This window comes from Physcomitrium patens, chromosome 4 (genome assembly GCF_059467195.1).
Source record: "Physcomitrium patens ecotype Gransden chromosome 4, ASM5946719v1, whole genome shotgun sequence".
Lineage (NCBI taxonomy): Eukaryota > Viridiplantae > Streptophyta > Bryopsida > Funariales > Funariaceae > Physcomitrium > Physcomitrium patens.
This window is the reverse complement of record NC_143413.1, coordinates 17,775,489-17,847,577: the sequence shown is the minus strand read 5'-3', so window position 1 is coordinate 17,847,577 and position 72,089 is coordinate 17,775,489.

Genomic DNA, 72,089 nt, shown 5'->3' with positions numbered 1-72,089 from the left:
AGAATTACTCTGAAGTTGCTGCTCCTCTCACTCAGTTGATATGCAAGGATAAGCTGGAATGGGGACCTCTAGCGGAGAAGGCGTTTCAAGCCCTGAAGACCGCATTTACTACGGCTCTAATCTTGGTACATCTAAACTTTACAAAAGCCTTTTATTTAGAAATTGATGCTTCAGATTTTGCTTTGAGAGCTATACTTTTACAAATGGGAGAAGACAAGAAGCTCCATCCAGTTGCATTCTATTCTCGAAAGTTCTCTGTTGCTGAAATCAATTATGAGATCCATGATAAGGAACTTCTTGCTATAGTGGATTCTTTCCGAGAATGGCATCACTTTCTTGAAGGAGCTGCACACCCAGTGATCGTATACACAGATCACAAGAATTTGGAGTATTTCATGTGGGCTCAAGTTCTAAATTGACGTCAAGCTCGGTGGAGTATGTTGCTATCTAGGTTCGATTTTGTTATCACTTATCAACCTACAAAGCAGCAAAGACTATCTGATGCCTTATCGAGGAGATCGTATCTTGTACCAAAGGCTGGAGAAGTAGCATTTGATCAACAATGTACGACATTGTTGAAGCTAGAGCAATTTCAGCTTTGCGCTACTATTGTGCCAATTGATGCTGACTTCTTGAATCAGGTATGTATCGTGACCATTGAAGATTCAGTAGCCATTGATATTAAGCAACATACCAATGACGACAAGTTCAAAGTAGAGGGAGATCTTTTATACTTTGAGGAGCGGTTGTATATCCCAAAAGGACCAACACGACTCCGAGTTCTTCAATCTCGCCACGATTTTCCATCTACGGGATATTTTGGATTCAACAAGACCTTGGAGCTTATTTCTCGAGATTTTTGGTGGCCCCAAATGTGAAAGGATGTGAAAAATTTTGTCCTCTCCTGCGACACCTGTTCAAGATCTAAGAATCCTCGACATCGCCCTTATGGACTCCTACAGCCATTGCCGATTCCACGTCGACCATGGTCTTCAGTTTCTATGGACTTCATCATGGACTTGCCATCATTGCACTCATTTGACAGCATCTTTGTTGTGGTAGATCGACTTACAAAGATGGCGCAATTTGTCCCTTGTAAGAAGACATCGTCCAGTGAAGTCTTAGCAAGGCTCTTTCTTGATAATGTGTATTGATATCATGGACTACGAGATGATATCATATCAGATCGAAGAACCGAGTTCGTATCAAAGTTTTGGAGATCTCTCTTTGAGATATTGAAGGTGGATATCAAGCTTTCTTCGACTTTTGATCTTCAAACTAACGGCCAAACGGAACGGATGAACCAAGTCTTGGAACAATACTTGCGATGCAGCATCAACTATCAGCAAGACGATTGGACCACATATTTATCGCAAGCCGAGTTTGCATATAACAACACCCTCCATGTGTCGACTCAATATCCACCATTCTTTTTCAACTATGGATATCATCCAAAATTTGATTTATTGAGTCTGTCAACAAATAACAATCCAACAGCTGAAGGATTTGTGAAACAACTATCAGAGCTTCAAAACATGTTGAAGCTTCAATTACAATCTGCTCAAGAATCCTACAAGGCGTCTGCAGATAGATTTCAAAATCAAGCACCTACTTTTAAAATTGGAGATAAAGCATGGCTTCTTCAATGGAATATCAAGACCAAGCGACCATGTGATAAGTTGGACTATCAAAGATTGGGACCATTTATCATTCAGAAGCAAATCAATCCAGTGGCATACCATCTGAAATTACTAGCTTCTATAAAGGTACATCCAGTCTTTCATATTTCTCTGTTAGAGCCTTATCGAGAGTCGTCTTTTTTTGGAAGACTGCAATGTCTGCCACCTAGTATTGAGATCGAGAACCATGAAGAATACGAGGTTGAAAAGGTGTTGGATTCACGGCAAAGGTGGGGCAAGTTGGAGTATCTTGTTCATTGGAGCTGCTATGACATTAATGAGCAAACATGGGAGCCAACTGAAAATCTTGCGAATGCACCATAAAAGGTACAAGAGTTTTATCAACAACATCCTCATAAACCTAAGCCGGTTCGACGATAGCTTCCTTCTAAAGCTTACTCACCCAAGAATATAAGAAAGGAGGAGAGAACCACCAAAATTCGCAGTTGATGTAGTTATTTTCTCCAAGATAAAGTAGAATTTTTTCAGTAGCCATAGTTTGGTCTTCTGATATGGATAGCCAAGAGATAGATACTATACCAGTCAGATTATCTCAACCGACTAGCTCACGAAGGCGATCCCAAGATGAAGAACTGCCTACACCACAACGACGACGGAGGATACCGAGTAACGGATCACTAGTGATTGTATTCGAGTTCGAGCCTGCTTACGATGGTCAGCTAGAAGGCGTATTTGCAGGACAATTTCACAATGAGGACACGGAAGTTCATGCTTGGTCAGAAGTTGAAGGAGTGGGCCACTATCATTGGCTTCAAGGGCCGATGAACCACTTGCCTTGTGAACAACAGTTGGAGTTCATAGCAGATGTTATGCGACAAATCTTCATTTTCTTGCGTTGGTACTGATTAACAACAACATTGCTTCGCAGAGACCTCAAAACTAAAGGAGGGGGTGATGTTAGGGACATAGTCCTTAGAACCTTTTAGAGACAAGTTTCTAGAACCTTCTAGGAGCAAGTCTCTAGAATTTTCTAGAAGCTTCTTAGTTGGTAGAAGATGTTAGGGACATAGTTCTTAGAACCTTCTAAAGATAAGTTTTTAGAACCTTCTAGAAGTAAGTCTCTGGAACCTTCTAGAAGCTTTCTAGTTGATAGAAGTTACTTGAGAAGCTTCCTAAATAGGAGTATATATTGGAATCGAGGCTGAAGAGTTCTTTAGTCTCGACAATACATCTCTTGGAGCTCTAGCTCACCTCTTTGGTGTTGTTCTTGTATTCATCTGATTAATCTAGTTCTTGTCAGTTCTTCTTGAACTTCTTGTTAGATCTCGAGTCTGTATTTCTGTGTCCTTGACATTAAGACATACTATTACTCTTTTGAGGATACGAGGAATTTTATAGCAGCTTTTGAAGATTGAAAGGTGTGATTGGAATGGCAATTTCAAGGCCTACATCTTTTATGAAAGAATAAGGAGTTGAAGGTGGCACTTCCAAATCAAAGGCAGTAAGTAAGCGGTTTTATTTGTAGTAATGGTTGGAGCCATAACATGAGTTTTTGGACAAATTTTTTGGCTAAAAATTTTTGGAGAATGTAAAATTTTATGTTAAAAAGCTATACATATAAATTTCGTAGCATTTGAGCTTATGTTTTGTGAGACATGAAGAAGATTGCAAGCGGGTATATAAAGATAAGGGTTTGAAGCGACTATAAGGATTTTCAAGATATTTCAAGATCTACATCAATTTTGTAGTTGAAAATTGTTGTAGAAGTTAATAAGAATACATCAGTATCTCATGTAAAATTTGAGTTTATGTGATTGTCGTTTTACTTATTCTGGAAGAAATCTTCAGAACAAACCCGTATAGGAGAATTTGAACATAGGGAAAGACCATGTATATGAGCTCCAATTGTTAAGGTCACACAATTAACCGCTACTGCTAAATGCTTACCATACCAAAGAACACTTAACTTTTCGTCCTACTGTCCACTCTCTCATATCAATACCATAACAACCATGACATCGATTTCAATACCGTGTATAATTCACAAACACACAAGCATAACCCAAACCCTGGAACGAACAACTTCCAATCCACGGAATCTGATCGAGACAATTCTTTCGATTACAATTCCTCTCCATTGAACTTACAACCTTGCGATAAATAATGACTGGAAAATTCCATACATCATCAATCTTTCACAACAATTAATAAACAATGATCCATAAACAACTTTGTAAATCAAACCTTGATTCATTAAATCGATTCTCTTCACTAGAATCAACACTAACACAAAAGAAACAAGAAAACTAAGAAGAAGAGATAGCATCAAGCTTATCTCCGGCTCAGTACTATTGCAGTCTGGCATTTTCTTCCTCTCTCCCATCCTCCTTATACTACCTCGAGATACCAACTCCTATATTATGGATGATAATTACTTTTTCTGACTATTCATCTATTCTACTTGCTCAACCACCTTTTCAACAGTTATCTATCTCTATTTATACTATATATTAGGTATCTACATTTTAAAAATAACTACTTATTTTACATAGCCCCATTCCTAACTATGCAGCATCCTCGCAAACACAGTATTGATAAAAAAAAATCAATCATTTTTTTTTTTTTTTTTTTTTTTTTTTAACTGAATTGTTCAATCTCTTTAATTTTTGGCGCTGGCTCCATTTGGTCTTATTCCAACATTATAACTTCTTCTTTTGACTCATCTTGAATCTTTGTTTCTAATTGAGCTGTTAAATCTTCATTATACACTTCCAATTCTCGAACATGAGTTTCCAATTGGAGGATTGTAGCATCTTTAGCTTCTAGTTGTTGCTGCTGCTGTTGCAATTTCTCTTCTAATTTTCCAATTTTTACTCTTTTTGAGGCAGATGTCTGTGACTAACCAATTTTGACTAAATCACTCTCCAATTTTGTTACTATTTCTTTCAAAATAACAATTTCTGCCTGTAGCTCATCCGTTTTGTTTCGATATTAGTCATCCAATTGTTTCTTTTTAAGCTCCAATGCCTCCTTCTTTTCTCGTTCCATCTTCAACTGAGCATTCATCTTCTCCTGTTCTAATCTATATAATTTGCGAGTTTGTAGTAATTCTTGCCTTTGATTTTTCAGGATATACTGAATCCTCTGTTTCTCCTTTGACCAGTTTTCCACTCTCTCATCAAATTCATGCTTCACTCGCATCTTGGATTCTGATTCTACCTTGATGACTTCTTCCTATTCCCTAATTTTATAATTTTACTCCAATATTATTTTCTTGCTCGCTTCCACTTGCCTTTTTAAGCTACCTTCATCTTCGAGCTTACTCACCATAAGTTACAGTTGGGAAATTTGACTCAATATAACTTTCTTAAGATTCCACCCTTCTGTTACATCCCGTTGAAACTTTAATTAGTTGCTTTCCCTTGAAACTGGTATTGGTGTCATCATCTCTATTGTCGGCCGAATTGGAACTCGCTCTAGTATAGATATTGGTCTTGCTTCCCGTTCTGCCACTCTGCTAGATTCTTCCACTTCATACACCATTACCCATGGACTAATTGTTCCGGTTTGTAAACTTGGAACTACTGGTTGAGATTCCTATTTCAATGTATACTCAATCACTGAGTTTACATAATTGGAACATAATAGTGAAGCAAACTTTTCCGTCTTCCACTTAGCTCTCATTTTTACATGTATCTTTGTAGCCACATAACCTGCCCAATTGAATACTATGCCTTCTAGTGTTCCTATTGCGGAAAATAGTAATCGCTTTGCCATATAGGTGGTATGTTGATTCAATGCTAATCACTTCTGAACGAACCGCATCCATTCGATAAGTTTGGACGTAAGTGCCTCTTGTACCTTCCATCCTTGATTTCGCTTGAGAGATGACATTCCTCCTTTGAAGTAGTTTCTTCGCCTGAAGTCATTTGACGCGTCTCTTCTCACTTCAATCTCTCCAATTGGTAAATACAAGACTTTGTGTAAGATATTCTCATCTATCCAAATCAAGACTCTTCTTATCATACTCGAACCATCCTCTAGATCATAATTCTCTATATATTTTGCTACTCGTTCTACATCAATTGGTGGTAGTTTATCCAATCTTCGCAAAAACGTAAATAACTATGCATTTCTAAAATCTTTTTACCTTTTCAATGACCAACAAATATCTAACTTCATCGGTTCTATGTTGGTGATAACTATAAGAGACGACGATCCCAGATCACACTTAAACCTCACATTGCGGTGACTTTCCGATCATTTCGGTACTCTCTTTGCTCTTTCCATCGACATTGTAAAAATCAAACTCTCAATACTTCCTCGTGCTAACACTATTGCTGATTACTATTGTAAAGCTTACAGTTCAAAGCACAATGTCTTAAATTTGTAATAATGAAATCTTTTATGAGTGCCCCGCTCCTAACTACTTACTCGGGGTCCGAATCAAGAACATCTAATCCAGTGTACCTTAATCTCATGTCTAATCAAGAATATCTAATTTCTTGACTAGTCAATTTCAGTACCCAAAACTAACCATCAATCATTTCCTAACTATCACAACCTTTCTAATCTTGTCGATAATCATTATTACGGAGACTCCCTCCCTCCACTGAGTAAATCCGTCCCAATTTTGCGTATAATAGAGACATAATCGGTTTCCATTAACACATATTGTAAAGTGGATTCCCAAAAAATCTTCTAATTGAATGGAACCAATAGGGAAACCTTCCACTACCCGATATGGCCCATACCATCGTACTTAAAATTTACCAAAAAAGTTGTTAAAATGGCTATTATAAAGTAGCACTAGATTATTGGGCATAAAATATTTTGGCCATAACTTACTGTCGTAATAACTCTTTCTGTGGCATTGTATAGCTTCCATAATCAAGAGAGCCATAGCCCTAGCTTCATCCAATTTCTCTAATTGGACTAACCTATATTGAAGAGATTCTCTTTCTTTCATACGTTCGTCCAATACAATTTGTAAACTTTAAACCTCCAATTCAATTGGTAGAATTGCCTCCTGACTATATACCAATTGAAATGGGGTAGAATTGGTAGTTACTTTATACGCAGTACGATGTCAGGGTAGAGAGAGTTTGCCTCAAGAAAATGCTAGGCTTCTGGCTGTCACTAATTATTCAATCAAGCTTGAAAATAAGAGAAGCCCTAAGTTTATATATAAATTTTCTCTTTTTGAGCAATTACACCAAATACACAAGCCTCAAGTAACCAACAACACCCAAAATATGATAAAATCTTCTAAAACGTTGTATATCCTTGTGTAGAAATTTTCTCGAACTTCAACAGCTCTTATCTTCTAATCCGACTATTCAAAAAAACTCAAATTTTATATGAGATACTGATGTATTCTTATTAACTTCTACAACAAATTTCAACTACAAATCCATTGTGGATCTTGAGATATCTTGAAAACCCTAACAGTCGCTTCAAACTCTTGTCTTTATACATCCGTGTGTAATTTTCTTTATATCTCACAAAATATAAGCTCAAATGCCACGAAATTTATATGTATAGCTTTTTAACACAAAATTTTACATTCTCCAAAAAGTTTGAGCCAAAAATTCATCTAAATACTCAAGTTATGGCTCCAAACATTACTACAAACAAAACCGCTTACTTACTGCCTTTGATTTGGAAGTGCCGCCTTCAACTCCTTATAACTCCTTCATATGAACTCCAAAAGCAATAATTCTCTCATAAAAGATGTAGGCCTTAAAATCGCCATTTTAGTCGTCCTTTCCGATCTTCAAAAGCTGCTGTAAAACTCCTCGTACTGTCAAAAGAGTAACAGTATGTCTTAAATAAACACCTTAACTTCAAACGGCTATAACTTTTTCACCCTTATTCCAAATCCTTTAATTTTTACAAAAAAATTGTACCCCAAATCCTAAAATTTACAACCTTAACTTGTAATCTCCGAATGTTTTCTTTGAAGTCACCGAAACCCTTCTTAAGGTCGTGGGTAGCCTCCTCAAAGTCCATTGGACATGGTATTCGACCAATAGGGATGAAGTTCTCTATTCTTTGCCTTCATCCGACCATGCCTTGCTTTCATCCCTCCCAATAAGCCTCCTACTAGTTTAGTTTTTCATCCTTAGGCTTCCACCTTCTCCCAAGGCTTCATACTGAACATTTAGGTCCTATATATATATATATATATATATATATATATATTTTAATGTCAAAATCAAATCAAGTAAAAAAACAAAGTAAATTTTCTTATATCAACTCTTTTTAATTTAATCTACTAACCACTCTAATACACATCTAGATTTATCAACATATAATATATTTTAACTAATTTTTATATACTGTAAGCATTTACAGTATGACAATGGTACGTCCATAAAGCTGCAAAAAATTTAGTGTCTCAATCGATTTTCGCTCCTGAAATAGTCTTTGTTAAGATCTTACATAGGATATCGTTGGTCTTTTTTATCTATCCATTGGCTTGTGGATGATAAGGTGTAGTTTTGCAATGCTTGATCTCATACTTCGGTGTTAATGCTTCAATTGTTGCATTATTATAATGTATTCCGTGATCACTAACCAATTCTTTTAGATAGCCAAAACAAGTAATAATGTTCTCATATAAAATATTGCTATGGTATTGGTATTATTAGTTTTGATTGCCATGGCCTCCACCCATTTGGTAACATAATTAGTGGCTACTAGAATATAACGTTTATGTCTATTTTGAGAGGCAGGTGCAATGGATCCTACAAAGACAATATCCCATTTTTTGAATAGTGTCTATACCAAAATTGGTACCAATGGCATTGCAAAAGTTCCAGTAGGGCGACCAATTCATTGACAAGGATTACAATGACGAATATATTGGTCTACATCCAAAAACATTGTTGGCCACCAATATCCAATGATTAAAGCCTTACGTGTGGTGCTATCATCCGCAAAATGTCCTCCACAATTGTCCAAATGACAGCCTTCCAAAATTGTACGAACTTCACTTTGAAAGATGCAACAACGTAAAATTCCATCCCACCCTTGTTTGTACAAGGGATCTCTAATCATGATATATAGTGTACTTTTTTAAATCAGATTCTTCTTTAATTTTTCATTATAAGAAATTGAAAAAGTCTGAAACATTAGATATTAGATCAATTCATCATATTTGGCAGGATAAGTGATCCGCATTGGCATGTTTCTTGTCAGGTTGAACGTTAATCGTAAAGTTGAATTCCTAGAGAAGTAACACCCATCAAGTAATTTGTCCACTCAATTGAGGTTTATTTATCATGTACTTAAGCGCATCATAATCAATGTGGAACACAAATGCATATCCAAGTAGATAGTGGCAGAATTTCTGTACAGAGTACATCATTCAGAGGGCTTCTTGCTCGATAGTATTATAATTTTGTTCTGCAGCAACTAATTGTCGGCTCACATAATATATGGAATGATCTAATCTTTTTTCATTCTTTTGACTGAGAATGGATCCAATAGGAACATTGAACGTGTCCACATAGACATGAAATGGTTTTGTCCAACAAGGTGTTACAAGAATTAGGGCAGATACCAATTTTTGTTTTAATTCGTCGAATGCAAAAGTACAGTCTTCAATCCATATTGGGCTAGATCTCTCTAACGAAGGTTTCTTTAATAAGTGGATTAACGGTTGACAGATAACTGCTAAGGATTCAATAAAACGTCGATAGTAGCTGACATGGCCGATGAAACCGTGCATGGTCAATACCATATCTGGCTTTGGTAAACTCAATATACGAGTAACTTTATCGAGGTCCATAGCAATACCTTCAACAGAGACAATGTGTCCCAATAGCTTTCCCGATGGTACGCCAAATTGACACTTCTCTGAATTTAGAGATATCTCATACATGTTGCATTGATTCAAACAGTTATCTAGACATGCTAGATGTTCAGCCGTTGTGTTAAAGGTGCAGAAATCGTCTAGAAATATCTCTATTGATAAACGTAGGTAATCTTGAAATGCTTGTTTCATAATCCGTTGAAAAGTAGCCGAGGCATTACATAACCCAAATAGCATTACTTTATAGGCAAATGTATCCCAATTTGTGGTAAACATAGTCTTCAATTGGTCTTCTTTGACAATTTTAATTTGATTATATCCCAAAAATCCGTCCAAAAATGAGTAACATTCATATCCAGCCACTACGTCCAAAATACTGTCTGTAAATGGTAACAAAAAATAGTCCTTCTTAGTAGCCGCATTTAACTTTCAAAAATCTTGACATATCCTGATTTTTCCATTCTTCTTCGGTACCATCACGATTGGCGACACCTATGCACTATGCAGAACAAGATAAATAAAATCCACGTCACGAAGTTTATCCAATTCCTCTTTCACTAAAAGGGAATATTTTGGGTTAAGCCTGTGTTGTCTTTGACAAACTGGCATAACACCTTCCTCCAAAATAATCTGGTGTTCACACACATTGGCTGGAATTTCTTTCAAATCCGCATACGACCACACAAAGGCAGATTTGTAATGGACAAAAAATTATTTTGAAGTATCTAATTCTGTACCTATAATATCGGCATATATTGTAATTAGCTATGGCATTTCGTTGGTACCCAGGTTAATGGATTGATATACATGGTCTTCAACAACCTCTAATTTAATTGATTTTTTTTTATCTGAATATCTTGTATTATCCGACATATGATAACTACCCAATTTTGGTTCCAATGTGCTGACTCTATTGATTGTAGGATTGTTCATCTATTCAGTAATAGCATGATCCAAAATAGTCGCATCCTCTTGATACAGTAAATATTTACTAGGACCTCCACATTAGTAGATTCCTGCCTTTGCTATTGAAGTGTTTTGTCCTACCCCAAATTGTGGTAAACCTATAGCATCATCATCTTCCTCAATCGATTGACTCTCGTTGTTCGATGTAAATTCTGATTTTGGCAATTGAGATTCTCCATGATATTATACTGGGTACATCTGTAGAACAATCTGATCATGGCCTTTTCTAATTGTCAATGTGCTTTGGCCCCAATCATTCTTAGCTTTGGCTTGATAAAGCCAAGGTCTATCCAATAAAATGAGATACGATAATGTAGAACTCTGTAATCAAAATACAATATAATCGATTTTGTATGTCAATTCCACAATTACAATGACAATATTGCGTAAGATTCCCATTGACTTTACCCGACTATGATCTGCCATTCGCAAAATCAATGTCGTAGGTAGCAATTGCTTTAGATCCAAGTCCTCTATTATATCCGAGTTCATTAAATTCACACTAGAGCCACCATCGACTTGTATCCTTGGAATTAAAATGCCATCAATTGATTGATCGATTGTTAGTGATCCCGGATCTAGATTTAAGCTAACTTCATGAATTTCTTTAATGCAAGATCTTCATCGTATTAATGCTGAATTCAATATAGATCGACATTTTGGTGCTACAGCCAAAAGTTGCTTCATTGTAATTGAAGGCTGAATAACATCTAAATCCTTCAAAATGTCGTAGGGTTCCATATTGAGAGTAATTTCCAATGCTCTTTTGCATTTCATTGGTTTTGATTTTACTCCGTTTGGCAATAATTCCTTCCTAGCGATTGAAATTACCGCTGGTAACTTTGCCAAATTTTCTACCACTAAAGGTTTCTTTAATGCATAAGATCTTTTATTGGACTATACAGATATTGATACTTGATCAGTTGGAATCGATCTTGTTGGTCTTGGTAAATTAGCACGTGGAATCGAATTAGGTTCCTCAGTTTGTTGAGGTCTCAATATTGGGATACGTCCCAATATTGATATTGGTTTATTTAGCTCTATGGACAACGCTACTTGCTCTCCTGCAATTGATTCATTCAGGTCCTGAATTAGATTCTTGTCTTTTTGTTGGCCTCTAGTAAGCACTACGTTCACCACCTCGATATGATGTACTAGTGAGTCTCATTGAACAGGACCTTTGTCCTCTACTAGTTGGCTTGTTTGTATTTACTAGTTCCAGTTATTATAATTAAAGGGTGTATTGTACTAGTGATAAGTGTGACCAGACTACTTATAATTTCCACATATTAGAGCATAGTCATGATCGGCCCTTGGATTAGGATATTCATTTGCATAATATCTCATTTGTTTGCAATGATAGCAATGAAGTGGTCTCTTGCTAGCTCCTTCAAAGATATTGGGTGTCTCTGCTTGTATATAATAGCTAGGTCTGTTCCATGTCAGATGAATAAAAGAACTTGGTTGATCCATTGTTACTATAGACTTTGGCATTGGCTTCATCATGGATGGATATTGATAGTATCCTAGTTGGTTCATCGCCAATCCGTAAGTATTGGATACACCTTCTTGATAAAATTTAGAGTTTAAGAAATTGAAATAATTTCTGTTTTGTTTATTGGCTCGATTTCCATTCCAGCCAAACCTATTATTCGTTTTTACTTGATTGACATCCCACAAAGTTGGTTGAATCATTATCTGGTTACTGAGTTGTTGTTGCTTTCGTAAATTCCAACAGTTGGTAGTAATATGCTTGTCTCCACAAAAAGTACATTGTACAATCATTTGGGGTAGTGAAGGACATTCTGTTATTAAATGATCTTGCCCCTTACAATTGCTACACCAGACATTGGGATGCATATTGGTTGGTTTATGCCTTTTTTCTTTATCCTTGGCCAGATTCACAACCAATTCATCCATTTTTTTCGTCAATGTTAACAGCAATGACTCATTAGAATCCCTTGATACCAATGCATTTGGTAATTTGTTCGTAGGTATTGATTTTTGATATGCAAAATAAGGCACATACGGGTGTGATGATGATGGTGGTACAACCTGCAATGGAACGGCATCGACTATTCTTTGTAGAATTGTACCATAATCATTCCTTCCCAAATAACTTTCTGATGCCTCATTCCAATTTGTTATTTGATAACTTCCTTGAGATGGAATCATTATGGCTCCAACTGTTAAGTTCTAGTCATAGTGACATTCCTTCCATACTTTTGCTCATTCAAGAGATGATGCAATGGTGGCTGGTTGGGCCTCCTTTACAAACATCTTCAATTTTAGTGGATATAGTCCATTAATCAATATGGACAATACAAACGATTTCGGCATTTGGTTATTTGGCCATTTTCGAAGTATATCTACTACACGACCATAATATGACTGTATCGCTTTCCTTGATACCATTCTGTTGTTTATTAATTTTTCTCTAACGTTCTTCAAAACCAATTGGTTGAAAATGGGCTAAAAATGTATTTTTCAATGCCTCCCAATTGATAAATTGTCTCACAGGTTGGCGGTTATAGCACTCAAATGTTGTATCTTTCAATGTCATTGGAAGCCATCTCAGCCAAATGTCTTCTGTTCTTCTATTATTGGCTACACATGTCATCAAGAATTGAGACAAATATTGAACTTGATCCGCACTTGGCAAACCCCGAAAAGTAGGTAATGGTACAACGCTAGTCGTTCAATCGTCCACTGCATCCATTTGAACTGCAATCTGAACTGCTGGTCCTCTGGACGCCATGAAAGATGTCGATGTTCTGCTCAATTCTTTATTAAAATAAAAATTGTCTCTTAAAAAAGTCTTTTTTGGACTTCCAAGCCTTCTCGATTGACTATTATTATCTCCAAATAATTTTACTGGTTGAATATGAGGTGAAAACAATGGATTTTGATATACTCTAAATTAGTCTTTATTAACAAGTGATTTATGCCGATCTTCAGAACCAGTCTTGTTAGAATCGGACGTATCTCCAATTGAAAAAATACCCAATGGAATACTTAATTCCTTTGTACCTTCCTTGCTTTTTGTTAACAACTTCAAGAGGTATGCTGGACTATTAGCAGTGCTCCCTGCAAGTACTCATGGTAATTTCTTTAACGATATGTACTTTTGAAATATTAGAGGTTGATCATCTTCTGGATACGATCGAATATGCCGACAGGCATGCAACCACGGCTTAATCCAACTTTATCGATGCTTCTTTTTTAATTTGCGATCTCACTCATTACGCAACAAATTTCTTGCTCTTAATCTCTCTGTTCTTTCCTTTGATTGCTTTATTCTCTTTGCTGTTAAATTTTTATTCTTAATAACCATACTCTTTCATTATTTCTAGTGAGTTTCCTTCCTAATCTCCTTTACTGCTTTGGCAGTTAATTCCTAATACTCAATAATGTTATCAATCCCCGATAGCGATGCCAAAATGTGATTGTCGTTTTACTTATTCTAGAGAAAACCTCCCAGAATAAACCCGTATAGGGGAATTCGAACACAGGGAAAGACCATGTATATGAGCTCCAATTGTTAGGGTCACACAATTAACCGCTACTGCTGAATGCTTACCATATCAAAGAACACTTAATTTTTCTTCCTATTATCCACTCTCTCATATCAATACCATAACAACCACAACATCGATTTTAGTATCCTATGTAATTCACAAACACACAAGCATAACCCAAACCCTGGAATGAACAACTTTCAATCCATAGAATTTAATCGAGATAATTCTTTCGATTACAATTCCTCTCTACTGAACTTACAACCTTGCAATAAACAATGACTAGAAAATTCCATACATCATCAATCTTTCACAACAATTGATAAACAGTGATCCATAAAGAACTTCGTAAATCAAACATTGATTCATTAAATCGATTCTCTTTACTAGAATCAATACTAACACAAAAGAAACAAGAAAACTAAGAAGAAGAGATAGCACCAAGCTTATCTCCGGCTCAGTACTATCGCAGTTTGGCATTTTCTTCCTCTCTCCCATCCTCCTTATACTACCTCGAGATACCAACTCCTATATTATGGATGATAACTACTTTTCTTAACTATTCATCCATTCTACCTATTGAACCACCTTTTTAGTAGTTATCTATCCCTATTTATACTATACACAAGTTATCTATATTCTGAAAATAACTACTAATTCTACAGTTTGTTTGGACGGTCGGATTAGGAGATATGAGATGTTGAAGTTCGCAAAAATCTCCACATAAGAATATACAAGGTTTTAGAAGTTTTTATCATATTTTGGATGTTGTTGGTTACTTAAGGCTTATGTATTTGGTGTAATTGCTCAAAAAAGGAAAAATTATATATAAACTTAGGGCTTCCCTTATTTTCAAGCTTGATGGAATAATTAGTGATAGCTAGAAGCCCAACGTTTTCTTAAGGCAAACTCTCTCTACTTCAACACCAAGCATCTGACTGTGGAAGATAAAATAATGTTTTGTAAGTATCTAAGTAGTTTAGTAGGTTTCAACCATCTAAATACAAATTATTTTGAATTTCAATGTAAAAGCTTAATCCCAATTCAAAGTGCTTAGAAACACTATTTTTAATATTATAAGCACAAATTCTTTTGTTATTTTTTAGTTTTATTTTATTTTATTTTTATTAATATTATTTATTTTATTTATTTTATTTTATTTTATTTTATTTATTTATTTATTTATTTTTATTTTATTTATTTATTTATTTATTTTTATTTTATTTATTTTTAATTATTTAATTTTTAAACCCCAATCCTAGACAGCAAGCTTTGGCAAGCTGTAATTTTCAATCTGACAGTCCGATTGTTGTAAAACTTCTAACACTAATGTCTTTGCAAGTCTTCTAAATGCTCAAGTTTTAATTCAATTTAACTTACAGATTGCAAGAAAACACTATAAATCCACACTGATGTTCTTTGACCGTCGCCTAGAAAGTTGATGATGAATCTTGACTTGTAATTTCTCCTTCTTTAACCATTAATTCTCATTCAAACCTTATATGCAGCTCTGTCTTTAAGTTCTCGACTTATTAAGTCAAAATTCACCTTATTCCAGTTGATAGATCTCCAGATATTACAGAAATCCTAAATAATTCCAATATGTTGACTTCTGATACTTCTTTACACTAATGATAAAATATCCTCTATCTATATCGTTAGATTAATACAAATTTTTGCATGCACTTGGCATACTCAACCATCTAGACATCTCTAAAATTTCAACCACAGATGTTTCTTTAATTTTTTAAAACAGTGAAGAGTACTAGCCTTAACTTTATTGCAAAAAATCCAATCCACCAATACAAACACTGACTTTGAGCAACGATTGCAAGGTCCTTCCAAACCCTATGAAACAAAGTCCTACACCTTTCAAAGGAGCTTGAAGCTAGCTCTCCAATCCCAAAATTCCGATCTCGGAATGCCCTCTTCCTTTTCTTCTCTTTTCCTTTAACTCCGTGAGGTTTCCTATTCTCCTGCCCTAGACTCAGAATTGGAACAGTAGACTGCGCTTCCATGGAATTTCCACCTCTAAAAAGATCTTCCCACGGAAAGGATATTTCTTTGAAATGGCATAGAAAACGGAATAGCTTGAAATGGAACCGAAGCCTCCGTAATTGGGACCTCATTGGATTGCCCAACCAAATCAGGTCTCATATTGGGTAAGAGGCCGGTAATAGGACTTGGATTAGATGTCTCCATAATTGGATCAAATTGGCCCTTCGCATCAAGCTCATCGAAATGTTGAATTGGTCCTTTTTTCTTTTGCCGACTCTTGGTAAGAATGGATTAGACACATTTCACCTGATTTATCAGAGTATCTTCAGGACCTTGATTTATCTCCTCAATTTTTCCTTGGCTTTAGATCTGTTGATCTCGATTATTGAAATTAAACAGGGCATTATATTGCTGATAAGTATGCCCCGACTGCTTGTAATTTCCAAACATTGGCGTTGTCATGATGTAACACGATTAATAGGTGAAAGAGTGAGGAGATTATTATAATTTAAGAGATCTTAGTTCAAAGTATTAGAACAAATTATCTTAGAAATATAGTTAATAGCCAAAGGGGTAGAAAAATTAAAAGGTATCAATGCTGCCTTTTAGAAAGGTGACTTCTATTTATTTTGTAGTACCATAAGTAAGGCAAATCAAAGTAGATTAGGAAAATAAATGATATAGGAATCTTTAGAAGAAAGTTAAGAGTAAATTCTAGAAAAAATTTACTTAGAAAAACTAGATATTGATATCCGGAGAGGACCGGTTATGAACCAGGGTCGAAATCAGACCCTGAGGCACAAAACCGAGTCTCGACGATGATTCCAGGACTCTTTGGCAGATCGGAGAGTGGGGTTGGAGAGAAGGTTGGATAGGGTTTCTATAGGCATTGATTTTGGGTGATTTGGAGTTGATATGAATTTGTAAGAGCTTTGTAAAATTGAGTTTTTTTCGGATGACTTGGATTTTACGAAACGAAATAGGGTTTATGTTTTGAGTGATTTCGAGAGTTTTGTTGCAGATCTACGGATGAATTTTTTTTGATTCATGATTATTGTTGTGTTAAATACATGTTGTGAATTTGAGCTTGATCTAATGGTTGAACTGAGAGATATTGAGTTTTAAGTGAGTCAAGGTCTCAGAAAGTAGAATTTTAGGTCTCGTGAGGGTTTTTAAGATTTCGTGTAATCTACTAGTTGGATTGGAATAAAACTTATGTGAGAGGATATTAGAATTGTTTTTCTATGTCCATGAGAAATTTGAAACCAATCGAACGATGCAAAGAAGAGAAATTGGCTCTGGAAGGTTGGCAATAAGATTGGAGAAGGAGGCTAGCTAATACCCGAACACATTTTTGAGGTTTTCGTCAATTTGGTAACTCCGATCCTTTTCAAAAAAAATTTGCTTGTTTTGAACTTGATTTTTAAGAAGTGTTCAAATTTTGAATTGAGATCAACAGTTTATTCATTAGATATTGAAGGTTTAAATCTGTCATAGGAATTACTAGGATTTGGATTAGGGTTTGGCTAGGGTTCGGTTTAGGGTTTGGATTAGGATCTAGATTAGGGTTTGGATTAGGGTTTGGATTAGGGTTTAGAATTTGGTTAGGGTTTGATTTAGGATTTGGATTAGGATTTGGATTAGGATTTGGATTAGGGTTTGGCTAGGGTTTGGATTAGGGTTTGGATTAGGATTTAGAATTTGGTTAGGATTTGATTTAAGGTTTGGTTTAGAGTTTAGGATTTGGATTAGAGTTTAGGGTTGGATTAGGATTTGGATTAGGGTTTAGAGTTTGGTTAGGGTTTGATTTAGGGTTTGGATTAGAGTTTGGTTAGGATTTGATTTAAGGTTTGATTTAGGATTTAGGGTTGGATTAGGATTTGGTTTAGGATTTGGTTTAGGATTTAGGGTTTGGAATAGGGTTTAATTTAAGATTTGTTTAGGATTTGACTTAGGATTTAGGAATTATTAGGGTTTAAGATTTAATTAGGTTTGGTCTAAAGTTGAATGAAATTCAATAGGGTTTTAACAAGAATTAAATTAAGGTTGAATTGACATATATTTGAGTAAAATTTGTAATCATTCTAATATTTCTTTAAGAATTTTATTGTTTGTTTGAAATTTCTTTGAGTTGTTTTGAATTTGATTACGTTTGTTTACCATTATAATAGTCTAATTAGAACATTGTTAGTATTCTATTTAAGATTTTGTTATCGCAATTTCTATTCTTCCTTCTACAGCCAGGTGCCCAGAGCATTCTCAAGCAAGACTTCACACATTACGACAGCGTGTAATCGTCATTGGCTCTGGGATTGAAACATTGACTAGCATAATGACCAATCTGTCTGCAACGGAAACAACGAAGTGGTCTTCTTGTACCTCCATCAGGCATATTAGGTGTCTCCATTAGTATATACCTACTAGGCTTGTTCCATGTAGGGTTAGAAAATGATCTTGGTTGTTCCGTTGGTACGGAGGGTACTTGATTCAATGACGCTGGTAGAGCATATTGCCAATGTCACGTACGATAGTATAGCTTGCAATGAGGTGATATTAATTGGTTCCTAAATATTAGCACTGAAATTGGCTACTATTTCTAACATCCAAGATGACTAAACATTAGTAAAATCTTTTTTATTTATATTTTCACCATATAGTTGTGTTACAACACGACAACGATTTATAGCACAAAGTCTTATGCTGTTATTTAATAATATGATATAACAATTAATGCCAATGAAGATTTTTGCCTTACAAGAATTATTAATATGACAAAGATGACTAATATTAGTCCAAAGAGATTATATTTCTATTGTTGAGAGTCAAGCCATCAGATGGAAAGTTGTCAAAAATATCAAAATTCAATCATCAATAAAACAAGGTAGATTCATAGTCTCAAGACTTACTAAGTTGATAATGACATAGAATAGCAAAAAAATCTTATGTTGTGGTTTAGCTACTATGTAAAAATATTATATTTATATATTTAATATATGATTTACTAAGTAATATGAGAAGAGCCATGTTAATGAATTTCAATTAGTTATATAATAGAGTTAGATTATTATTATAAAAAAAATTAAAGAACTATTATTAGAATTTATATAACTTTATTTTCTTTTGATAATAATTTTTGAAGTTGATTTTATTGGTAGTAAATTTTATACATTTAGTAGCACCTTTATTAGACATTGGTGATCCTTGAAGTTTTATTTTGGTTCTTTTATTTGATGTTTAGGACATATATAATATAAATCTTACAAAAAAAAGGGTTGGAGAAAGATCTTGGTAGCAAAGAGAGAAGTAAGGGTATCTATATGGATGAATGGAAATAGATGATAAAAATCTCTATTCCTATTGGCCAAAAATCATGCCCAATAAGCTTCAAGGAGGTTGCCTAAGGCCTCATTAGAAATTAGGGTTACTCTTTCTAAGCGATTTGAGCTTTGAAGACTAAGATTAGCAAATTTAGGTTTTTGGCTATGGTTTTGGTACAAATTTTGTATGATTTGGAATTTACATAAAAGAGATATGGGCACTTAAAGTTAAGGTGTTGATTTTTTACCTACTATTATTCTTTTGGATATGACATGCACATATAAAAAGTAATAAAATATCGGCGACTAAGATTGGAGAGAAAAAATTTTTGGCTATTTTTTTAGCATATTTTTTGATAGATTTTAAATTGAGATAAAGGAGATATTAGAAGTTGAAATTAGTGCCTACAAATCTAAAGGTAGTAAGTGATCCAATTCACTAGTGGTTGTATTTTGAACTATAACTTGAGCAATTTAACAAGAATTTGGCGCAAAATTTTTAAGAATGTATATAGTCATATTAATGATTTTTTTGCATAAACTTTTGTAGCATTTGAATTTGATGGAAGAAGCATTTCTAGGTATCTTAAATATTATTCTTAGGAGATGGAGCTTAATAAAATACCAAAGAAAGAAATGATCCTAATATTTAAATTTATAGTTGTACCGGAGCTTTGTGACCATATAAAACGAATTATTTAAATTCATGGAGAAAATTGGAAGGATTTTATTCTTCAATTTAAAAAAGAGTATTCTTTGGAGGATATTTGAAAGGATAAATAAAAATCATTCATAGAATGAGTTAATAAATCCAATAGGAAGTTGCTTGCAATAAAATTATTTAGAGAATGTGAAAGATAATTTCTCCAATTATCTTGGATAAAAAATTTTATACTTGAAAATGACAAGGTAGAGTTATTTCTTCAATCAACCAACAATGAATTATAAAGGGAGTTGAAATTATTGTTGGAAGATAATAAAGAGGATAATGGACTCACTACTGATTGGAAGAAGGTCTTTGAAGTAGCAGATATACTTGCTAAAAGAAAATACTGGAGAGGTATGGTAGTAGTAAAGTAAGACCTTGGACCTTCATCAATTACAATATGTTATAGGCAACTACCAAAACCTACCATGCCAATATCTATTGTTCTAATTTCTATGTCTACAATTACACTACAAAAAGATATAATTGATGATTTGGTGAAAGAAATGAAAGACCTACAAATTAAATTGGCAAAATTAGAGGAAAAGAGAGCAATATCTGAGATCAAACTTGCATTAAAGTAAGGATATATTCAAAGATGTATTTAATACAATAGTATGGTGCATCTTTGCAAGGAGTGTAGAGATTTTATTGATACTTTGCAGGAAGGAATAATTTTATGGAAAGATAGAAAGATTGTATTATAAGATACAAGTGAATTCCTTAAAATGAATTTTGGAAAGAATTAGATGAAAAAGATTTTAGAAGATCATTTATGTCAATAGGTATAGCATCAAGGGAAGCAATTACTTATGGTATTGAGGTAGTAAAGGAAAAGAAGGATATCTTTGATAAGCATATAGAGGCAAAAATTTTATGGAATCATGGTAAGACTAATATGGATAAAAAAAAATATCACAAAGAAAGAATTGCTTAAGATAGCTACAATAATTAGAAATATTACATGATAGGATGATCCTGTTCATGTCATATCCGTACATACTTATTTGTCAAAATTCTAACATGAAGCTTTGGTGGATGTGAAAAGAGGTAGAAATATAACAGATAAAAACTATGAAGAGTCAAATAATAAAAGAAGATCTCATAGAGATGAAAAGAGAAATCAAAATAAGAAAAAATCTATATCGCAAGATAAAAGACCATCAAGAATTGGACCATCAACATCATACTTTGGTAATGTACTATTATCAAAGGATAAATAAAAAAATAGAAGCTGATAAAAATAGAAAGAAAAATAAGCCTATTTCTTATAAGTTGTAATCAAAAATTAAAGCAGCTAAAAATTTAAAAGAGGTGCTAAAAAAAAGATGTTGAATGCCAAAATTGAGCTTACTTTGTAAGAAATTTTAAGAATTATAAAAAAAAAAATATCATGATGTCATTATTGATATTATGAAATAAAAAAGAAAATAGATAGGAGAATTTGTAGTATTTAATGCTTTAGATAGAATACTAACAAAAGAAGATGAAGTAAAATTGGTTGAATATTGTATCAATAAAAAGGTTCATTTTTCTTTGGATGAAGGCAAGATTAATGACAAGAACTCTAGTTACTTTACTAAGGATCATTAGACCAAAGCCACTATAAAAACCTTAGTGAAGATAGAAGACTTGATAGATCTAATAATTGATCTTATTCACTATAGATTTGAAGTTAATATTATGTCAAAAGAAATTTACAAATGTGAAAGATGGCCCATTGACACTAAACATGATTGAGTGATTTGGGTAGCAAACAATTCATGGAAAGATCTTTATAGTTCTTATCCTAATATAAAGGTGAAAATTTGAGATACAACTATTGAACAAAATTTCTTTGTTCAAAATACTACTTCATATCCAATGATTCTTAGACAATCCTATATTACAACTATGAGAATAAAAACTAAAGTATTAGATGATGGATCAACATATGCCTATATTAGAAGCTTAGATGGCAAGAAAGCAGTACAAATCTTAACTGTATCTACTAACCATGAGTAGAATCATGATTATCTATAAAGTAATTCATTACCAAAGATTAATGAGGGATTTGAAGATTTTTATAGAATACCTTTATAGAACAAGAATATAGTAGTATATCAGAGAAGGTACTCTTGTATAGAAAAAAAAAATATCTTATATATATATATATATATATATATATATATGGTAAAATTATCTAAGGATAATTTTGCTATATATACATAATTTAGTGACTTACAAAAAAATAAGAAAAGAAGTATGAAAAAATTTGAAAAAGACCTAAAAAGAGTAGAGATGCTTAATAAAGATGATAAGATAGAAGGTATATACATGGAGACAAGTTTAGAAGTTTGCTCAAAAGAACTTATAAAAGTTAAACAATAAAATGAAGATCAAGTGGTGCAACTACATTTATGAGAGTGCTATTCAATTATATGTATATTTTAAGATTATGAAGTTAAAGTTGAAACTAGATATAAAACTATGGAGAAAAAAACAAAGCTTACAGTTATACTATTACCTAATGATTCCAAACTTTAAGTTTAATAAGCTTCGAAAGAGAAGAGTTTAAGAAATCCTAAATGGATTAGTCACAAATTTACTAAAACTACATTCAAAGAATTAAAAATAAGATCTATGGATTTTCTTCTACTTGTTAAAGTGGAATAATTTAAAAATATGTTATGCAGGCATAAAAAGACTTTTGCTTTTGAATCTTTACAAATTGAATGTGTGAAATTGAGTATTGTAGCACTAATGATTATATTTATAATTTTACATGTTCCATGGAATTTAAGGCCAATTACAATAACTTGAGATCATCTATCCAAACTTATAGACCTTTTGAAAGAAAAGATGCAAATAAAGATTTTAAGACCATCATTTACACCATATTCTAGCTGTTGATTTATAATACCAAAGAAAAATTGAACACTATGGTTTATTCAAGATATGCAACTAATGAATCAAGTAACCATTAGAAATATAAGGGTTGGAGAATTTATTGAGGCATTTGCAGGTAGAGCTATTTATCCTATTGGAGATTTTTATTTTGGATATGACCAATTTTAACTAGTTGAAGGAAGTAAAGGCAACAATATATTATGCTAGACAGTTTATTGTAGAGACCAAATTTGAAAGCTGAATTAAGAGACAAGATAAAAGTCACTTCTATTAGTAGTGTCATTTCAAACCTAACTAAAGAGGCAAAATGGAATGAAATTATACATCGAAATGCTTATTTCAAGATGATTAGTAATTGATTAAAAATAAAAAATATACAATATAAAAAATATACTCTTAGTAATAGCTTGCTCTATTTCAAGAAGTAGATTTATGTATGTAACAATGTTATACTTCATATATGCATATTTCAAAAAGAACATGACATCTCAATATTTGGACATCTAGGGGAAGAGAAGACTTTAGAATGGATCTTAAAGACATGTTTTTGATAGGTTTGAATTGTAATGTTCAAGCTTTTGTATGCTCTTGCAAGTTATGTCAATGCAATTAAGCATGCAAGATAATATCTCCTAGACTATTACAGCCAATTCCACTACTTATCGCATATTGAGAGTATATGATTATAGATCTCATTACGTGTTTACCACAGATGCTTTATAATTATATTGCGATTATTTTCTTTATAGATCTGTGAGCTCTCAATTATACTCTAAAATTTAAATTTTTATTATTTTTCTATTTTATGATAATTTAACATGTTAGATTAGGATTTATATAAGTAGAATTTAGTTTTATAGAATTTTTAGGATTACAATCCTTAATGGTATAAATTATAGTCTAATTCCTTGAATTAGATTAATTAGGACTAAAGTGATAAGAGTTAAAAAATTAGAATAACAACTTAGTTAGTTTAATAATTTAGAGGTTATTAGTCATTAATATAAGGGCTGACTAAAAGCCTATGAATGCATCTATGATCATTCACATGATTTAGGAGTTGGAATTATAATTCTCTAAAATATTTAGGGAAGTTAGTAATGATAATTTTAGATTTTCCTCCAAATTCGATAAAATTAAGCAACATGGTGGTTCTTCTACTTAATGGGAATCTTTTTAATGCAATGGTGGCACCAGATTTAGCTCGTGGAGTGAAGAAAACTTTTAACTTTTACTTTGAGTTAAAGTTAAAGTTAAAAGTTGGTTTGTTGATCCACATGAGAGTTAAGATGGCAAACAACAAATTACTCACTTGAACTTAATGTAGTAAATTGAATTTGTATGGCCTAATGTAGGATTCATTTCCAATTCCCTTGTGGAGTTGTTGGTATGCTACATTTGCGTAGTACAATATATTTGTGTGAGATAATAACAAAAATAAAGTAAGAGAACAGCAAGAGACTTTTTATGATGGTGAAAATGTTTTATTTATTAAGAAATATAGTGTAAAAAAAATTTAAGTTTTAAAAGCTTCAAGCAAATTTTAAGGTTTTTTTTATGTCTTGTTCATCACCATTGTTAAAAAAAACATTTATATAATACAATAGAAACCCAAATGTACCAAGTATACTATTTATTATCATTTAACAGAATTCAGAGGTATTGAAAGACAAATTTAAGTTGCATGTCATATATCGTTGATAAATATGTGTGGTTAATGACGAAAGATGATTAAAATGGAATTGCTCTAAGATCAAGAATAGAATGGGGGAAGGTATGGAGTGTGGAAGTTGGGAGATTCGAACGAGAGGAGCATCATCTGGAGTGTGATACCCAGAGAGAGCTTCATTTTGTGACAGGGAGCGGCATGACAGAGGCCGCGGATGGTTAAAAGTTAAAATTTATGGTAAAAAGTTAAAATTTAAAATTTATTAGCCAAAAAGTGAAATGTGTAACTTTAACTTTTAACTTTTACTTTTAACTTTTACTTTTAAACTAAAATTTTAATTTTAACTTTTTACTTAACCTTTAATCTTAAATTTAAATTTAATTTTTTTTACTTAACCTTTTAATTTTAACTTTCAACTTAACTTTTTAATCTTAATTTTTAACTTTTTTTTTTTTTTAACTGAACTTTTAACTTCGCTTTTAATTCAAACTTAAGTTTTTATTCTTAAGGTCAATAAGTAGATATAACTTAATTAATTATTTTTATTGTGGTTGCATAATAAATTTTATTTAACATGTTAATTTAATGTTGGTAACCATTGCTTGGAACGCCTAAAATTAATTAAATTTTTAATATAAAGATTTAAATTAATCTAAAAATTACACAATTGGGAGCTCTCCAATTCCACCTCTTGGACTTGTTACATGGCATAGATTTCATCAAGTGGTGAAATTTGGCCTCACAAGATCAACTCTCGTAGCAACTTTACTTGGCTATAATATGCTTGGATATTGATGCCTGAATACTTGCATGGATCTTCTTTCATACTGTCTTTTGTCCTTATGGATTATCTTGTGTCATTATTTCATATTGAGATTCATGCTTCATTGGAAGTTTTTGATAAGCCTTGTTTAAGCTACTAGGCATACAACTTGCCATGTCTATGACTTTTAATCTTCAAATAAATGGACAAATAGAGCATATAAATCAAACCTTAAAAAATATGCTATAAGCATTTATGGTAGATCATCATAATAATTGAAATGAATATTTGACGCCCTTAGAGTTTACTTAGAATGATTGTATTCAAGCAAGTACTGATTATTTACCATTTTTTTTCATATTAATCAATATTTGATTATTCCAATAACTCTTTATTATTCAATTGATATCAACAACTTAACAATAGAAGAATTTATATAATGACTTATAAAGATTATATAGGAGGCATGGTACTATCTTTTTACCATAGAAAATCAATAGAAATAGTATACAGATAGCCACCGACAATACAAGACCTTTTAAGAAGGTGATCAAGTATTACTCTCCAATGCCAACTTGCCACTTATTATATCAATCAAAATCTATAAACTAGTGCTTTGGTGGCTTAAACCTTCTTATATTTCTGCAATGATTTTTAATGTTGCATGTCACCTCAAGCTTCTACTATATATTTGGGTGCATCTAGACTTCTATATTTTGCAACTCAAGGATTTTTATACCAAATCAAAGCGCTTTTGAATCAACATCAATGACGACTACGACCTATTATAGTTGATGACTAATAAGAATATGAAGTGGACATCATTTTGGAGCATCACTACTTTTGCCATGGCAATAGACGTCCACAACTTCAGTACAAAATTCTATGGAAAGGTTATCCCATCTATAATATAACGTGAGAACTTGCACAAAACTTCACTCATTCCTAAGAGAAAATTAGGAGATACCATTGAGAGCAAAATGAAGATAATTAAATAAGATTTTTTTATATTAATGGAGGAAAATTAATTGTAACAAGATATAAATAAGATATTTGTATTATTGATATATAAGGATAGATAGTTGATATCATATTTGAGAAGTTATAGAAGTTTTTAGAATTGGGACTAGATTAGTGGACTATGTAGGATCTATTATAGAACATTCTAGAAAGATCTTAAGATAGTTATTTAGATGGGGCCTACAATAGATCTTCTAGAAAGAATTTAGGGTGGTTATTTAAATAGGGTCTATCATCTAAGAACATTCTAGAAAGTCCAAGGTGATAGAATAAAATACAAATAGGATTGACCAAGGCCTTTTGGATATCTTGTTAGGTATGGTTTTAGATCTTTTTTCTTAGTAAAGTTTGATTTTGCATCTTCTTGTTCAATTCTATTCTATTTTGTTTCCATTTAGTTTGGTCTTTCATGTCTTATTCTATTTAATTCAGTTTGGTTTTGTTCTCGTCTATTTTGTTCTACTTTGTAATAAAGTTTTATATTGCTATGGATTAGAAGGGTCTTAAACTCTCAAGATAAACTAATCTTATTTTAGTACTTTTTTTTGAAATCATCTTTTATATTCTTCAAAGAACAATAGAAATGATTTTTCAAGAAATTATCTTATTAAGCTCTTAACTTATTTAATAGTATTTTGTCAAATAAATTAATGATTATATGTTCATTAAATTCTTATAATATGCCACAAAGTATCATCAAACTCACAAATATGAATAGCTAAATTAATCTTTTTTTATATTTTATATATAACAATAGTTTCTTTTGTATTTTATGTAATTCAGTAATTAATTATATAACTCATTGAACAATCGAAAGGATTACTAGTAATATCTCAATAATTAGTGATATTTCAACTATAGGATAAGTTTTGCTTTTAGTTTTGAAAAGTATTCCCATACTAACTAATGGCATAAATCCTACTTTGAGTCCTTTGTTAGCTCTATATTGGCCTATTTAATCTTTAAAATCTTGTTTTTACTAATAACACTTTTGTTTCAATTCTTCTTCTTCTACCTAACAAATATATTGACTTAAGTGTGTTTGATATTTATTTATTTCTAATTAGGTAATTTACAAAAATTATTAAGATACTTCTGTCTCTTAAAAGATCAATTTGTGATCTTTGGATATGCATCCAATTATCTTCTAGCCTTCGTTAGGTAACATTTAGGAAAATCAAGATCTCAATACTTCTTTCCTACCTATATAGATAGATTCTTATTTCTTGACCTTTAGTGATTTAAGCTTTATCTATATGCCAAGTCTTCAATTTTGAGCCTTCTTTTCTCAACACATCCTTCCACAAAAGTATGATAGTTTAGCATTGAGTTTCTTATCTTTTAATTTTATTTTATTTATTTATTTTTTTTTCTCCTCCAATCTTTAAGCCTCCTATTACAAGTACATAGTTTTATATTGTAAGATGTCATGCTGTAGGATTTCTTATCTTTTAGCTTCTTCCTTTATTTATTTATTTTTTTTGAACTTCTTAGTAGGTTTTGGAAGTTTGCTACCTTTGTCTTTTATAATCCTATTCTTATAATTTTTTAGTCTATTGCTATAATATCATGGCATCTTTTAGCTTAAATTATTTTTTATGCTTTTACTTCTAAGCCTCTATGTTTTCTACAAAGTGAGTTTTTTACCTCAACTTTGCCATTTATTTCTTATACAAGTCTTCTATGGCCCATTAGTTTTTTTGTCCTTCTCTATTTCTCTTTTTTCAAGTTATTTGGCCTTGAATCCCTCAAATTTTCTTCAATCTTCTTTTTTTACATCAAATTCAAATCATTAAAATTAATCTTAAATAAATTACATTCTTTGCTTCTTTGAAGTTAGTGACACCTACTAATTGACCTTCGAAAACTTGAGAGGTAGAAAGGCTTTAACTAATATACTCTCTCATGTCTTGATCTACTTGAATTCCTTCTTCATGGTTTCCACATTCTTTACCAAATCTTAAAGAATTTATTTTCTTGATTAAAGAATATTTAATTTATTACTCCTTCTTTTATCTTCTTTATAGTATTAATCAAAGATTATGACTAGTATCATGTTGAGATATCAAAATTGTTGAGTATTTCTATGTCCTACTATTAGTTTTTTTTTTTTTTTTTTTTTTTTTTTTTTTTTTTTTTTTTTGTGATGATAACAAGCCTTGATATTTTTTTATATTTTTATTTTTTTATCCTTGTGAAATTTTTAAAAATTAAATCTAGAAATTTCTATTATTAATTTAGTATTTTTATTATTACTAAGCAATATTTCTTAGCTTGAATTTTCTCCCACTAAGTCCATATCTATGAAGTCTCTAGTATTTTTTTTATTAATGCTCTCTTCAAATCTAATCTACCTTCTCATATTCTTGTATGCTTCAATTATTGTTCACTATCTCTTAAGTATATTTGGCTAATGTATTTGCTACTTGTATCTTAGATATATTTTTTTTCTTATAATTGATAACTTCTATCTATTATAATGTAATTACTAATTTATTATATTAATACCTTTAAATAGTATTTTATTGGTCTGCTTTACTTCATAAGTAAGCTAAGTCTATCCATTTAGATGATTTATTAGATAGGTGTTATGGATCGATCTTATTGTAACTCTCTTTTAATATCTTGCATAGTAGTCCTTGCTGCTCCTAGTTCTTAGCTAGTACATTTTTTTTTATCATAGTATCATAGATATATGTATTTATTTAGATAAAAAGTATTAAGTATAAAATAAATGTAGGTAGATTTGATATTATTTAATAGATAAACTTTTTAAAAGCTTCAAAGACACATATTTGACTTTATATATATTTATAGTTTATTAATCGATTAGAAACTTGGCCAACAAATTAGTGATGTGTTAAATGTGTAAATAGCTTGCAATACAAGCTAATAAGATAGTACACATATAAAAAACTTGCCTTGCAAGTTAAGACATGTATCTTACAAATTGAATATATGTTAGACCTCTTATAGAACGTTACCATGTTCTTATATTACATATGTTCTTATTTGAAAATGCACCATACACCTAGTTGTGAAAGGTAAATAAAAATACAACAATAATTCTATCAAGTTTAATAAAGACTTGAATAAACTTTAAGTACTCCTTAATAAATTCAATTAAACTGTAACCTATTGAAATAAATTTAAATGAAGTTACAAAAGAAACACTAAAAAGTCATGATTTAATCTCAAAAAAATTAACAAGAAATCTTAAAAAAACATAAAAATAAACCTTTAAGTTAATAAAAATAATCTTTTAAAAATACTAAAACTAGAAAATTTAAAGAAAAAATAAAAAATCTTAAAGAGATACAAAAAATAAAAATCTTAATATAATCTTAATATAATCTTAATTGATATCATAATTAAATCTTGATCAAATCTTAGGTCAAATTCTAATAAAATCTTAATGAAACATTAGACAAATCTTGGACAAATTCTAATAAAATCTTAATGAAACGTTAGACAAATCTTGGACAAATTCTAAACCAAATTCTAATCAAATTCTAAATTTTAAACAAACTCTTAACAAATCTTATAGCAAAATAGAATCTCAAAATTTAATGATCAAACTATTGATATCAACTAAAAACATGCATATTTCTTGATAACTTAGTTAAAAATAAGCACAAGATAAATAAAAGTGATTGTACTTATAAATTGAGAGAAATATAAGATAATCTAATTAGATGTTGGGTAACCTTCTATTCCAATCTAAATGTTGAACTCCCAATGCTAATATTTTCTTTTTAAACTATTGAATTGCTTTCAAATTTCACAAAAATATTGAAAATCGAGTCTAATATCCATACAAAAAAAATTTGCTTCTATCTAATTGATAAATTTTTGAAGATCTTAAAAATACTAATTAATCCTAAAACTCCAATTTTTGAGACCTCAATGAACAAAAATCCTCATATATTTCAATCTAATCATTTGATTGACCTCAAAATTTTTATACACATTTACAACTAGCACACCAATATACTTTCTAAATTTCATCCATATATATATTAAAAAATTTAAGAAATCTTCAAATTTGTAAACATATTTTTGTTTCTTAAAGTCTAATTCTACTAAGAACATCACTAACTTTGAAAATCCCTCAAAATTTCAATATTTATTCAAATAATATGAAACTAATGCCTAAAAATATCTATTTAAGTTTTCTCTCAAATTATTTTTTCTTATCTTTCAAAGAATCTTGAAGTCACCATAAGTCTATGATTTTGTGCCTTAAGGTCTGATTTCAATCTAAGTTGACAACTTGTCCTCTCTGTATTAAGGATAAAAACATGATGAAAGAAAATAAATAAGTAAGACCCTCTCAAAAAAATATGACAAAATAAAAAATATATATATATATATATATATATATTAAAAAAGAAATTAGAATGGCTATTACTAAAAATCAAGAAAATTAAAGATTCTTCAAACTACACTAGAATCAAGAAAGGAGTTGATAAGAGTGAAGAGGGCTTCACTATTATCTCTATATATACTATTTACCTAGGATCTATGTAGCAATGTTCTATAGGATCTTTAAAAATATATTGACTTTATATAACACATATCTTAACTTGCAAGGCAAGTTTTTTATATGGACACCACATAGTTAACTTGTTTTCCAAGCAACCAACATACATGATATGTGGTTAGCTTCTTGATCAAGTTTCTATCCTATTAATCAACTAAAAATATTTATAAAGTCAAAAAAAAATCTAAAAAGCTTCAAGAAGCTTTTCTAAAAGGTATTATAAAATTAATCTATTTTTATCTACTTCTATCTATTCATATTATCTAGATAAAAATTTTAGTAAATATATATTTGTAACATTATCCCTCTATTAGAAACAAGTTCTACAAAGAGAAGTGATTACATATTGAAGAATTTTAAGATGTAGCAAATTATATTTGCCACATTTTTTGATCTTTTTTTCATTTGAAGGTAGTTGATAGGTCCTCTCAACTTTTGATAATATCCTATTTTAGGATAAGAAGACTACTTTGTTATGTGATCATTGTTGAAATCTTCATAACTTCTTTCAAAAAAAATATTTGTAATGCCATTTAGAGCCATTTCTACCTCCAATAAAATTACCAAACATCAAGAGTTTCTTCCCAAGTCATGATTCCAAATACATTGTATTCTACCATCTATTTGAGAAAGAATATATCATTAATGAAGGTCTTTACTCTATTATATTATCTTAAAGGCTATATTAATTATAATATCTCGTCAAATAAGTCAGCAAATAATTTCTATTAAGTTGAATCTATTAGCTATTGATTTTCTATCTCTTTAATACTATAATTATATAAAAACTACAAACAAGGATAGAAGATAGAATGAAACCTTTCTTAAATTGTGTTTCTTTTATAACAAAGATTTTTTATCTTTCATCTTGGTTTTAATCAATATCATTGATGATTAGCTTTGACCTTCTTTTCTATATTTTTGTTGGCTCTTATTAACAAATAATTTTAATATTATAACGAAGTAACTATACCTTTCCACTAATGTAGAAATGAGGTTGTTCTTTGCAATAAGCATTTGTATTGTTCTTTTGTTGTTTTTGAGTCTCTTTTAGTCACGCCTTTATTGTTGTATGTAGCTCAAATAAATGATTTATCAAATCTTTTACTATAGGATTATCAATTTTTGAAAAGTCAAATGCATCAAGTTATGGATGATAATCATAATTAGCAAAAAAAATGCTTATTTTGTAGAAGAATGTATCATGTTATTATAAGCAAACTTTACTAATGGCAAAAGAATTGTCCAATCATTTTGTTGGTAATTGATGGTATACATCAAATATTGCTCTAAAATTTGATTTAGATGCTCTATTTGTTCACCAATTTAAGGATGGAAAGCTGAACATAATTTAATATCTTTTTTTAAAATCTTAAAAGTATTCTCTAAAATCTTAATATAAATTAAATTTTCTTATTCAATATAATATGCTTAAAAAATCTATGATAGTGATATATATTATCAAAAAAAACTTAGTTTTTTCTTTATTTGTGATAGTTTTTGTATATAATATAAAATTTGCCATGTTGGCAAAACAACTCAAATAAATGATTGTAGAGTAGGTTGTTTTTGAATTTAAACTTAAAAGCATCATGATATTTAAAAGAAGAGTTCTTGATATCATGAACAAGAAGATCATGAGATATATTCGATTGAATTTACTTGATAAGTATTGAATTAATAGTCAATGTTGATTTTATTACTCGAAGATGAAAATACTTTGGCTTCAAGAGAATTATTTTTTATTGATTAAAAGATGCATCTCCTTTTCATATAAGATAAGAACATTTAGAAAGAAATTCTAGAAAACTTTGTTATTTTCTAGGTCAATAAGTGATTTTAAAGTCAAATCTTAATAAATAAATGTTCCAATAGGCTTGACAATGATTCAAAATATGTATTGATATAAAATATTCAAGATTATTAAGATCCACATAAATAGTTATTGGATTAGAAGTACTTTCTAAATAATGGAATTATTTTTGAAATAAATCCATAATTAAAAAAAATCTTTATTAAAAATCTTATAGTTGATCTTGTCTATTAAAAAAATATTAAAAATAAAAAGCTATTGAATAGAATTTATTATCTATTCTCATTTGTGATAATACAACATCTAAAGTAAAGTTTGATGCATCTCTTTTCATAAAAAATAGCTTAGAAAAGTTGATACAATACAAGATTGATGCAGAAATAGAACCTATCTTTAAAACTTCAAATGTTACTTCTGCTTTTTGATTCTATTGAAGTTTGTCTTCACAAGTCAAATGTGTAAGTGGAGTTGCAACTTGAGAGAAGTTCTTTATGAAGATTTGATAGTAGTTGGAAAATTCCAAAAAATATTAGACATCTTTTATTTTTTTTGAAATCTTTTAATTCATAATAGTTTGAACTTTCTTAGGATCTATCATAAGTCTATCATTTGAAATAATGTATCCTAAAAAGTTGATCTGAGTAGTATAAAATATATACTTTTCTATCTTGGCATAGAATCTCGCATCTTTTAATTTTTGTAATACACAACAAATATGAAGTTTATATTTTTATATTTTTAGAATAGATTAAGATGTCATCTAAGTAATAAACAACAAAGTCATCTTAAAAATCTCAAAAAACATCATTCATTAAATATTAAAAAGTTCCTAGTACATTTATAAGTCCAAAAGACATGACATTATATTCAAAATATTCATATCTTGTTTAAAATGCAATCTTCCATTTATCACTTTCTTTGATGCATATCAGATTGTATGCTCCTTGTTCATCTATTTTTATATAGATCCTAGCTTCATTCAATTCATCAAGAAGTCTAGATATCAAATATAGCAGGTATCAGTTTTGATAGTAACTTTATTATCCTTGATAATCAACACACATCTGTAACTATCCATCTTTTTTCTTCACAAATAAGATTGAAGCTCTTATTAAAAATTTGGAATAGCATATAAAATTTTTGATTAGATTTTCTTCAATATAATCCTTGAATTTAATCAATTTATTTTGTAATAAACTATAAATTGGTCTAAATAGTGGTTGAGCTCCTTCTTGAAGGTCAATTGAATAGTCATAGGGACAATATTTTGGTAAAGTATTTGCATTCTTTTTCTAAAATACATCTTAAAAATATTGACATTGGCTTAAAATGCCACTTGAAATGTTTTTGCCATTAGAAATAAGTACAATATAAATGAAAAAATGTAATTTTTTTTGCAACATACAAGAAAGCTCTTGTACATACAAATACAAGTTTAATTGCACTAGATTTATAACTTCCTATTTGATCAACTATACTTTTAATTATATTTTAAAAAAAAATCAAGACCATAAGAAATCTAATCTATTTTTAGATTATATTTTTTTAGCCATAATTAATCTAAAATAATTCAATTATTTTTTTTTTTAATAATATCAAATATTAGAAAGCCGCTATAACCATTAATTATTATTTCTATAGGAAGGATTTCATGAGTAATATTTTTTGAAGACAATAGACGACCATCTATGATTTTTATGAGAATAAGTTTAGTTTTCTTCATTAAAAGTATGCTATGAATTTTAGCAAATTCTTCATGTAAGGCTCTTGAAACTAACACACTAAGGCTTGTGAATCTAAGAAGCAGAGGCTTTCTGATGTTTAGGATCTAAAATAATATTATTATAAAATAAAGAGAGAACAAGACCTTTACTAAGTGTTGTATAAGGTTCCACATATATGATGTCTATTATAGCAAGATAAACTCATTTTTCAATATATTATCTTCTTTGATGGCTATTCTCCTCATTTTGTGGTTGTATTGCTTCTTTGGATAATATTGACTAATGTATTTAGATTCTCTATAATATAAGCACAATCCTCTTGAAAATGACGAGTCTATTCTTGCTCAATAAGAAGCTTAAAATATATTGTATTAATTTACATATCCTCTACTTCCAAATATAAGTATTAAAAAGACATTGATATTATCATTGAATTATAGTATCATTGAGGTGCACTTATACAACTCTTAGATTAAAATTCAAAAAATTGATCATCACATCTTATAACAAAATCAATTGCTTGACTCAATGTTTGAGAATCAAGTAAGTTGAGCATCAATTTTTTTATATCGTATTATATTTTGTAGAAAAATTAAATAATAAATACAGTATCATCATATTTGATATCAATTGTAAGTTGTCAAAACAATGAAGCATATAATATTACCAATTGATTGTCTTATTGCAAAATATAGATATTATTGGTTGCAACACAAATTGTATTATATTCTCTATACATGGATTGAAACTCTATTAAAAAAAACTTTTAAATTATGTAATATTGGATCTTATCATTTAAAAAAAGATGAAAACCATGTTAATGCTAAATCTAAAAGGAGTGTATGAATGAATCTAAATTACAATCTTCGAGTTGAATAGCTTTAGAATTAAAGTTCAATCACAAGTTGTACTTGATTCATAAATCTTCAAAATTTAGATCTTATACCATTAAACTTCTCGGACTTTACAATCTTTGATTCTTTAACATTGAAAGGGTGTTCTACCATAGAAAAAATGATATGATTTGAAGTAGATATTGAAGCAGCTATAATCATTATATATTTTTATTCTCTACTATTTTTATTGCTCTTTATGAAAGTAAATTGAGTTGATGGATTATAAGCATTAACTCTTTCAATAATTCATACATTTATGCCATTATACTCTTTATTTTAAGAAGCTCTGCTATGATAATATTTAAAGAAAGAAAGATGTCTAATATTATTTAAGACAAATAGAAGAAAAGACTTGAAAATAAAAAAAAAATACTAATGATAATATCAGTTTAAAAGGAGATAATCCATAACTCCTAATATGCTTAAGTCTTATCAAGAGATAAGAATAATCCACTCTTAATCAAAAACATTCTAAACTTTAATATTATAATTATATTCTTGTCAATTTGTCGAAGATAAGAAATCAATGAAAAAAAAAAAAAAAAAAAAATTTCAAAGAAATATGATAAAATAAAAATAGAAAAATATATATATTAAAAAAAAGACTAGAATGGCTATTGCCAAAATTCAAGGAAATTAGAAACTCCTTAAACTAGACTAGAAGCAAGAAGAGAGTTGATAAAAGTGAAGAAGGCTTCACTCTAGCTTCTATATATACTATCTACCTAAAATATATGTGGCAATGTCCTACAAGATCTCCAAAAATGTATTGACTCTACATGATATATATTTTAACTTACAAGGCAGGTTTTCTATATGGGCACCATATACTTAGCTTGTTCTACAAGCTACTAATACATGTGATATGTGGTTAGCATGTTGACCAAGTTTTTAAGCTATTATTTAACTACAAATATATCTAAAATTAAAACAACATATAAGAAGTTTCAAGAAGCCTTTCTAGAAGGTATTATAAAATTAATCTATTTTTAACCTATTTCTACCTATTTATATTTCTTAAATAATAATTATAGTAGATATTTATATGTGACAATTTAAATATCTATTCTTGGCTTTTGAAAATAAATTTTCTAAAATTTACTTTTAAATTCTTCTTATACATGCTTATATGAATTAATTTTTTAATTGTCTTTATTTTGTTTTATTTATGGCTCTATAAATTAAATAGAAGTCTATTTTGTAAAAAAATAATATTAATATTTTTTATTTTTACTATCTTTTTTATTATTATTTATATTTTTAGAATAATTTGCTATAATATTTTAAAATAAGATATTTTATAATATAATATTTTCTTCTTTCTTTCATCCATTAGCCATATTAGATCACAATAACATACTACTTAGTTAGATTGAAACAAATCTAGTCTATCTTAAAAGTCTAAGATTCTTCTAATCTACAATTATATAAAACTTCATCACAAAGTAGGATAAAATGGATCAAAATATAATAAAAAAAATTAAAGAAAAGGACTTAAAAGTCAAAACTATATAAATAGAAATAGAACAAAACAAAACTGAATAGGAAGGTATAAAACCAAACTTTACTAAGAAAGAAGGCCCAAAGTTATATCTGACTAGTTGCTTAAAAGACCCTCGTGAGTCTTATTTATACTTTGTTCTACTACCTTGGACTTTTTAGAATGTTTCTAGATCATGGATTCCACTTAGATAATATCCTAAATTTCTTCTAAAAGGTTCTATGGTAGACAACACTTTGATAATCATCTTAAGCTCTTTTTAGAATATTCCACAATGGATCCTATATGGTCCACTAATCAAATTCTAATTTTAAAAACTTTCATAACTTCTCAAGCATGGTTCCAACTATCTATTTTTATATGTGAATAATACAAATATCTTATCTTTACTTTGTTACAATTAAATTTTTTCTACTAATATAGAACGTCTTCATTCTGCATCCAATGGTATCTTTAAATTATCTTAGCAATGGATGAAGTTTTGTGTAGGTTTTTACGTTACATCATAAATAGAATAATCTTTTTAAAAAACTTTGTATTAAATTTTTAGACATCCACTGCCATAGCAAAAGTAGCAATGCTCCAAAATATTATCTATTTCATATTCTTATTAGTCATCAACTATAATTGGTGGTCGTGGTGGTTGATATTGATCCGGAAAGTATTTTGGCTCAATATGAAATTCTTTCAATTGTAAAATATTTAAGATTAATTAGAACCAAATATGTGGTAGAAGCTTGAGGCAGTATGCAATACTAGAAATCATTGCAAAAATACAAAAAGATTTAAGCTATCAAAGTATTAGTTTATGAATTTGGATTGATATAGCAAGTAGCAAGTTGGTATTAGAGAGTAATATAATTTCACCCTCTTGGAAGGTCTTGTCTTACCAATTGCTATCCACATACTCTTTTTATCAATTTTGTGCAATAAAAAGGTAATGCCATGCCTCTTGTAAGGCCATTGTAAGCTATTGTATAAAATCTTTTGTTGTTAAATTGTTGGTATCAATGAGACAACAAAGATTTATTAATATAATTAAAAATTGATTGATGTTAAAGAAAAATGGTGAATGATCAATACTTGCTTGAATACTATTATTATAAATAAACTTTAAAGGTGTTAAGTATTCATTATACTCATTATGATGAGTTACTACGAATGCTTGTAACATTACTTCCAAGGTCCAATTTGCATGCTCTATTTATCTATCTGTTTGGAGATAGAAGGCTATAGACATGGCAAGTCATGTGTTGAGTTGTTTAAATAAAGCTTGCCAAAAACTTCCTGTGAAGTACAAATCCTGATCTGAAATGATGATACAAGATAATCAATAGTGATAAAAGATAGTATCAAAGAAAATTTATACAAGTGCTAAAGCATGAATATTTGAGTACATCACAGCTGAGTGAAGTTGCTATCATGAATATATATATATTTACCTCAATAGTTACTTATATGTTTAAGTAAAAGTAATGAATATATATATTAATTTCCTAAAGTCATTTAGAAAAGCTTCTTAAAAGCTTTATACATGCAATTTTGACTTTAGATGTATTTATAAGTTAAAAACTTAGTGAATAAATTAACTCCATATAATAGCTTGTGAAACAAGCTAATTATGTGGAACATACATAGATAACTTACCTTATAAGTTAAGATATGTGGCTAGCAAAGTCAACACATGTTGGAGGTCCTATAGAATATTGACATATAGTTTTTAATTAGAGAGTATATATGGAGGTAAGAATGAAGCCTTCTTTACTTTTATCAATGCATTTCTAGTCTTTAGTCTTGTTTTAAGACTTTTTAGTCTTCTTATTTTTGGCAATAGCCATTCTAGTTCAATATTATATCATCTTCAAATGACTTTTTAGTTCCTTTCAATGACACAAGAGTATATTTTTTTATTTTATTTCTTCAAGTTTTATATCTTTGAAAATTTAACATGAATGCTAATCTATTGTTTTTGTCTTGCTTTAGAAGTAAATAAACTGTACTACTTCTATTATTGTATTTTGAAGGTTGTAGAGAATCCATCTTTATACAAAAAAAAATTATTTTCTAACATGGATCTTTTTCTTAAAGAGAAAGGATTATCTCTCTTTATGGAAATTTTTATTAGAGATTGCTAATAACCTTCCTTTAATTTAACTTTATGAATTTGTTTGAATTGTCTATAAAAGAAAAAATTATAGATGCTACTCTCAACAAAAATGCAAATAGATTTGTAATTATTATAGATCTTCATAAGTTTATCAACACTCTAAGAGTGGAAATCTCAAGTATTTCCAATGTGAATCATGGAAGTACTATGCCTATGCCTAAAGATGAAGTTTAGAGCCTACAATAAGAAGCTGTGCAATTAAAGAAGCAAGTAAATTGACATCACAATCAAATCCAAGAAGTTTTGTTTCTACAAGTATAATGGGGATAAGGATTAGTATGCTTGAGAAGTTTAATGGAACAAGATCAAAATTTTGAGGATTTTTACAACAAATCAAGCTCTATCTAAGGTTGGATCCTATCCAATATTAAAATGGATTTACTCAAATTGATTTCATAGGTGCACTTCTATCAAGAAGTACTTTATTCTGATTTATACCTTTAATGGAAAAAGATTTGTGACTCTCTTATGATTTGAATTCATTCCTAAAAGTATTAATGGCAATATTTAAAGAAAGTAATTGAAAAAGAGTAGTAGAGACCATATATGCTACTGAATTCTAAAACCTTGCTTACGATGTAGATTGAAATAATAAAGCCCTTATCAATCAATTTTAGTATAGCTTGAAGGATAAAGTCAAAGACTTGTAACAAATAATACCAAAAATAAAATCTTTAGAATAATTTATTGCTAAAACTATTACATACAATAATCAATTATTTAAAGATGTCAAGAATAAAGATATGAGTGGAGAAGAATAAATCAAATTATGATGGTAGTTCTTAAGTTTTCAAAAAATTATTTATCAAGGCTAAATTCAATACAAATTAATATAATACATTTTAAATTCCTCACAAAAGAAAAAAAGAGTCGACAATATCAAAAGGGCTTATACTTATATTATGGAGAAGCTAAACATACTATTCAATATTATCCAAAGAAAAAATGTAATTACAAAATGAGAAGCAGAATAGCCAAAGGAGACAATGTGTCAAGAAACAAGTTACTTCAACTACAATAAGGATTGTGTGGCTACAATCATGTACAATATCTAGTAAAGGTCCTATTCTCTCCTCCAATCTCTCACCTTATTTTACAATAGAAGTCTATTTAGGACCAAAAAATTACAAAGTCTTAGCCTTGTTGGATTTAAGAGCATCATCTTGTTTTATAAATGAAGATTTTGTCAAAAAATAAGATATATCTTTAGTTAAGAAAATGAAACTTGTACATGTAGAAATAATAGACGGACTTTCATTGTCTTTTGGAGATGTTACACATGAAACTATTCTTGTAAAAGTAGCAACTAGTAGTCACAATAGTTTAGTTATATTTAATGTGATTAAATCTCCTTCTAATTTAATTATTTTAGGATTATTATGATTAAAAAGATATAATCCTCAAATAGATTGGATTTCTTGCAATCTTGATTTTTTCTATAATTTAACTTAAGGTCTTGCTAGGCAAGTAGAAATTCATAAGTCTAGTATATCTAAATATTTATTGATAGATGTAAGAGCTTTCATGCATGTCGCAAATGAAGGACCATCTTTTGTTATATATGCCATATCCATTGCTAATAGTGAGAAGATATCAAGTAGTATTCTTAGCCAGTATGAAGATTTTTAAGATGTTTTTGAAAAAAAAAATATAAATATTCTTTTGTAATATTGTCCTTATGATTAGTCTATCAATCTTTAAGAAAGAAATCAACCACCATTTGGACCAATCTATAGCCTATAACAAAATGAATTGGTTAGACTCAAAGAATATATTGATGAGAATTTAGCTAAGAATCTTATATACTAATCTAAATTTCTAGCCAATACTCCTATCTTATTTGTGAAGAAAAAAAATAGATGTCTATGGATGTGTATGGATTATTGAGGACTTAATAAGATCACTATCAAGAATAGGTAACCTCTATCTTTAATTTGAAGAATTTTTGATCAATTGAATCAAATAAAGATCTATACAAAAATAGATCTATAATGAGTATATAACTTGGTTCGCATCAAAGAAAGAAATGAATAAAAGACTACTTTCTAAACTAGGTATGGATATTTTGAATATAATATCATGCCTTTTTTATTCATAAATGCACTAGCTACTTTTCAATATGTAATGAATGATGTCATTTGTGACTTTCTTGATAATTTAATCATCTATTATTTGTACAACATTTTAATCTATTCTAAGAATACAAAAGAGCATGAAGTTCATGTTTGTCATATTTTACAAAAAATAATAGATACAAGTTTATACATGAAGATAGAAAAGTGTATATTCATCATTATTCAAGTTGACATTTTGAGGTATATCATTTCTAATGAAGACCTTATAATAGATCCAAAGAAGGTAAAAACTATCATAGATTGAAAGATTTCAAGAATAGTAAGAGATGTCTAATGTTTTTTGAGCTTTATCAATTATTATCAAAACTTTATCAGAAACTTTTTTCAAGTTGCATCTCCACTTATATATTTGACTTGTAAAAACAAACTTGAAGCCTAAGTATTTTTTGTTGTTTAAAGAAAGAATTTACTTCTACACCAATTTTATATTGTGTCAACTTTTTTAAAGCATTCTTTATATAAACAGATACATCAGATTTTGTATTAAATATAATATTGTCACAAATGAAAACAGATGAAAAACTACATCTAATAGCTTTTTATTTCAAAAAATTATCAATAGTCAAGATTAACTGTGAGATCCACCTTAAAGTACTTCTTGCAATTGTAGATTCATTTTAAGAATGGCATCATTATCTAGAAGGCACTTCAAATTCAATCATAATACATATATATAGATCACAAGAACCTCAAGTATTTCATGTCGATACATATTTTGAATTGTCGCCAATCCCATTGGAGCATGTTATTATCAAAATTTGATTTCAAGATTACATATTGATCTAAAAAATAATAAGATTTATTACATGCTCTTTTTAAATATTCTTAACTTGTTCCAAAAAAAAAGATGTATCCTTTAATTAACAAAGAACAATCTTCTTGAAGCGAGAGCATTTTCAGCTTCAAGCAATGAAATCAACATTGATTATTGATTTGACCTTTATCAAACAAATTCAATCAATTATGTCCTCTAATCTTTTTGTTCATGATATAAAGATCTTTCTTCTAAGTCTCATGATGTTTCAAAGTTTGAATTTAAGAACTACCTACTCTACTTCGAAGGATGCCTATATGTTCTAGAAGGAAAAGTACGTTTATGTGTTCTTCAAGCATGTCATGACATCCAAGCAGCAAGACATTTTGGATAAAACAAGACTCTAGAACTTATATCTAGAGATTTTTGGTGGTCGCAAATATAGAAGGCAGTAAAAAAAACTTTGTTCAGTCATGGGATGTTTATTAATGATCAAAAATTCGTCATCATTGATCCTATAGACTTTTTCAACTATTATCCATACTTGAACAATCATGGTCTTCTATTTGTATAGATTTTAATATAGATCTTCTAAGTTCAAGTTCATGTGACTCTATATTTATAATTATAGATCGGTTCACCAAAATGATATATTTTATATTATATATAAAATCTATTTTAAGTAAAAAAATACCTAAACTTTTTATTGACAATATCTATTGCTATCATGAATTACTAAAAGATATTATATTAAATAGGAAGATTCAATTTGTATTAAGATTTTAGAAAATCTTATTTAACATTCTAAAGATAGATATAAAGCTCTCTTTGACTTTTCATCTTAAAATTGATCGGCAAGTAGAATGAATGAATCAAGTTTTGGAGCAGTCTTTGAGATATACCATTAACTATCATCAAGATGATTGGACAATTCTTTTGCCATTGACAGAGTTTGCATACAATAATTCTATACATTCTTCTATTCAACAAATATCTTTTTTTTGCCAATTATGGTTATCATCTATGACTTGATACTTTTGACTTTTTAAAAGTTGATAATCTTGTAGCAAAAAATTTAGCAAATTATTTATCAAAGCCACATACAATAATGAAGATACAATTAAAGGAAGCTTAAAAATGACAAAAGACCAATGTGAATGCCTATCGTAAGGAACAACCACAATTTAATGTGGATGACAAGATATGGTTACTTTGTCATAATATTAAGATTTCTTATTTTTATGATAAGTTATACTATTGAAGGCTAAGACCTTTTTCTATTTGTGAAAAAATCAATTATATTGCTTATTGATTATATCTATTGGAGTCTATAAAGATCCGCCCTATATTTCACATGTCTCTTTTTGAGCCATATAAGATAGTGAATATTTTGGAAAGAAGAGAAATGCCACCTCTTCTTATAGAAGTGGATAATAATGAAGAATTTGAGGTAGAAGAAGTCTTAAACTCAAGGCAATATCAAATTAAATTGGAATATCTTGTTCATTGGTGCAGATACGATATTAGTGAATGCACATAGGAGCCAAAAAAGAATCTTGTAAATACAACAAAGAAGGTTGAGGCCTTTCATTGATGATATCCATCAAAGAATTATAAGTTTTATGAAAGACGACAATCGCTCTTTGTGAAGTCGTTCCTAAAAAAGAAAGTAATGTCATGCATATATATATTTATTCCAATAATTACTTATATGATTAGGTAGAAGTAGGTAAATATAGATTAATTTCATAAAATCTTTTAGAAAATCTTAATAGATATAATTTTAACTTTAGATATATTTGTAATTTAGAAACTTAGCCAACAAGTTAATCACATGTTGTTAGCTTATTAAACAAGTTAATTCCATATATTAACTTGTGAAACAAACTAACTATGTGGCGCATATATAGATAACTTGTTTTATAAATTAAAATATGTGGCTTGCTAAGTCAATACATGTTGGAGGTCCTATAGAATATTGCCACATAGCTCTTAGTTAGAGAATATCTATGGAGGCAAGAGTGAAGCCTTCTTCACTCTTGTCAATATCTTTTTAGTCTTTAGTCTTATTTCAAGACTTTCTAATCTTTTTATTTTTTGCAGTAGTCATTCTAGTTTAATATTATATCATCTTTGAGTGACTATCTAGTTCTTTTCAATGACATAAGAGTGTATTGAGGATTTTTTTTCTTCAAGATTCATGTCATTGATAGTTGCTTTGAAATTTGATTCACAAAGAGAACAACTATGGTATGATAATGAGGCATCTGCAATAAATATGTAATGAGATCCATAGTCATTTGCTTTCAATGTGCTATAGGTAGTGGAATTGGTTGGAATAGTCTAAGAGATACTGCATTGCATACTTTATTACATTAACATGATTTGCAAGAGTGCACAAAAGTTCAAATATCATAATCCAAACTTATCCAAAATCATGTCGTTGAAATCTGTTCTATAATCTTTTCTTGTCCTAGATGTCCAGATATTGAAATATCATGTTCTTTTTGAAGTATGCGCATCCAAAGTATAGCACTATCAAGTACATAAATTTGCTTCTTGAAATAAAGTAAGCCCTCATTAAGACTATAATCTTGATACTATCTATCGCCCACCTTCAATCAATCCCTAATCATCTTAAAATAAGCATATTGATGTATAGATTCCTTCTATTATGCCTCTTTGATTAAGTTTGAATGATACTATTAATGGTAGAAACTTTTTCCTTGTTTCCAAATTCAACCTTTAAGTCTCATCTCTATGATAAGTTATCTAGCATAGTATATTGTTGCCTTTGCTTGTATTCAAGGTGGATATCAAAAAGCTGTAATTAATCTTTTCAACAATAATGTCGTGATTTCATATTTTCCAAATGCAAATTGTGTAGTAAAGATTGTAGGTCGGTTTGAACAACCACTCGCTTTCACAATAGATAGTGTTGCTACATCTTTGTAGTATGTACAATTATTAATTAATCTTGATCACATGCAAAGTTATTACACTTCGCCATTTTGAGCTTGTGTGATTCATATTCCATATGTTGAAGGCTCCTATCAAAGACTTATTGAAGGACTGCTCTAATATCAAAGTTAAAAAATATCAATATCAAGTGTACAAAGAAGATTGGGATCATACAGTTGTAATGAAGAAGCAATAATAAGTGCTTCTTTTTACCTATCAAAGGCACTTTGTTGCTCTAGTTTCCATTCAAATGGAGTACCCTTCTTTAATAGAATTATTAATAAAATAATAATGTGTTCAAATCATTGAACAAAATGACAATAATGACTAGCAAGGCTTAAAAATAAAAAAACTTTAATAGCATCCTTGGAAGTTGGCCAATCTTTTATTACTTTCACCTTATCATATTCCATGTGCATATCTTTTGACGACATCATATGTGCCAAAAAGATGAATTTTGATTTCTAAAGTTCACATTTTGATTTCTTATAATAGCAGCAGCTATCTTGTAGCCACTACAATATTTCTTATAGGTGTTGCTTATGCTCCTTGGAGATTTTATTATATATGAGGATATCATCAATGAAGAAAACTACATATTTGTCCAAAAAGTCCTAAAACAATCTTTTTATGTGACTTATGAAAGAGGTTGAAATATTGGTGAGGCCAAAAGATAAAATAAGCCATTGAAAATATCCGTTGCACATAAAAATGCCATTTTTTTTATATCCCCCTTTGTAATAGGTGTTTACCAATATCTACTCTAAAGATCTAATTTGCTCAAGGTCGTCACATCTCAAAGGTAGTCAAGAAGATTATCTACGCATGAAAGTGGATATATATTTTTAATAGTTTACTTATTGAGGCATTGATAGTCAATGCAAAATTAAAGTCCAGCATCCTTCTTGGATATAAAGTATACAAGTACTTTTTATGATGATGTGTTTTCTAAAATAAGATCCTTTTCTAAGAGTTCATCTAACATTTCTATAGCTCTTCAAGTTAATTTGATACTAAGCAATAAATTGGCCAATTTATTAGTTTGGCTCTAGAAAATAATTCTATTTGAAAGGAGGAACTTCAAGCAAGAGGCATGCTACTAAGTAGGTCAATTGAAAAGATAATCTAATATTTTTGTATGAATTATCCTATCCATTCTATTCCTTCAATTGTCTTTTCTACCATTGATGTAAGATTTGGAACCACCATATATACCAATTGCTTATGCTATATTTTCTTCTTCATGAAGGTTATCCCTACAAATAAGTCTTTAGTTATAGATTATTTTTTCTTATCACTTGATGTGAAGGTATGAAGATTCAGCTTGCCTCTACTATCTTTAAAGGAGGTTGTTCTTGCTATCCAATCAATTTATAATATTTTAATGGCTTAGCTTCCAATAATAGAAATATAATCCTTTTTATATCAATATTTGTTGTCTTTGTATTATTAATGATCCATATAGGGCATCAATCTCCATTAATTTTGATTATTATGCCATAGTATTAGATATTATAGAATAGATATTAATTCGTTTTTGAAAGATATTGATAAAATATATTAATAGTCTATATAATAGGAAATTCAAGAGGACGGATAAGTGATTTAGTTCTTAAAAGCGATTAATTACAAAATTACGGTTAGAATCTGGAGAATCAGGGGAAAGTATATAGGAGTTGTAGAAGTTAATTAAGATGCCAGATTGTGATAGTCATGAACCGAAGGCCATCGCTGTGATAGTTGTGAGCCGAGATAAGTTTGGTGCTACCTCGTTTTTTTTGTTTGTTATTTTCTTTGAATAAGAGGATTGAAAGTTTTTGAATATTGTGAAGTGAATTATGAAATAGAAATGTCATTGGTATTATTTGAGAAGAAGAAAGATTGAATGCTGAAATCTGATTATAGTTCAGCAGAGAGATTGAGTCTGTATTTGTGTGAAACACTGTAATGTGAATGGCAGTTCTGTGTAAAGAATTCCAATGATTGAAACGAGGATAATTGTGTGCTGAAAGCTATAAGGACACAATATTACAATTGGAGATTATGAGGGTGAATATATTGGTGGAAATAGTAGTTATTGGTATGACTGAATTGCTGTAAGAAAGAGACCGATAAGGTGAAGGAAGAGATTATAGTTTTCTTGTATGTTCAGATATTAGAAATAGAGACAATACATTCAGGAGGTAATTGATTGTGTGACCCTGACGTGAACGCTTAAGCAACTAGTCATTTCCCATGTTCGAATCTCCCTATACGGGTTTATTCTGCAAGGTTTCTTTCAGAATAAGTAAAACAAACAATCATAGATATCAATAGAGGACTTCTTGCTATAGGTTGTGTTATATGATTTCTAAAAACTATAGCATCAATCATCTCTACAATCCTAATTATCTCTTCAAACATTTATAGATTCTTTAGTTCCACCTCTCATTAGATCTCAGGTTTCAAATTCCAAAAAAATTCATCTATCATCTTCGCCTCTGAAACATTATCAATTTGAAAACATAGGAATTTGAATTGGAAGATATAAATTTGTACCAACCTAAATTGTGTAAGATTTATCAAATAATCACATGTTAACTTTTTTATATTAATGAGCCAAAATTGATTCCTAAATTTTATTTTAAATTCCTTTCAATCACAAAATCCATCTTAAGCTCTATTGCTTTGAACTCAATATTGCTACCAAATAGCTACTGCATCTTTCAAATAGCTAGCTGCATATGTAATTCCTTCAGTGATATTTCCGCTAGATAGTTAGAGATATTGTCGCATGTTGAAGAACCATTTATATATATCTTCTTGTCTTAAAGTCCTAGAGTATGTATTAGGCTTACTCAATTTCAGCCTAGCAGATGTCGACTTTCTTGTCCCAAAGGCTTCTATTTGTCCTTATAAAATAGCTATCTAGCCTAAGAGGTGTTGTATTTGAGCCTCCATCTGAAATTGCTCTGTCATATTTTTCATGCTGTAATTTTTTTACTGGACTCTACTATTATAATGTCCTTCTACTTTTTAGTTGTCTTTTTAGAAATAGTTCATAATAGTCTCAATAGAGTATCTATTGTGACTACAATAATTGACCACAAATTAGATGGTGGCTATCGATACACTACTAAAAAATAGTTTAACACTCACTCTGATATCAATGAAATAGGACTAGTCTATCTTGAAAGTTTAAGACTTAATCCATAGCTACATAAAATTTTATCACAAAATAGGACAAAACAGACTAAAATAAAATTGAACAGAATTAAATAGAATAGAATACAAAAGACAAAATTCTACATATAAAAATAGAACAAAACAGAATTGAACAAGAAGGTTTAAAACCAAACTTTATTAAGAGAGAAGGTTTGAAGCTATATCTAACTAGATGCTCAAAAGGTCTTGATTAGTCTTATTTATACTTTATTCTATCGCCTTGGACTTTTTAGAATATTCTTAGATAATGGACTCCATTTAAATAATTGCTATAAGTCCTTTTTAGAAGGTTTCATGATAGGTCCTACCTAGATAATTGCCCTAAGTCCTTTGTAAAAGATTCTATGGTGAGTCCCTCATATATAGCCACCCTAAGCTCTTTCTAGAATGTTCTACAATGGATCTTATATGATCTACTCATCTAGCCCTAATTCTAGAAACTTCTATAACTTTTCAAGCATGATTTTAACTATCTATTTCTATGTATGAATAATATAAATATCTTATTTATATCTTATTATGTAGATAGTATATATAGAGGTAAAAGTGATGCTTTTTTTATTCATGTTAATACCTTTCTAGTCCTTAGTCTTATTTTAAGACTTTTTGGTCTTTTTATAAAGTCTATCTAGTATTAGTGGTTGCAAATTATCCTCTTGTAATTTAACTTATAAATTTATTTGAGTTATTTATAAAAGAAAAAATTATGGATACTACTCTTAATAGAAATAAAAATAGATTTATAACTATTATAGATCTTCACAAGTTTGTCAATATTCTTAGAGTAGAAATCTTATATATTTTTAATATAAATTATGAAAGTACTATTTTTATGCCTATAGAAAAAATCAATAATAAATTTCAAAGGTTATACCAACAAGCTGTGCAATTGAAAGAAGCAAGTTTAAGTTCACAATCAAATCCAAGAAGCATCGCTATTGCAAATATGAAAGAAGCAAGGATAAATATGCCAAAGAAGTTTGATAGAACAAGATCAAAATTTCAAGGATTTTTATAATAAATGAAGTTCTATCTAATATTGTATCTTTTTTAATATTTTGATAGATTCACTCAAGTTAATTTGATTAATATACTTCTATCTAGATGTATAATTTTTTAATTTGTATCTTTAATGAAAAAAGATTTATAATTACTCTATAATTTAAATTTATTCTTAAATATATTTATAGCTATATTTGAAGAAAGAATAATAATAATAAAATTTATATTATTATGACAAGGATCATGTTTAGCCACCATATATATTACTAAATTTTAAAAAAGATACAATATTGTAGATTGAAATTATAAGACTTTATCAATTAATTTTGATATGAATTGAATGATAATATCAAAGATAAATTGTTAAAAATAACGAGAATAAACTCATTAGAGTAGTTTATTACTTAAACCATTGTATACAATAATTGACCTTCATCTAGGCTAGAGCATATGTAAATTTATATAATATATTTTAAATCTCTTAATAAGCAAGAAAAGATTTGATTTAAGGTTTATGTCTATATTGTGGAAAATCCAAGCATATTACTTAATGTTGTCTAAAGAAGCAATATAATCATAAAATAAGGAGCACAGTTGTCGAAGAAGATGATGTGTCAAAAAATAAGTTTTTTCAACTATAATAGAAACTATACATCTAAAATCTTATCCAATATCTAATAAAGGTTTTATTTTCTATTTAAATTCTTCACCTTGTTTTATAATTGAAGTTTATTTTGAATTTAAAAATCACAAAATATTTACCTTATTAGATTTAGGAGCCTTAGACTATTTTATAGACAAAGATTTTATCAAAAAATAAGAAATATCTTTAGTTAAGAAAATCAAATCCATACATATAGAGGTCATAGATGGTTGTTTATTATTTTATGGAAATATTATCTATAAAATATTTCTTTTAAATATAATAATTAAAGTTTGTAGTATCTTAGTTATATTTAATATCATTAGATTTTCTTCCAATCCAATTATTTTAAGATTATCATAGTTAGAGAAGTATAATCCTCAAATAGATCAGATTTTTCATAACCTTGATTTTTTCATAGTCTAGTCTAAGATTCTACTAGTCAAGTAGAAATCCATAAGTCCAATACAACATTGCCAAATATTAAATGACAAATGCAAGAAAAATCATGCATATTGTAAAAAAAAAGGCCAATTTTTGCTATATATACTACATATATTTTTGTTAAAAAAAAGATTTCAAATAGAATTTTAAGCCAATATTGAGATTTTTAAGAAATATTTGGCTAAGAGCTTCATATACCATTTTGAATCTCTAGTAGGAATTCTTATCTTATTTGTGAAGAAAAAAGATGGATCTCAGCAAATCTCAACAAATGCATATAGACTATCAAGGACTCCATAAGATCACCATCTGAAATAGGTATCCTTTACCTTTGATTTTAAGATGTCTTGATGAACTCAATCAAACAAAGATTTGTACAAATGTAGATCTATAACAAGCATACAACCTAGTAAAGATTAAAAAATGAGATGAATAAAAAATTATGTTTTGAACTAGGTATGGATATTTTAAATATAATGTCATGCCTTTTAGACTCACAAATAAACCAATTACTTTTTAACATCTAATAAATGATATATTTTGTGAATATCTTAATGAATTTATTATATATTATTCATACAATATTTTAATTTAAATTAAAAATATAAAAGTGCATGAACTTCATATTTGTCATGTGTTACAAAAAGTAAAAAATATAGTATCATATGCCAAGATGGAAAAGAGTATATTTCATATTATTGAATTTGACTTCTTAAAATACATCATTTCAAACAATGGCCTTATGATAGATCCTAAAAAGGTTGAAACTATCACGGATTTGAAGATCTCAAAAACAATCAAAGATATGCAATGTCTTTTAAAATTTTCCAATCATTATGAAATTTTTATCAAGATTTTTTTTCAAATTCTATCTTTTTTTACATAACTAACATTTAAAAATAAAATTTAGTAGGACAAAGAAGTTGAAGCATCTTATAAAGTCTTAAAGATAATATTTATTTCTACATCAATCTTATATTATGTCAAATTTTTTTAGACATTTTTTTATAGAAACAAATACATCAAATATTTCTATAGATGTAATTTTGTCACAAATAGGAGCAAATGACAAGTTCCATCTAGTAGCTTCCTATTTCAATTTTTTTCAATAGCTGAGATTAACTACAAGATCTATGACAAAAAGCTTCTTATAATTGAGGATTCATTTCAAAAATGATATCATTATATAGAAGGAAATTCTAATCTAATCACTATATATATAAATTATAAGAACCTTAAGTATTTCATATCAGTATGTATTATGAATTGTCACCAAATTTATTGGAATATGTCTTTATTAAAATTTGATTTCAAGATCATTTATTGATCCAAAAAACAACAAGGTTTGTCAAAAATCTTTTCTATACATTCTTAACTTACATCCAAAGAAGGAGATGGAGCTATTGATCTGTAAAAAATAATTTTTTTAAAGTTGGAATATTTTTATCTTCGAGCAATGAAATCAATATTGATTGTTGATTCAACCTTTTTTAAGCAAGTTCAATCAAATATGTCATTTGATCTTCTTGTTCATAATATTAAGAATAATTCTTTTAAGTCTTATAATACTTCCAAGTTTAAGTTCAAAAATAATCTACTCTATTTTGAAAGAAAATTATATATTTTAAAATACAAAGCACAATTATGTGTTTATAATTGTCATTTTACTTATTTTATAAATTCTTTTCACAATAAATCTATAAAGGGAGATTTGAATGCAGAGAAAGACTAACTACATGAGCTTACACATTAAGGTCATACAATTAACTATATTTTGAACCACTAAAAATACCAAAGAACACTACAATGTTTTTTCCCACTAACAATACTCCTTCATCAATTGATAACAACAATGATGTACAACCATGCACTCTCAAAAGACCACTGAAAATATATAAATTCCATACAATACTAGAAATAATAGACTTCTTCTGTCAAAACACATACAACTCTCAATAAACAACAATCATAATCTTCCATCTATGAACAATCTCCCACAGAATCTAATAACAAACTCCCAATGTCTTCTCATAATAATTCAATTACATAATACTCCAATTTCATACTCAATATCCTATAAATTAATCTATGATTTATTCCATAGATTCACTTCATAGTGATTAAAATCTAAAAAAATAAAATAAACAAGAAAATAAGAGATAGTACCAAGCTTATCCCAGCTCATGACTATCACAGTCTCACCCTTCTAATATCTTCTTCAACTACTATATACTCATCATTGAAATTCTAGATTCTAACTGTCATTCCCTACTTAACTATTTTTCACAACTAATTCAATCATCTAACTTACTGAATTGACTACCCTAAGAATGATTAATCTATTTTATCAATATCTTATAAAAGTAAATTTTTACCTATTCTACATAGTCCCACTCCTAACTGTGGAGCATCCTTGCAAATACAGAATTGATATATATCTAAAAAAAACTACTTAATAAAATTCTACAATATTGCTATCTCCCTGGCTGATCCAATTGATCAACTTCCACATTATCTGTTGTTGGTTCCACTGATTTTGATTCCAAATCTAAACTTTCATCCTCTTCCGATCCTTCCATTGGTTCCTTTCTCAACACGCTAAAAGGTCTTCATTTTACTCTCCCAATTCACGAACTTGAGCCTCCAATTTTATAAGCTCTATATTAGTAATAATTACTACAGATGGTGGTCCCAAATTGCATTTAGCTTTCACATTTCGGCCACTTTCCTCTTTGTTTGTAGTTCTCTTTGTACTCTCAATTACCATGACATATACTCTTCAAAGCTCTAATCCTTAATGCTACTCTTTAGTACTCTTGAAACATAAGAAATTATAATACAGAAAAACAATAGAATGCGATACCATAGAATGACCTTAAATGGTCACTCCACTCCTATTCTTTTACGTAGTCGTGATAATGATAACATCTTATCCATAATTTTTATTTCTCTGGCCATTCCATCTGACCTACTACTAATTACATTTCTAACTATTCTTTTAGTTGCCTCTACATTCTAGTCTATCTATATCAATAATTAATTCCAAAAAAAAATTAAAACTCATCCCGAATTTTAAATATAATACAACCGTAATTGGTTCCCATTAATATGTGTACTGAAATGATAGCCCATACAATCTTCTAATTGGACTGATCCATTGAAAAATCCTTCAACCACCCGATACAGACCATATGATCGGACTTGAAATTATACTGAAAAATTATTAAAATGACTATCATAAAGCAAGACCAAAGCATTGGACATAAAACTCTTAGGTTACAATTTACTATTGTAATAACTCTTCCATCATTTTTGAATAGCTTCCATTGTTCAAAGATCAATAGCCCAAATTTCATCCAATTTTGCTAACTGATATTGCATGGACTCTTTATTACTCAGTCGTTCATCTAGTACAATTTATAAACTCTAGACTTTTAGTTTGATTGATAAGATTGCTTCTTGCTCATAAATCAATTTAAAGAAGGTGGAATTGATTATCACTTTATATGCTGTACGATATGCCTTTAAGGCTGCAATTAATTTGATATCCCAATCCGTGCCCACCCTCAAAATAATCTTAGTTAATATCTTGCATAAAATACCATTGGTCTTTTTTGTTTGTCCATTGGTTCTAGTATGATAGGGAGTTATTTTCCTATGCTTGATCTTGTACGTGTCCATTAAAGCTGCAATTATACAATTAATGAAATGGATTCTTTCATTACTAACCAATTCTTTAGGATACCCAAACCGAGTGATAATATTCTAGTATAGAATAGTAGCAATAATGTTTGTATTATCATGTCATGTTACAACATACTCTGCCCATTTTGTTACATAGTCCATGGCGACTAAAATATACTGCTTCTATCCATGTCTCAAAGCTGGTGCAATTGATTCAACAAAATCAATTCTCCATTTTTTAAATGGTGCTTAGACCAAAATTAGAACTAATGGCATAGAAGAGGTATCAATTAGTCAACCTATTCTTTGACATAGATCATATTGGCAAACATATTCAAGTACATCTGAAAACATTATTAGCTATCAATATCTGGCTATTAAAGCTTTTTGAGCAGTACTATGATCAGCAAAATGTCCACCACAATTATCTAAGTGGCAATCATCTAATATTATCTATACTTCACTTTGAAAGATATAGCATCATAAAATGCCATTATTTCTTTGCTTATACAAAGCTTCATCAATCATTGTATACATTACACTTTTCAAAATAAAGTATTTCTTAAGCTTCTCGCTAAATATAAGTGGAAATATTTGAAATGTCAAAAACTGAATTATTTCAATATACTCTAATGAAATCACATCCATAGCAAATAAATCAACATCAAAAAATATATCAAAGACAGATTCATTGTCCAAAATATTAGACAACTAGGATAAATAGTCACTATTTGCATCGTTTTTTTCAAGTCTTACAATAATAATAAAATTAAATTCTTGTAATAGTAATCCCATCTGGTAATGCGTCTACTCAATTGAGGCTTATTAATCATGTATTTTAAGGCATCATGATCCACATAAAATATGAATAGATAACCTAGTAAATAATGCCAAAATTTCTATATCAAATATATCATGTCTAAAGCTTCCCATTCAGTAGTAGTGTAATTTTGTTCAGCAGCCATCAATTATCAACTGGCATAATATATTAAATGATCCAAGTCCTTTTCATTCTATTCACTTAACACAGATCCAAAAACAATATTGGATGCATCAACATATATATGAAATGACTTTGTTCAACAAAGGGCCACTGATATTGGTGTAGATATCAATTTTTGCTTCAATTCTTTAAATAACATTGTACACTCCTTGGTCCAAATTAGACTCGTCTCATTTGACAGAAGTTTCTTTAAAAGATTAGTCAGAGGTTGATAAATGACTGCAAATAAATGAATAAATCATTCATAATAACTAACATGGCTCACAAAACCACAAACACTCGACACTATCTCTAGTCTTGGCAAGTTCATTATGTACTAAACTTTATCTGGATCAATGGCAATACTGCTTTAAGAAACTATGTGTGCCAAGAGTTTTCCAGATAAAATACCAAATTGACATTTATCAAAGTTCAATGATATCCTATATGTAGTATATTGATACATACATTTGCTTAGGTATTTCACATGATCATGTTTTGTATTGAAAGTACAAAATTTATATAAAAATATCTCATTAAATATTTGTAAGTAATCTTAAAATGCCTGAGTCATTACCCTCTAAAACGTGGCTAGAGTATTATATAATCTAAATGGCATACACGATAAGCAAATATTCCCCAGTCCGTAATAAAAGTAGTCTTTAGTTGATCTACCTTTATAAATTTAACTTGATTATAACTGAAAAATCCATCTAAAAAATAATAACATTCATGCCTTGCTACGGTGTCCAATATACTATCCGTAAAAGATAATAGAAAGTAAACTTTTGTTAGTAGCCGCATTTAGTTTTTGATGTCGTATTGTGATTTGGCTATTATATGAAAATAATGTAATTATGTACTTAATATATAATTTACTAAATAACATGGTGAGAGTCGTGTTAGTAGATTTTAGTTGGTTGTAGAATATAATTTGATTATTTCCTTGAGAAGAGGTTGTTTAAAAAAATTACTATAGAATTTGTATAACTTTAATTTTCTTTTTGATAGTGGCTTTTAAGATTGATTTTGGTTGATAGTAACATCTAAATATTTAGAGCCACCTTTGTTAGACATTGGTGACCTTTGAAAACTTATTTTAATTCTTTTATTTGATATTTAAAACATAAATTATGTAAATCTTATAAAAAAAAAGATTGAAGAAGGATTTTGGTAGCAAAGGGAGTAATTACGGCACCAATATAGATGAATGGAGATGAATGATGAAAATCTCCATTCCTATTGGTCAAAAATCATGACCAATGGCCTTTGAGGAGGCTGCTCGAGGCCACATTAGAGATTAGGGTTAGTTTTTCATAGCCATTCAAGCTTTGAAGGTTAAAGTCAGGAAATTTAGGATTAGTTTTTTACAACCATTCGAGCTTTGAAGGTTAAGGTCAGCAAGTTTAGGATTTTGGCTATGGTTTTGGTACAAATATTATATGATTTGGAGTTTATATGTAGGAAATATAGGTGCTCAAAGTTAAGGTGTTGATTTGGAAGCTACTGTCACTCTTTTTGACATAACGCACGCCTACAAAAGTCAATTGAGGATCGGCGACTACATCTACAAAAATCACTTTTGTGCCTACACTTTTTTTATACTACTTACTAGATTCCAAGTTGACGCGAAAGAATTATTAGATTTTGAAGTCAATGCATGCAATCTAAGGGTAGTAAGTGACCCGATTTACTAGTGGTTGTGTCTTGAGCTATATCTTAAGCAATTTCATAAGGTTTTGGCTCAAAATTTTAGAAAATGTATAATTTCATGTAAGTAAATTTTTTACATAAGTTTGATGATATTTGAATATTAGATTCTTAAGATATTAAGATAATAGTACTTGGGTGCTTGTAAATTAGGATTTAGAGCATCTGCTAGGATTTCTTAGATGCCTAGAGATTAGATGTGAATTTTTGGTTGGTTTTTTTGCCTAAATCAAGAGTTATGAATTTCTAAAGTTCTTGAAGAGAAAATCCTTTACGAGAAAAATATGTTTTGAAGGGATTTTGTTATATTTTGAGTTTTATGTAAATGAAAGGAGTTTTGAAAGCTAAGTCAAGTTTTATATAAAGTTTTAAGCTAAATTCTCTATAGCTATATACCTAATATATTCCCAGATAGCAAATCATGTCGTACGACAATGGATTAAAAGCCATTCTAATAATTAAGTTAGAAATTATATTTTTCCAGATTGCTATCAATGAGAGATTTTTTTGCAATAAATCTTTAAAAGATTGCTTAGAATAATTCAAAGACTTGAATAAAATACATAGGATGAGTACTCAACATATAGAGGCTATTCAGAAGAGGTGCAAAATTGTCTTTGATAAAAGTCATAAAAATCAAATTCTTCAACTTCACATATTGGTTCTACTTTGAGATGCCAAGAAGCTTGACTTCTAGGCAATTTAGATATACTTTGGCTAAGTTTCTATTTGGTGAAGGAAGTCTTTTCTAATAATTTTGTTCAATTGCAAATCTTAAATAGAAAAGACCTCCCAACTTGCACTTTTATGAATAAATACAAAAAATACAAAGCTTAAGGATTAGATTGTTACCACCACCTTGTAATTGTGAAATATTTACTAAACTTAAATGTTAAAATTTCTCTATATGGAAATTCACCATAAATATAAGGAATTTAGAAGTTTTAATATTTTAAGTTGGCTAACAACCTGCTTCTGTCAAATATTTGAGAATAGTCTCTAACAACATCAATTTATGGATATAAGAAGTTAGTCAAGACTAATATTGAATCCAAATCTTACAACTTTATAAATTGGTGCTATCTTGTTGTGAGCTAATTAGTATGTAAAAGAAAAAGAAAAAGAAAAAAAAAAAAAAAAAAAAAAAAAAATCTCTATAGAATGGATATGGTAGGATCTCTAAGCAAATGTCTTTAGATCATCTCACATAATCCTTTAGAATCTTCTATTTAGATTTATACTAACACGAGCTTATATTAATATTATGACTAATCAAATTCCAATTCTTCTAAGAATTCTATAGTTCTTTAGTCCAAATTCACTCCGATGAAGGTGAAAGGCAGGTTTTCAATTTTTTTTGGCTATGAATTCAAACTAGTTCTAGCCAAAGAGAATAGGTTTTTTTCTATATTTTTTTTGTAGGTCTAAGCTAACTATGATTGGAGCAGACAAGTCTAAGTCTAATTTTCTTCTTAGTTGTAACTATAAATTAACTTCCTAAGACTATGTGGCTTATTAGATAAAAAAATTAGTACTTCTAATAATAATAAATTTTTAGTTCTTCTCTTCTCCGAATCCTCCTAAAGGATCACCATATATAAGTACAATTATAAGATCCAATGGTTAATTATAATTAATTTTATAATTTTTTATATATTTCTATTAATTTTAATACTAAAATAATTAATTAATAGATTTAAATTATTTTTTTAGTTAATTATGACTTTTATTATATTTTTAGATTATTAATTAGATAGATACTTTTAATTATTAGATTAATTGATTATTAAAATTTTAAGAAAAGTAAATTTAGAAGGTCTATGATTTCTTTCTTGATTTGATTTAAATTCTCTTTTATTGCCAAAACTAAAGTTTTAGTAGAATTTCTCTTCTAATTCTTAGAAATTATATCTTGAATTAATCCATAATCTTAATTTTAAATTTTAAGGCTAATCTCTAATTTGACTATGGTTAGAAAACTCCTTAAAGCTAATTATTCTATCTTCCTAATTAATTTCAAGATTTTGAAGCTTAAATTCTATTTTATAATTAAAATAGTTTAAAATTTATAAAATCTAATTATTAATGATGACCTTTAAAAGATGGAGATGAGCTATTTTTATGATAGAGTTTTTTTCATGGTGATTTTTATCACCATTTGGAATTTAAGAATGGAGAAAAAATAAATTAATTAAAAATCAAAAGCATATTAATTCAAGGCCAAATTGAAATTAAAGGTTGTGATTTGCCAAGAGTTTATACTTAAAAAAGTTCAAATTTAAGAATGGTGATCATGAAGGCTTTAATGGCAAGAATCCTTGCTAATCTTCTAATTAAGATACTTAGAATTAGAATTATAGTTGAAATTTATAACTAGATTAGCAAATTAATTAATTTTAATAATTTAGAACTTAGATTTGATCTTATTAATAGCCAATCCTAAGATAAATATATATTTTGGATACATTGGTGGTATTAGTTTTACCAAAAAGTCATTAGTTTTTGAAATATAGGCATTTTCAGACTTGAAATCGGATCTAGGATTAGGATCACTATGCACCCATGATCTTAGTTAGAGATTTTTAAACTAGATGGTGGAGATGTGTCTGCCACTTTCGGGCCTCCTCCTACCTGGTTAAGAGGGCTTGGGTAGCCGAGCTCCTTCTCTCTCTCTCCTTTTTTATAGCTATGTCAATTTTTTTTTTTTTTTTTTTTTTTTTTTTTTTTTAATAAAAACTCCCTCCATTTTTCAACTGCTTAGGTTTCCATCTCTCAATTTCTTTGGTTGTTTTGCTTCCCTGCAATATTTTATAATCATCTTCTTTCAGTCACCAAATTTTCAATGATGCAAGCTACAAGTTGAAGCTTGGACGGATTTTTGGTGAATTTCTAAGTAGAAGGGGTCCATTGCCCTTAGCAATGTTAGAATGTCAATTTCATAAATCCATAATTCGGTGACTTCTAACCCAACTTTAATGTGATTTATTGGAATGAATGCACTCTAAAGACTAATCTTCTAAAAAGATCAATTCACCAACTTTCGAGTGATAACAAATTATTGACGAATTTCTAGGTAAGAAGGGATCTATTGCCTGGCCGTTTAAAACAACTAACTTAGAAAAAACATACTTTAGCGCTTATGTTTTTCTATTGAAATTTTTTGGAAAAGAAGCTTGCTAAGTTTAGTTTTAGGAACAATCAGATTTCTAAACTTTGAATCATTAGCCCATTTTTTGTGGATCTTTAAGTAGATGGATATCTGTTGCTTAGGTAGTTCAAGTTACCTTACTTTAAAAATTCATATCTTGAACATCAAATAAGATTATTAAGATAGATTTATGACATTAATTAAGGTGTTGTCTTATCATAGATGGAATGAAAGGCTATTAGATAGATGCTTGTTAAGGACATGAATCTCAAAGAAAGAGAATCCTCAATACACTCTTCTATCACTAAAGAGAACTAGAAAGTCATTCAAAAGGTGATCTAATATTAACTACAATGGCTATTGTCAAAAACAAGAAAGATTAGAAAGTCTTCAAACAAGACTAAGACTAGAAAGGCATTGACAAGAGTGAAGAAGGCTTCACTCTTGCCTCCATATATACTATCTAACTAAGAGCTATGCGGCAATGTCTTATAGGACCTCTAACATGTGTTGACTTTGCTAGCCACATGTCTTATCTTACAAGACAAGTTATCTATGTATGTACCACATAGTTGGCTTGTTCTATAAGCTATTATATGGAGATAACTTATTCCACAAGCTACCAATACATAGTTAGCTTTTTGACCAAGTTTCTAACCTATAAACACATCTAAAGTCAAAACTGTATCTATGAAGCTTCTAGGAAGCTTTTCTAGAAGACTTTATGAAATTATTCTATATTTACCTACTTCTACTTAATTATATAAGTAACTATTGAGATAAATATACATGTTTGTGATATTATCCCCTCTTTTAGGGACAAGTTCTACAAGGAGTGGCCTTCATATGTTGAGGAAGTCCAAGATGTGATAAATTGTATTTGCTACATATTCCAAGCTTTGCTCTCTTCGAAGATGGTTGATAGGTCCTTTCAACCATCTATAATGTCCTATATTAAAATAAAAAGATTACCCTATTATTTGGTCATTTTTGAGGCCTTCATAACTTCCTTCAAATAAAACATTTGGAACACCGTCAAGAATTGTTCCTACTTTTAATAAAATCACTTAACCTGAAGAGTCTCTTCTAAGGTCGTGATACCAAATATGTTGTATCTTGCGATCTATTCAAAGAAGGACATGTCATTCTTGAGGATCTTCATCTCAATTCCATCGTCTTTAAGGTTGTGTCAATCGTAATGTCTCATTTGATAAGTCCGCAAATGAAAGCTCTTGAGTTGAATCTGCTAGTTGTTGGTGTTCCATCTCATCACAAATACCCAAAAGCTACAATGAAAGATAGAAGATAGATTGTTATTTTCCTTTAATCTTATTTCTTTTATAGCAAAGATTTGCTATTCTTCATCTGTTAGGGACATAGTCCTTAGAACCTTCTAGAGACAAGTTTCTAAAACCTTCTAGAGACAAGCTTCTAGAACCTTCTAGAAGCAAGTCTCTGGAACCTTCTAGAAGCTTCTTAGTTGATAGAAGATGTTAGGGACATAGTCCTTAGAACCTTTTAGAGATAAGTTTCTAGAACCTTCTAGAAGCAAGTCTCTGGAACCTTCTAGAAGCTCCTTAGTTAGTAGAAGTTACTTAAGAAGCTTCCTAAATAGAAGTATATATTGGGATCGAGGCTGAAGAGTTCTTCAGTCTCGACAATACATCTCTTGGAGCTCTAGCTCACCTCTCTGGTATTGTTCTTGTATTCATTTAATTAATCTAGTTCTTGTCAGTTCTTCTTGAACTTCTTGGTAGATATCAAGTTTGTATTCTATGTCCGTGACAGTTTGTCAAGACCTCACTCACCTCGGATATTAGAGCTAGTTTCTTCTTTCTTAGAGTGTGGATTATCCCTCTGCTTGGAAGTGTACTATGACTTTAGAGATTGTGGATTACCCTCCTCTAAACTGATACTTCTTTTGTTACAATATTGGAGTCTTATTCTTCTTGGAGAGAGTGGATTACCCCTTTTCTTGAAGCTCTTAAGGCATTTTAGAGGTTGCAGAGTATCCTCCTCTAAACCAATATTGTCTTCTTATAGAGTCATTTTTGTCCTTCTCTTAGAATGGTCGGGGGCCAAGTCATTAGTATGACGGAAAGTTCAGAGTCTAAGTTAGATGCTATCATGAATGCCCTCGCTACGTTATTACAAAGAACTGCAGAGATTGAAGGAGTCGTGGCAAGGCTTCATAATCATGGAGCATCTGGGATGGAACAATCTAGGTTGCACCAGCCTCAAACTTCTATACTTAGAGAAGCAACTTTGCCTCAGGTTCGACAAGCACCGCTAGTTCTACAACATAAGGAACCCCAAGTTAGCCTTCCGGACAAGTTCGATGGTACACGTTCCAAGTTTCGAGGATTCGTCAACCAAATCAGGTTGATAACAGTTTTACAGCCCGAACGCTATCCAACGGAGGAGTCACGTGTTGGGCTGGTTGGAACCTTACTTACAGGACAAGCTCTATCATAGTTTGCTCCTTTGTTTGAGAAACGATCGTCCATACTAAACAACTTTGAAACCTTTTTGGAGGCATTTGCGGAAGCATTTGGTGAACACGACAAGGTTCAATGGGCTACAACAAAGATCCAGTCACTACGACAAGGGATGCGTTCTATATCAGTCTATGCATCGGACTTCAGGCAATTAGCATGCGACATCAATTGGGACAAAGAAGCATTGATGAGTCAATTCTATTGGGTTTTAAGGGACGATGTGAAGGATTTGCTATTAACTCTTCCTGATCCGCAAATGCTCAACGAAGCTATTAGCCAAGCTGTGAAGTGTGATAATCGCCTATTCCAACGTCGCCAAGACCAACGTTCAAGACAACATATGGTTCGCCACACCCCAACTATGTCGGCAAGTAGCGTGAATTCACATTCAGAGGTAGAAGACATGCAAATTGATGCGGTACGTGTCAAATCTCTTACTCTAGAAGAAAAAAAGCGGCGTATGGAGGAAGGTCTATGCTTGTATTGTGGTGAAGAAGGCCACAAAGTTGGAAACTATCCCAAGAAGCAAAATCGATGTATTATCAAGACTAGGGGTGCATTTATTCAGGAAAACGAGGATGCCCAGCCATAATAGGAACCGTGCGGCTGGACACTGAAATATCGCAAGAACAACCCAGTTCCTTTCTTTCCGCTCAACCTGCCCTTTGTTTTACAATTCCTTTGCTTATTGGCCCTCAGAAATTGAGAACCTTAGCATTATTAGATTCAGGAGCAACTGCTTGTTTTTTAGACGAAGAATTTACAAAGTGTCATAAGATCCCTTTAGTACAAAAATCCAAACTTGTTCACATTGAGATCATAGATGGACGACCTTTATTGTCTGGTAATGTCACCCATGAATCAGAATCTATAAAAGTGACGTTTAAGGACCATAGTAGTCATATTATTTTCAATATTATTAGAATTCCATCAAATCCTGTTATTCTTGGTCTTTTCTGGTTGGAAAAGCATAACCCATCCATAGATTGGAAGTTGCAGAAGATGACCTTTCCCACAAAACCACCTAAGAGCAAGCCTAGTAAAAAACCCTGAATAGAGAAATCCTTATTTATTGGAGTAAGAGCATTTATAAGATTGTCCAAGGGAGGCACACCGTTTGTCATTTATGCGGCTCCAACTATAGAGGAGAAGATCTTGACAGCAAGTATACCGGAGGAATATAAGGATTTTAAAGACGTGTTTCAAAAGAAAAATGTCGACATGCTACCGAAACACAGACCATATGATTGCGCCATAGACTTACAGGAAGGAGCACAACTGCCTTTTGGCCCAATCTACAATCTATCGCAGACGGAGTTGGCGGAGTTGCGGAAGTACATCGACGAGAATCTAGCCAAGAACTTCATCCGCCATTCAAAATCGTCAACTGGAGCACCCATCTTATTTGTGAAGAAGAAAGATGGCTCATTGCGGATGTGCATGGACTATCGAGGCCTCAAAAAGGTAACAAAGAAGAATCATTACCCGTTACCCTTGATTTCTGGTCTCTTAGAACAACTTGGACATGCAAGGATCTTTACAAAAATTGATCTAAGGAGAGCTTACAACCTCGTACAAATCAAGGAAGGAGATGAGTAGAAGACAGCGTTCTGTACAAGGTATGGCCATTTTGAATATAATGTCATGTCCTTTGGTCTTACCAATGCTCCAGCGGTCTTTCAACATATGATGAATGACATTTTCTGAGAGTACCTTGACGATTTTGTTGTCATCTATTTGGATGATATTTTGATATTCTCCAAAAATGAGGAAGTGCATGAAAAATATGTTCGTTTGGTATTGGAGAAATTATGTGAGTGAGGACTATATGCCAAGTTAGAGAAGTGTTTATTTCACCAAATAGAGATGGAGTTTTTGGGGTTCGTTGCGACTACGAAAGGCTTGAAGATGGACCCCAAGAAGGTGGAAGCAATCGTATGCTGGGAGGTTCCGAAGACGGTTAGAGATATATAATGCTTTCTTAGTTTTGCTAACTTCTATTGGATCTTTATCAAGAATTACTCTCAAGTTGCTACTCCTCTCACTCGGTTGACATGCAAGGATAAGCTGGAATGGGGACCTCTAGCAGAGAAGGCGTTTAAAAACCTGAAGACCGTATTTACTACGGCTCCAATCTTGATACATCCAGACTTTACAAAGGCCTTCTATTTAGAAACTGATACTTCGGATTTTTCTTTGGGAGCTGTACTTTCACAAATGGGAGAAGATAAGAAGCTCCATCTGGTTGCATTCTATTCTCGAAAGTTCTCTGCTGCTGAAATCAATTATGAGATCCACGATAAGGAACTTCTTGCTATAGTGGATTCTTTCCAAGAATGGCGTCACTTTCTTGAAGAAGCTGCACATCCAGTGACCATATACACAGATCACAAGAATTTGGAGTATTTCATGTCGGCTCGAGTTCTAAATCGACGTCAAGCTCGATGGAGTATGTTGCTATCTAGGTTCGATTTTATTATCACTTATCGACTCGGAAAGCAGCAAGGACTATCTGATGCCTTATCGAGGAGATTGTATCTTGTACCAAAGGCTGGAGAAGTAGCGTTTGATCAACAATGTATGACATTGTTGAAGCCAGAGCAATTTCAGCTTTGCGCTACTATTATGCCAATTGATGCTGACTTCTTCAATCAGGTACGTGTCATAACCATTGAAGATTCAATAGCCATTGATATTAAGCAGCGTGCCAATGACGATAAGTTCAAGGTGGAGGGAGATCTTTTATACTTTGAAGAGCGGTTATATATCCGAAAGGGACCAGCACGACTCCGAGTTCTTCAATCTCGCCACAATTTTCCAACTGCGGGACATTTTGGATTCAACAAGACCTTGGAGCTTATTTCTCAAGATTTTTGGTGGCCCCAAATGTGGAAGGATGTGAAAGATTTTGTACTCTCCTGCGACATCTGTTCAAGATTCAAGAATCCTCGGCATCGCCCTTGTGGATTCCTACAGCCATTACCGATTCCACGTCGACTATGGTCTTCAATTTCCATGGACTTCATCACGGACCTGCTATCATCGAACTCATTTGATAGCATCTTTGTCGTGGTAGATCGGCTTACAAAAATGGCACACTTTGTCCCTTGCAAGAAGACATCGTCCAATGAAGTCACAGCAAGGCTCTTTCTCGATAATGTGTATCGATATTATGGACTACCAGATGATATCGTATCAGATCAAGGAACCCAGTTCGTATCAAAGTTTTAGAGATCTCTCTTTGAGATACTGAAGGTGGATATCAAGCTTTCTTCGACTTTTCATCCTCAAACTGATGGTCAAACGGAACAGATGATCCAAGTCTTGGAATAATACTTACGATGCAGCATCAACTATCAACAAGACGATTAGACCACATATCTGTCGCTAGCCGAGTTTGCATATAACAACACCCTCCATGCGTTGATTCAATACACACCATTCTTTTCCAACTATGGATATCATCAAAAGCTTGATTTATTGAGTCCATCAACAAATAACAATCCAACAGCTGAAGGATTTGCGAAACAACTATCAGAGCTTCAAAATACGTTGAAGCTTCAATTACAATCCGCTCAAGAATCCTACAAGGCGTCTGCAGATAGATTTCGGAATCAAGCACCTACTTTCAAAATTGGAGATAAAGCATGGCTTCTTCGACAGAATATGAAGACCAAGTGACCATGTGATAAGTTGGACTATCGAAGATTGGGACCATTTATCATCCAAAAGTAAATCAATCCAGTGGCGTACCGTCTGGAATTATCGGCTTCTATGAAGGTACATCCAGTCTTTCATGTTTCTTTGTTGGAGCCTTATCGACAGTCATCTTTTCTTAGAAGAGTGCAATGTCCGCCACCTTGTATTGAGATCGAGAACCACGAGGAATACAAGGTTGAAAAAGTCCTGGATTCTCGACGAAGGTGGGGTAAGTTGGAGTATCTTGTTCATTGGTGCGGCTACGACATTAATGAGCGAACGTGGGAGCCAGCTGAAAATCTCACCAATGGGCCGCAAAAGGTACAAGAGTTTCATCAACAACATCCTCATAAATCTAAGCCAGTTCGACAATAGCTTCTTTTTGAAGCTTGCTCACCCAAGAATATAAGAAAGGGAGAGAGCATCACCAAAATTCGTAGTTGATGTAGTTATTTTCTCCAAGATAAAATAGAATTTTTTCAGTAGCCATAGTTTGGTCTTTTGATATGGATAGCCAAGAGATAGATACTATGCCAGTCAGATTATCTCAACCAACTAATTCACGAAGGTGACTCCAAGATGAAGAACTACGTGTACCACGACAACGATGGAGGATACCAAATAACCGATCACTGGTGGTTGTATTTGAGTCCGAGCCTGCTTACGATGGTCAACCAAAAAACATATTTTTAGGACAATTTCACAATGAAGACACAAAAGTTCATACTTGGTCAGAAGTTGAAGGAGTGGGCCACTATCGTTGGCTTTAAGGGCCGATGAACCACTTACCTCGTGAACAACAGTTGGAGTTCATAGCAGACGTTATGCGACAGATTTTCATTTTCTTGTCTTGGTACTGATTGACAACAACATTGCTTCTCAGAGACCTTGAAGCTAAAGGAGGGGGTGATGTTAGGAACATAGTCCTTAGAACCTTCTAGAGACAAGTTTCTAGAACCTTCTAGAGACAAGCTTCTAGAACCTTCTAGAAGCTTCTTAGTTGATAGAAGATATTAGGAAAATAGTCCTTAGAACCTTTTAGAGATAAGTTTCTAGAACCTTCTAAAAGCAAGTCTTTGGAACCTTTTAGAAGCTTCCTAGTTGGTAGAAGTTACTTAAGAAGCTTCCTAAATAGGAGTATATATTGGGATCGAGGCTAAAGAGTTCTTTAGTCTCGACAACACATCTCTTGGAGCTCTAGCTCACCTCTCTGGTATTATTCTTATATTCATTTGATTAATCTAGTTCTTGTCAGTTCTTCTTGAACTTCTTGGTAGATATCAAGTCAGTATTCTGTGTTTGTGACATCATCTTGATTTTGATGGATTTTGTTGATGAAAGAATTCAACTTTCTTTGTTACATTTGCAAGATTCTTTGATGGCTCCTATGTGCATTCACTAATATCATATCCATGCCAATGAACAAGATATTCTAACCTATTTTGGTACTACCTTGAATCTAAGACTTTTTCTACCTCAAACTCTTGGTTATTATCCACTTCTATAGAACGAGGTCGCATTTTTCTTCTTACTAAGATATTTGGTGTCTTATATAGCTCTAAAAGAGATATGTGAAATATAGGGTGGATCTTCATAGACTCCAATAGATGTAATCAATAGGCAACATGATTGATTTGTTCACAAATAAGAAAAGGTCTCAGCTTATAATAATCTAATTTATTACAAAGATGAGTCGTCTTGATATTACGACAAAGTAACTTTACCTTATCACTCATATTATATTATGATTGTTATTTGTAATAGGCATCTGCATTAGTCTTTTGTCATTCTTGAGCTTCCTTTAATTGTATCTTCATTTTTGTATATTGCTCTGATAAGCGATTTGCTAAATCTTTTGCCGCAAGATTATCAACTTTTCAAAAGTCAAAAATATCAAGAAGTGGATGATAATCATAATTCGCAAAAAAAGATGTTTATTGATTGGAAGAATGTACCAAATTATTATATGCAAACTCTGCCAATTGTAAAAGAGTTGTCCATTCATCTTGATGATAGTTGATAGTACATCTCAAATATTGCTTGAAAACTTGATTTATCCATTCTGTTTGTCCATCAATTTGGATATGAAAAGTTAAAGAAAGCTTTATATCTATTTTTAGAATCTTGAATAGGATTCTTCAAAATCTTGACACAAATTGAATTCTCCTATATATGTGTGATTGCTCGTTTTATTTATTTCGAAATTCCTAACAACATAAATCCATATAGGGGGATTCGAACACGGAGAATGACTAGTTGCTTAACCGTTCACGTTAGAGTCACACAATCAATTACCTCCTGAATGTGTCGTCTCTATTTTCAATATTTGAACACACAAAGAAACTACAATCTCCTCTTTCACCTTATCGGTCTCTTCCTTATAGCAATTCAATCATATCAATAACTGCTATTTCCACCAATATATTCACCTTCATAATTTCCAACTGTAATACTACGCCCTCACAGCTTCCAACACACAATTACCCTCATTCCAATCATTGGAATTCTTCACACAGAACTGCCATTCACATTACGGTGTTTCAAACAAACACAAACTCATTCTCTCTGCTGAACTACAATTAGATTTCAGCATTCAATCTTTCTTCTTCTCAAATAATACCAATCACATTTCCATTCCATAATTCACTTCATAATATTCAGAAACTTTCAATCCACTTATTCAAAGAAAATAACAAACAAAAGAAAAGAGGTAGCACCAAACTTACCCCGGCTCACAACTCTCACAGTCTGGCATTTTCTTCCCCTGTCCCATCCTCCTTATACTACCCCGAGATACCAACTCCTATACTACAGATGATAACTACTTTTCTTGACTATTCATCCATTCTACCTGCTGAATCACATTTTCAGCAGTTATCTATCCCTGTTTATACTATACACTAGGTATCTACATTCTGAAAATAACTACTTATTCTACATAGTCCCACTCCTAATTGTGCAACATCCTCGCAAACACTCAATTGATACCTATCTAAAAATTATCTAACAAAATTCTACAAAAATTGTGATCCCTGTGGCCTATTTAATTAATCAATTGCTGTAGTATCTGTTATTGGTTCCACTGATTCCAGTTCCAACTGTAAATCTTCGTCCTCCTCCAATCCTTCCATCGGCTCCTGCCTCAACTGAGCTGAAAGGTCTTCAATGTACTTGCCCAGTTCATGGACTTGAGCTTCCAATTTTAGGATCTGGGCATCTCTCAATTCCAACTAGCACTGAAAGTGACTCCTCTCTTCTGGAACTTCGGAAACTGGCAATGTCGATACTTATGCTTGACCAATATTGACTAAATCCTCTGTCAATCTTGTCACCTTGGCGTTCAAGGCCTCAATTTCAGTCCTTAACTATTCCATTTCACATCTGTATTGGTCACTCAATACCAATTTCTCTTGCCCCAATAATTCGATCTTTTCTGGTTCCATTACCAACTCACCCTTTGCTTTTTTCAATTCCAAAATTGAATGACTACGAGCCCGAAATAGTTCTTGCCTGTGGGTCTCCACCATGCGCTCTCTTTCTTTGTCCCAAGCTTCCTGTTGTTTCTCAATTTGTTGCTCCAATAGCAGCTTAGATTCCACATTTGCCTAGATGTTCCGTTCTTGCTCTTCGATTCTTCGTGTTTGCTCCGATATCACCTTTTTGCTTGCCTCTAATTCCAGTTTACTATTGCCCTCTACATCCAATGCTCGTACCATGTAATGTATTTGTAAAATATACTTCAATAAAGAATTTTTAAGATATACGCCTTCCAGCAGTCGGCCTTGTGGAAATGCTAACTAATTGATATCTAACAACGTTGTGACTTCATTCTCCTCCTCCACCACCGAACAAATCGAATCCGTTTCCGGTGCCACTAGACGATTGGATTCTCCAATTTCATGTATTACCTCCGTTGTATTGATATTCTGTGCCAACGAATTCCATTCTCACTGCCGAAGCACTGGCACTTGTTCAAAACTTCCCTCTACTAGCGATGTTTGCCGCAATGTGTACGCCATCACAACATACACATAATTTGAACATAGCAATGCTGTAAACTTCTCTATTTTGCGCTTGGCTCCCATTTTTGCATGAATACAGGTTGCTACATAAGCTGCCCAATTGAACACCATCCCTTCAAACGTCCCTACCACTGCAAACATTAACCGTTTTGACATATATGTGTTATGTCGATACAACCCTAGACGCCTCAGCATAAAGTACAACCATTCCATGAGCTCTGGTATAATTGCCTCAGTCGTCCGCCAACCTTCGTTCTCTTCAAATGATGACATGCCACTTTTGAAATAACTTCCCGGTCGAAAGTCACTAGACTCCTCAGCACCCACCGCAACCTTTCCAACTAGAAGAAACAGTACTTTTTCGAGGATCTTCTCATCAATACTGATAACATGCCCTTGTACTATGCTCGATCCATCCTGTGGGTCATAGTTCGTGATATATTCTTCCACTAATGCCATATTAATTGAAGGCAAACTATCTGACCTTCGCAAAAAACTGAAACATTTGCACATTTCAAAAATCTCATATTCTCCTTGGCATGTAGCAAATCTCTAGCTTCATAGGATCCATATTGGTAACGATTACTATGGATGGTGGTCCTAAATTGCGTTTAGTTTTCACATTTTGGCTACTTTCTTCTATGTCCGTAGCTCTCTTTCCATATTTTGAGTTGCTTCCATGTTGAAGAGAGTTGTGGCCCGTATTTCATCCAATTTGTGCAACTTTGCCAATCGATATTGAAGTGATTCTTTATCTCCAAGACGTTCATCTAATGCAATGTGTAAACTCTGAACTTCCAATTCAATGGGTAATATTGCTTCTTGTCCGTATATCAAGTGGAATGGTGTGGAATTGGTAGTCACTTTATATGCAATACGATACGCCCACAATGTCGCAAACAATTTAGTATCCCAATTCGTTCCCGTGCCCGAAACTGTTTTGGTTAAAATCTTACATAGAATACCATTGGTCTTTTCCGTCTGCCCATTGGCTCGAGGATGATATGGTGTTGTTTTCCTGTGCTTGATTTCGTATGTGTTCGTCAAGGCTGCTATGGTAGCATTTATGAAATGGGTGCCGCGATCGCTAACCAATTCCTTCGGACACCCAAATTGAGTAATAATATTCTCGTATAGAAATGTGGCCACCGTACTGGCATTATCATTGCGGGTATCAATAGCCTCCGCCTATTTGGTTACATAGTCCGTGGTGACTAAAATATACCATTGTCGTAGTGTAAATGCTTATAGTATGTAAAAATTAGTTAGAACACATTAAATGTTAATAAATCTAAATGTATGTTAGAGTGGATAATAGATTAAATTAAAAAGAGTTGGTATGAAAAAAAATTAAAAAAATTAAAAAAAAAACTTTATTTTGTTTTCCTTACTTAGTTTGATTATAGTATATAAAAGTTATAGAACCTTAATGTTAAGTATGAAGCCTTGAGAGGAGAGAGGGGCCTAAAGATGAAGATTTAAACTAATAGGAGGTTAATTGGGAGGGATGAAACCAAGGCATGGTTGGATGAAGGTAGAAATAAGGATCTTCATCCCCATTGGTCGAAATCCATGCCCAATGGGCTTTTAGGAGGCTGCCCGCGACCTTGATAAGGGTTTAGGCGACTTCAAAGAGGAATTAGGAAATCAGAGGCAAGGATTGTAAAGTTTAGGGTTTTGGCTACAATTTTTGTGCAAATTTTATAGGGTTTGGAGTTAGGATGAATAAGTTAAAGCCGTTTGAAGTTAAAGTGTCAATTTGAAACCTACTGTTACTTTTTTGAGTTTAAGAGGAGTCTTACGGAAGCTTTTGGAGATCGGAAGGTGCGGCTGGAAGGCCAACGTCAAGACATACATCTTTTCCGAAGTAAATTTTGCATTTGAAATTTATGTGAAGGAGTTATAGGGAGTTAAAGACAACGCATTCAAATCAAAGGCAGTAAGTAAGTGGTTTTGTTCAAAGTAGTGTTAGGAGCCATAACTTGAGTTTTCGAACGAAATTTTGACTCAAACTTTGGAAGAATGTAAAACTTTGTGTTAAGAAGCTATCTATATAAGTTTCGTGGTATTTGGACTTATGGTTTGTGAGATATGAAGAAAATTGTGCGTGGGTATATAAAGATTAGGGTTTGAAGCGACTATTAGGGTTTTGAAGATATCTCAAGATCCGCTACGAATTTGCGGTTGAAATTTGTTGTACAAATTAATAACAACATATCAGTACTTCATGTAAATTTTGATCTTGTTTGGACGG